The sequence below is a fragment of the Rhamphochromis longiceps genome, linkage group LG14, assembly GCF_057381845.1.
Source record: "Rhamphochromis longiceps isolate RC_006_pf linkage group LG14, R_longiceps_female_GT1.1, whole genome shotgun sequence".
Taxonomy (NCBI): Eukaryota; Metazoa; Chordata; class Actinopteri; order Cichliformes; family Cichlidae; genus Rhamphochromis; species Rhamphochromis longiceps.
In genome coordinates this window covers 42,891,149-42,963,237 of record NC_140570.1, presented here as the reverse complement: position 1 = coordinate 42,963,237, position 72,089 = coordinate 42,891,149, and the positions used below count along the sequence as shown (strand labels likewise).

Sequence of the window (72,089 nt, the reverse complement as noted above, 5' to 3'; positions counted from 1 at the left end):
TCAAACGTTCGACCAGAGCTATATTTGAAAGTATTTGTAAACCTCTTCAGAGTCACTGTGCACAGGATTAAAAATGTATCCACGAAAATGCCAACAAAGAATAAACAATCTTGCTGCCTCTCCTTCGAGGTCTGGCCGGCCACTCACTTCAAGAGGGAAGCCTGATATGACACGATCCATTGGTGCCTCATCAGTCCAAAGGACATTACAGGAAAACTCCGACCTACATGCAAAAATTAAACAAATTGAAGAAGAGAAGCTTCAACTGGAGGAGAAGTGCAGACAATTGGAAGCACGAAATCAAGAGCTGGAAAAACAACAGCAACGCCAGCCTTACACAAAAATTATTAGTGAGGCCTGGGAAGGAAAGTTTGGTGAAGCACGACAGAAGATTTTGTTCCTGATGAAGGAAAACAAGACAAAGAGTGCTGAATTAAAAGAAACGTCTGCCCAGCTTCAACGCGCGAATGCTACTATTGGGGAGATGCAAAGGGATCTCCAAAACATGGAGCAAAAGAATCAGGCGCTCCAAGGAACGCTTGATGAAGCTATGGAACAAACTGCACAAATCCTCGGACAGAAAAAGGAAGGGGTCACACAAATGCAGGACCAACTCAAAGGCATAAAGAAAAAATACGAAGTGCTGAAAGTCAGGCTGGATGAAACAGAGTGCAAAAAAAAAGAGCTTCTTCAAGAGAAAGAGCAACAGGAAGAAGAAAAAAAACGTATTCTCCAGGACTCAGACAACTTGAAGTGTGAAAACGCTGAAATGCTTGCACAAAAGCAGCAACAAGAGAAAATAAATGAAGACCTGCAGCGTAAGCTTCAAGAAATCACAAGAAGAAATGAGCAGTTAGAAAAGATGCACAAGGAAAAACAACAGCAAAATACAGACAAGTGCAATCTATTAAAAGAAATGGAGCAAAGATGCCAGAAACTTGAGAAGGAAGTTGAAGAAACAACCGATCAGTTGAGAACCCTCATCCTAGAGAAAAAAGTGGTCGTGGAAAAGCTCATGGAAAAGAAGAAAAAACGTTTCCGCTTCTTCTGGAGGAGGGACACTCCTGCTTTTTCTACTTTTTCTATTTTTTCTACTGCTGACGTCACCTCGTCTCCCTCCACCTCTGTTCCATCTTAATTTTCACCTCTCCTCTCCCCTTCTCTCCTAACACTTCTTCCCTCTCTCCTTCATCTTTTTTCACCCCAACCAGTCCCGGCAGTTGACTGCCCCTCGTGAGCCTGGTTCTGCCGGAAGTTTCTGCCCGTTTAAAGGCAGTTTTTCTTCCCCACTGTCGCCTAGTGCTTGCTCAGAGGGGATTGTTGGGGTTTTCTCTTTTCTTTTTTTTTCCCTTCTTATTACCATTTTCCTTTATTTACCGATTTGTTTTGTTTACTTTTCTTTTATGTTGTTTCTTTATTTACTTGTTTAACTTTTTTTCAACTTATGTAATAAACTAATAAACCAATTGAATTTATCCTCTGCGTATTTTACATCTAATCTTTAAAGAATATTTCCAAAACATTTTCAAACATCACGATCTGTCTTTTGTTTGCTTGTTAAAACCCCGTAAATGGTGGAGTAAAAACCCTGTGATATGGTTTAAAACATCAAAATAGACTAAACAACTAGTCTAAAACTAAGAGACACAGGATAAAGTTGGTGTGAAGGTTTCAGTCTGTGAATGAATCTAAGCACCATCACCTTAACTTTAAATTCATCTCTGTTACCCTCTTTGTGACTGAACTCTGACCGTGAGCACCACAGCCACTGCGCACCAGTCACACACACTTTAAATCCATCACAGTAAACCAGTTAGTTTACCTCAGTTTGTTTTGCAGCACATTTCACAACATGCAAAAGCATAATGTGCCATGTACAGACTCAAAATCTAATTTAAAAACATGAGGACTGACCTGTAAGCTTTACATTTACAGTTTATCACATACCACTGAGGTTCTTACCTGTAATTCTAAGCCCTCTTCTTCCTTTTCTGGTTTAAAACATCAAATTAGACTAAACAACTAGTCTAAAACCAAGAGACACTTAAATATTAAGTTAAACCTCTGGGGTTGCCGGACGCGCCGGCGCGTCAAAATCACATGACCAATTTAAGACGACACAGCTACAAGATGCAGCGATTCAGAGGCTGTATCCCAATTCAGGGTCTGCAGCCTTAAAGGCCGCATTTTAAGGCCGATTACGTCACCATGCCAGTCTCCTATTGCCAGAGGCTGAAGTGTGTGTGCAGTCACCAGGTGATAATCTGATATCGTCTACTTCCCCACTGATGTTAAGTAATATGAAAAAAATAATGAATCCCACCTTAGGCCGAATGTGTGACTCTCTTCGTAGTGGAAGAGAGAATGAATCTTCCCATCCGAATTCACGGCAATCAGTCTGTCAATCAAATCCTGTGGAGTAAAATGAGAGGCTTTGAACAAGAATGCACCGGATAGGGTGCAAAACGAAAACTGTGTGGAAATTTACAATGGGTAAGGTGGAGAACGTATATCAGTCTCAGTGTGAGAGGGTTTATTTGAATGCGTTTGAAGTAAAACAAATGGGTGGGTGGTGTTTGGAGGCCAAATAAAAAGTGCAAACATGCCCTCAGATGGATGACAAAAAAAAACTGCAGTGTGTGGAAAAGAAGAAGAAGAAAAACACTTACAGGTATGGAGGTTGGCATCTCCCTCAGGGTGTATTCGCTTTTGTTGGCCAAAGACTGTCGGCCCAGCAGTTGCCACACCGACTGGGAAGAGGAGAGGAGGTTGACCAAGTACAGGAAGGACTGAAGAGGAAAGTAAATACAGCAGCTGTTAGAGAGAAAAAATGTATTTGCTTTTAAAGACCATTGTGAATGCATTTGTGCACGTCATGGATTGATCAAATCCTAACACATAATAATAATATAACACTATTCAACTACAAACACTACCGATAATATGACAAATAATATCTGTAGTATTCAAAGCAAAACAAAATGTAAAAAGAATTTATGATTGCAAAGATAAAACATGGTTTACCACACTCTCAAAACTGAATAAGACATATATTCTGAGCAGAGTGGTTGAGCAGAAACCTATTGCAGCCTGAAGAATATTAAACTACAGGAAAGCTCCCTGCATTTTTCACTGGGTCTGGTAGAACAGGGAAAACATATCATCAAAAGCATCAAAGGAAAAAAAGAGAGACACTTGCACAAACGAGCTACAACTTAGATTATATTAAACAGCTTCAAAGAAACGTAAAGAAAAAAACAAGATACGATGGATTTTTTTTTCTAAAATAGAAATATCTATACTTTCATGTGTCTTCTGATGTTTCTGTGCATGTTTGAACTTATCTTCATATGTACTACCAAACCTCCTACTGTACTTAGCACAGATTAAAGCAAAGACTCGAGTTAATTCACCAAAGTGCTGGTGTGTGTATATTTAGTTTTCCTTTGACCTCAGCATATATGTATAACCCACTGATAAGGCAGACTTTAAAGTCGCCTGTGGCAGGACACAGTTTACACATCACTGGCTGTCCGTATTCACTTGGCTAGTCTCTCTGAGAGAGATGACTTGGCTGCTGTCAGAGGCCAAGCATCAGACACACACAGACAGGCTCACGCTGGAGCTTGTTGAAGCTTTCCTGAGAGAAATTCTGCCAAAAACATAACTAAAAATGCAGTCTTATGAAAGTAAGGCTTATTTGCCCAGACACCCATAAACCAATCAGCAAAAAGCCTTTCTTGTTAACAAAATCACTATTGCCAGTTTCTTAAATATGAATATTCACAAGTGAATTTTCTACATGGCTGCTGGTATCACAGCAACACATGGACCACTATTCTGAGTCCTGGGTTAATAATAATTGGAATCAATTTAATTTTAATCAATTTAAACACCTTTGTAACCAGTGAGCTAAAAACATGATGGAAAAGCAAAACTTCTAAGAGATCTGTGTCTGTACTATTATGTAGATATCTAAAAATTGGGGCATTGTGGGCTCCAGGAAGTTTCTCCTTCTCCCTCTCTCTCTCACACACACACGCACGCACATACATACAATACCTTAATGCAACTCCTATCTGTGGGGTCAATGGGAGTTGGTTTGGGACGGACCACTCTGATGTCGTCACTGCTGCACTCAAGAACAGACCATAGCTCTAGTACCAGGGCCCGAATAAAGCCTGAGACAGAACACGGAGAAATTTGTTGTACCAAACATTTATTTGAAATAGCAGCAACTAAAATTATTAACAGTGCTTTAATAAATAAACGACTGACTTTGTTATTGTGTGCAATCCTTTAAAGAAATCTGTCTTTGCATTGCTGGCACCGTTTTGATTGGAGGATTTGAATCTCAGGAAGGAAGGAATTTATAATGCCACTCCCTTTGATCCCATTTAATCTCTTCCCTGTTGCACTTTGGCCTGTCAGTAACTACATTTGAATTTTGCAGCTCAAGCTTGCACATAAAGGCTGGATAAAAACGTTAATGCAATCAAAATGTACGCAGCCCTCGCTGGAAAACTGGGGATACAGTACAGTACATAAATGATGAAGCAAAGACAAAACATTAGTGTCATGGAAGAAGAAATAGTCAGTGCATCACGGGAAGCTCCCAGCAATAAAACCTGCATTTGTATTGACACATAAACCTTAATTTGTGAGCAATTTTCAGTGTATTTCAGTTAAATTAACGAGACAAATATAACAAAAGGGATTTTATACTTAGAAGAAGAATATGAAATTGAAATATTAAACTAAGAAAACTATAAATACTGCAGTTCTAGAGTTACAGATATACAATTAAGCTTTGCATATCAGTGCTGTATAACCCAGGGAATGTACTTTTTTTTTTATAATTGAATAGTAATGGAAATCATGAACTGTTTTTCAGAGGTCATAGATCAAATGAGCAGTAGAGTTTTTCTCACAGAATGGTTCTTTCACATAGAAAGCAGTGTGTGCTGCAGGTTTAGCAAATGGCCCATCATTTGTAAGCTCTGTCTGGACTATATCACTTTTTGAGGTCATCCTTCTTTCTGTCAGTCTGCCTTTTTATCGATGGCACAAACATATGTCACATCATGGAACACATGAGTGCTCCACAGCCAGCGCTGCTCAACACAGCAGGGAACTGTTCTTGCGTGGGTAAAGTCATAGGAGAGAATAGGTTTCAGAACGCAGCGGTGCTGTTATAAGCGAAGGGCTGATAAGTAATCAGACTTCTTTTCCCATAACCAGTTGAGTCGCCCCTTCTAGCCAATAGAAAGAATGCAGGATTAAAATATTTGTTCACTAGCTTCATTTTTTGACCTCTTTTGACAAGAGTACGGTATTTCCTGGAGCCTTTTGCATATGGATAAACCTAGTATCAGTATACAACTGATATGTGAATCCATTTATCAAAAAAGAACGCCTCTTCTTACTCTTTCTTACCCAAACAAAAACGGTTTGACAAATACATTTCTCCCTAAGCTGCCTTAAGTCTCCTTTATACCGACAACACAAAAACAACAACAACAACTTATAATATAAGCCTTAAGCATCACAGCTGACAAGTGTTTGTTGTGTCCAAATAACTGCAATAGTACCTGAACTGTGCAGAGCCACAACTCCCGGAGCAGTTGCTGCCACCTGTGTCACCATCACCCCGTAGCCAAACTTCTCGCAGCTGCTCACCTACAGAAAACACACAGAAATCTCATACCCCTAGAAATATTTCAGCCTTTCACTATCACAGTTTTTGGTTATCAGGTAAAAAATGAATGAGAGTTTGGAAAAAGGATGGAAAAGGTTTAGGTCAAATGTAGTACTAATGTATCATAAAGGGAGATGTGTAAGTAAATCTGGGATTCTGGAAAGGCACAACATAATGTAGTTAAACATGCTGTGGAGAATTTAAATTGTAAATTGATATTGGAGTGTGCAGGCCCTTCATTAATTACAACACAATGCCACAACTAAAAATAGACAAAATATAATTACATTCCATAATTAAAGTGTAATGCCAAACTAGAGAAGCAATTACAATGGTGCGTAAACAATGGCAGTAAATTAAGCCCACGGGGGATCAGCTAAGGTTTGCAGCAAGCCTGAGTGTTTGTGTGTTTACAATTTGAATCTTAGACTCAGACCCTGTGACAAGGTCTGTGAAAACCACGTTTTTATGCCTGAAATACTACAGTACTACACTCCCACCAGATGAGCTCATGCAGCCTGTCACGAACCGGGACATACAACCATGACAAAACAGGAGATGCACACACAATTTATTGTGTTATTAATTTAGATCAACTGTGCTAATATAGTATACCAAAATGAAAACAATAACTCAAATTTCAGATATTTGAGGTTGTGCTGAAAATAATGGTGCCAAATAAGGCAAGAAAAACATATTTTAAAGGTGAAATATAGAGGTAAAATCAAAAATAGTCAAGAACGGCCAATTATACCCTGGACCACAGAGGGTTAAATTTGAAAACGGTTTAAAAAAAAACATCCCCATTCTAAAATGTCATGTGACAATCTGATTCATGAAGAGTGATGATGTCACAAGGACATGTGATGATGTCACAAGGACATGTGATGATGTCACAAGCACATGCCTTTGAGCCTTTGAAGTTTTTCTATAAATAGGGGTCAGGAGCAGCAAGTTTTAGTCAGTTTGTTCGCAGCCTTCAAACGTTCGACCAGAGCTATATTTGAAAGTATTTGTAAACCTCTGTAACATCACGCTCCAAAGCCCTGTGACGTTTCTGTGTTCTGTGACGTTGTCCCAAAGAAAGACCTTTAAATGCGATAAATAGCCTAAACGTTTTCGTTTATGACTAGTTTACCGTGTTATGACTGTGAACAGGGGGGAAGTCGCGCAAGAGAAATGTCGACCAAAACAATTGCAAGTAAGCCAAAGTCAGTTCCTAAAAGTCAACCCGCAGGTGTTTCCACCACCATCAGACCCTCCACTTCTGTAAGACCTCCATTAAGAATAACTGATGCAAAGAAAACCGCTCGGGTGGGAAAAACTCAGAATGGAAGACCGGCAGCTGTGAAACAGCCCCCGAAGAGGGATATGAAAAAGAATGTGGACAGTAAACTGGTCAGCTTAATTACAAATGAAATTGTATACAGTGGAGCGACTGTGTCATTTGATGACATCGCAGGGCAGGATCTGGCAAAGCAAGCACTTCAAGAAATTGTCATCCTTCCTGCCTTAAGACCTGATCTCTTTACTGGTCTGAGAGCTCCTGCACGTGGCTTGCTTTTATTTGGCCCACCAGGAAATGGGAAGACCATGCTCGCCAAAGCAGTTGCTGCAGAGTCTAATGCAACATTCTTCAACATCAGTGCTGCTAGTTTGACCTCCAAATATGTGGGAGAAGGCGAGAAGCTCGTACGAGCACTCTTTGCAGTTGCAAGAGAGAGACAGCCCTCAGTAATCTTCATCGATGAAGTGGACGGCTTGCTCTGTCAAAGGAGGGAGGGGGAGCACGACGCCTCTCGCCGTTTAAAAACTGAGTTCCTCATTGAGTTTGACGGGTTGCAGTCAGGAAAGGATGACAGAGTACTTGTAATGGGAGCAACGAACAGGCCCCAGGAGCTCGATGAAGCAATATTAAGGCGCTTTGCAAAAAGAGTATATGTGACCTTACCCGATGAGAAGACAAGATTTACGCTGCTGAAAAATCTTTTGGGAACGCACGGGAGTCCACTGAGCCAAGACGAACTGTCCTGTCTTGCAAAAGTGACTGAAGGATATTCAGGGAGCGATTTGACAGCATTAGCCAAAGATGCTGCACTTGGCCCAATAAGAGAGTTGGCACCAGAACAAGTCCGTGTTATAGCTGCTGCTGAGGTGCGCAACATTAAGATAAAAGACTTTGAGGATTCTCTGAAGCAAATCAAACCAACTGTTAGTCCAGCAACTCTTAACATGTACACCAAATAGAACAAAGATTTTGGTGGTCCTTCTTCAATAAATCCAAATCCAGTCAGGCTGGATGAAACAGAGTGCAAAAATAAAGAGCTTCTTCAAGAGAAAGAGCAACAGGAAAAAGAAAAAAAACGTATTCTCCAGGACTTGGAGAGAAGAAATCTACAACTGAACAAATTAATACAATGAAGGACAGAACACCTGAACTGGAAGGAGAAGTATTGGAAAAACGATGTTCAAAGATGCAGCGTAGGATCAATGAAATGGCGAAAAAACACTCAGAGGTCATTAATGAGATGTTGTTGAACTCAGACAACTTGAAGTGTGAAAACGCTGAAATGCTTGCACAAAAGCAGCAACAAGAGAAAATAAATGAAGACCTGCAGCGTAAGCTTCAAGAAATCACAAGAAGAAATGAGCAGTTAGAAAAGATGCACAAGGAAAAACAACAGCAAAATACAGACAAGTGCAATCTATTAAAAGAAATGGAGCAAAGATGCCAGAAACTTGAGAAGGAAGTTGAAGAAACAACCGATCAGTTGAGAACCCTCATCCTAGAGAAAAAAGTGGTCGTGGAAAAGCTCATGGAAAAGAAGAAAAAACGTTTCCGCTTCTTCTGGAGGAGGGACACTCCTGCTCTTTCTACTTTTTCTATTTTTTCTACTGCTGACGTCACCTCGTCTCCCTCCACCTCTGTTCCATCTTAATTTTCACCTCTCCTCTCCCCTTCTCTCCTAACACTTCTTCCCTCTCTCCTTCATCTTTTTTCACCCCAACCAGTCCCGGCAGTTGACTGCCCCTCGTGAGCCTGGTTCTGCCGGAAGTTTCTGCCCGTTTAAAGGCAGTTTTTCTTCCCCACTGTCGCCTAGTGCTTGCTCAGAGGGGATTGTTGGGGTTTTCTCTTTTCTTTTTTTTTCCCTTCTTATTACCATTTTCCTTTATTTACCGATTTGTTTTGTTTACTTTTCTTTTACGTTGTTTCTTTATTTACTTGTTTAACTTTTTTTCAACTTATGTAATAAACTAATAAACCAATTGAATTTGTCCTCTGCGTATTTTACATCTAATCTTTAAAGAATATTTCCAAAACATTTTCAAACATCACGATCTGTCTTTTGTTTGCTTGTTAAAACCCCGTAAATGGTGAAGTAAAAACCCTGTGATATGGTTTAAAACATCAAAATAGACTAAACAACTAGTCTAAAACTAAGAGACACAGGATAAAGTTGGTGTGAAGGTTTCAGTCTGTGAATGAATCTAAGCACCATCACCTTAACTTTAAATTCATCTCTGTTACCCTCTTTGTGACTGAACTCTGACCGTGAGCACCACAGCCACTGCGCACCAGTCACACGCACTTTAAATCCATCACAGTAAACCAGTTAGTTTACCTCAGTTTGTTTTGCAGCACATTTCACAACATGCAAAAGCATAATGTGCCATGTATAGACTCAAAATCTGATTTAAAAACATGAGGACTGACCTGTAAGCTTTACATTTACAGTTTATCACATACCACTGAGCAGTTCTTACCTGTAATTCTAAGCCCTCTTCTTCCTTTTCTGGTTTAAAACATCAAATTAGACTAAACAACTAGTCTAAAACCAAGAGACACTTAAATATTAAGTTAAACCTCTGGGGTTGCCGGACGCGCCGGCGCGTCAAAATCACATGACCAATTTAAGACGACACAGCTACAAGATGCAGCGATTCAGAGGCTGTATCCCAATTCAGGGTCTGCAGCCTTAAAGGCCGCATTTTAAGGCCGATTACGTCACCATGCCAGTCTCCTATTGCCAGAGGCTGAAGTGTGTGTGCAGTCACCAGGTGATAATCTGATATCGTCTACTTCCCCACTGATGTTAAGTAATATGAAAAAAATAATGAATCCCACCTTAGGCCGAATGTGTGACTCTCTTCGTAGTGGAAGAGAGAATGAATCTTCCCATCCGAATTCACGGCAATCAGTCTGTCAATCAAATCCTGTGGAGTAAAATGAGAGGCTTTGAACAAGAATGCACCGGATAGGGTGCAAAACGAAAACTGTGTGGAAATTTACAATGGGTAAGGTGGAGAACGTATATCAGTCTCAGTGTGAGAGGGTTTATTTGAATGCGTTTGAAGTAAAACAAATGGGTGGGTGGTGTTTGGAGGCCAAATAAAAAGTGCAAACATGCCCTCAGATGGATGACAAAAAAAAACTGCAGTGTGTGGAAAAGAAGAAGAAGAAAAACACTTACAGGTATGGAGGTTGGCATCTCCCTCAGGGTGTATTCGCTTTTGTTGGCCAAAGACTGTCGGCCCAGCAGTTGCCACACCGACTGGGAAGAGGAGAGGAGGTTGACCAAGTACAGGAAGGACTGAAGAGGAAAGTAAATACAGCAGCTGTTAGAGAGAAAAAATGTATTTGCTTTTAAAGACCATTGTGAATGCATTTGTGCACGTCATGGATTGATCAAATCCTAACACATAATAATAATATAACACTATTCAACTACAAACACTACCGATAATATGACAAATAATATCTGTAGTATTCAAAGCAAAACAAAATGTAAAAAGAATTTATGATTGCAAAGATAAAACATGGTTTACCACACTCTCAAAACTGAATAAGACATATATTCTGAGCAGAGTGGTTGAGCAGAAACCTATTGCAGCCTGAAGAATATTAAACTACAGGAAAGCTCCCTGCATTTTTCACTGGGTCTGGTAGAACAGGGAAAATATATCATCAAAAGCATCAAAGGAAAAAAAGAGAGACACTTGCACAAACGAGCTACAACTTAGATTATATTAAACAGCTTCAAAGAAACGTAAAGAAAAAAACAAGATACGATGGATTTTTTTTTCTAAAATAGAAATATCTATACTTTCATGTGTCTTCTGATGTTTCTGTGCATGTGTGAACTTATCTTCATATGTACTACCAAACCTCCTACTGTACTTAGCACAGATTAAAGCAAAGACTCGAGTTAATTCACCAAAGTGCTGGTGTGTGTATATTTAGTTTTCCTTTGACCTCAGCATATATGTATAACCCACTGATAAGGCAGACTTTAAAGTCGCCTGTGGCAGGACACAGTTTACACATCACTGGCTGTCCGTATTCACTTGGCTAGTCTCTCTGAGAGAGATGACTTGGCTGCTGTCAGAGGCCAAGCATCAGACACACACAGACAGGCTCACGCTGGAGCTTGTTGAAGCTTTCCTGAGAGAAATTCTGCCAAAAACATAACTAAAAATGCAGTCTTATGAAAGTAAGGCTTATTTGCCCAGACACCCATAAACCAATCAGCAAAAAGCCTTTCTTGTTAACAAAATCACTATTGCCAGTTTCTTAAATATGAATATTCACAAGTGAATTTTCTACATGGCTGCTGGTATCACAGCAACACATGGACCACTATTCTGAGTCCTGGGTTAATAATAATTGGAATCAATTTAATTTTAATCAATTTAAACACCTTTGTAACCAGTGAGCTAAAAACATGATGGAAAAGCAAAACTTCTAAGAGATCTGTGTCTGTACTATTATGTAGATATCTAAAAATTGGGGCACTGTGGGCTCCAGGAAGTTTCTCCTTCTCCCTCTCTCTCTCACACACACACGCACGCACATACATACAATACCTTAATGCAACTCCTATCTGTGGGGTCAATGGGAGTTGGTTTGGGACGGACCACTCTGATGTCGTCACTGCTGCACTCAAGAACAGACCATAGCTCTAGTACCAGGGCCCGAATAAAGCCTGAGACAGAACACGGAGAAATTTGTTGTACCAAACATTTATTTGAAATAGCAGCAACTAAAATTATTAACAGTGCTTTAATAAATAAACGACTGACTTTGTTATTGTGTGCAATCCTTTAAAGAAATCTGTCTTTGCATTGCTGGCACCGTTTTGATTGGAGGATTTGAATCTCAGGAAGGAAGGAATTTATAATGCCACTCCCTTTGATCCCATTTAATCTCTTCCCTGTTGCACTTTGGCCTGTCAGTAACTACATTTGAATTTTGCAGCTCAAGCTTGCACATAAAGGCTGGATAAAAACGTTAATGCAATCAAAATGTACGCAGCCCTCGCTGGAAAACTGGGGATACAGTACAGTACATAAATGATGAAGCAAAGACAAAACATTAGTGTCATGGAAGAAGAAATAGTCAGTGCATCACGGGAAGCTCCCAGCAATAAAACCTGCATTTGTATTGACACATAAACCTTAATTTGTGAGCAATTTTCAGTGTATTTCAGTTAAATTAACGAGACAAATATAACAAAAGGGATTTTATACTTAGAAGAAGAATATGAAATTGAAATATTAAACTAAGAAAACTATAAATACTGCAGTTCTAGAGTTACAGATATACAATTAAGCTTTGCATATCAGTGCTGTATAACCCAGGGAATGTACTTTTTTTTTTTTTTATAATTGAATAGTAATGGAAATCATGAACTGTTTTTCAGAGGTCATAGATCAAATGAGCAGTAGAGTTTTTCTCACAGAATGGTTCTTTCACATAGAAAGCAGTGTGTGCTGCAGGTTTAGCAAATGGCCCATCATTTGTATCTCCAGTGTCTGTTGAAGTGTACAGTATCTGTGTGTGTGCATGACCGTCGGTGCTCTCTGCTCACTCGGGTTCAGAGGTACAGGGAGGAGGCTCAGCAGGAGTAGAGGCAGCTGCTTCATCACAAACATGCCAGGTGCAGGCGGTAAAGGCCCTTTCTGTTTCCTCTCAACCCTCCTGCCAAAGCCATAGAACTCTGCCGAGGTGAACCAGACAACACAATATAGACATTTTTCCCTGTTCCTACATGGAAACACAAGATCAAACGGGCATTTTTTTTTGGCATAAATATGTATATCATATCGGACTCAGTTTGTTCCTGTTATTGTTTTTGCACTGTACTTGTCATCCATTCCAGTGAAACGATGCAGAAGGTTGTAGGTTGTGCAATAGTGCCATCTAGAGGTGAAGTAACATCACACTGCCTGTGCTCTTGTCTCGTCACGGTGTTTGCGTGTTTCTCCCTCTCTGCACACTCAGCGTTATATTCACAATATGTGGAAAATATATTGATATTGAATGTTCAAATATGAGGATATGTATAATGTATAGGTTGACTTTGCTCTACCTACACTTCTGGCAGAGCAGCAGTTGCAATGCGAACACATAATTAAACGGTGTATTTATAGGAACAGATTTCTTGCCTATGGCAGACAAAGTGATTTTAAACGTGTAAAAGGTTTCATTCACAGATGATTTATTACTATCACACCCTGGAGACTTTATAAAGAGCACTGCTGCAAAAGCAGCCTAAACAAACTTGTACAGTAGGTCACGCTGGTTTAGTTTTTCATCAAAATGCTTTTTTTCTTTTACTATTATTTTTGAAAACGTTACAGCACTGGTGGACATTTCCTACCAAATAAGAACTAGACACTACTGTTATGTAGTGGTTAATTGGAAAACTGTTTTATCACGAATTTCTTATTTAGAAATAATTAAAATTTTATTTGATGTTTTTTTTTTTTTTGGATGGATACTGTTATTGCAGTGATGCTGTAATTAAACTGTCTTCACCCCAGTAGAATAATTGCATGACTCCATCACTGAAGTGGAGGGTTTGTTTTGGAGGGGAAACGCACAGTGTCTCTTTAGTAGCATGGTGGTTGGATCCCACATTTGTTTCTTATGTAACATTGTAAATAGCTGCTAAGACAGCATATCTATTGGACAAGCACATATTATACATACTTTGCACGTGCAATATTTAAACATGTAGGCTAGAGAATGACTTTCAGTTGTATTATTTATTAGACGAATACTAATTATCACTGTAAATATGAAAATCTGTACAAAACATCAAAGCATTAAGAATACTTGCAATAAAAAGAAATTTTCTAAATGGTGCTGTTTGTCTTATTATGCAGTAGACTTGAGATCTCAGTAGTTATTAGTTCAAGATCAGGACACAGTGTTTAAGGGATTGTACATTTCAAAATATAATTTACTTTGAAGCGATCTGATCCTATGCCATGACATTTAAAACATTAACATAATGCTCACTTAAATTGAAAAAAAATCTCTCACTTTGTGATTTTTAAAAAAGCAAATAGAATGCATTTATCAAACACTTTTAGTTGATGTTTGTTATGGAGTAGTGGCAGAAATCTTTAGCCATTCCTCGTTGCCTCAGGAGCAATGATTTTATTGAACATGTGCAAACATAAATGGAAATATACGTAAAATAGAGTTTATAACAATATAACAAGCTTGAAAGTCAATATTTGGCATTGTAACTGTTATTCTTCAGTTCTAGTTTTCTTGTCATTTCCACAGGAACAGTTTTCCAGGCTTCTTGAAGGATATTCAGAGCACGTCTTTGGGTGTTGTCCGCCTTTTGTTCCGTTCTCGTGTCACAATGATCCCACACTGCTTCAGTAATATTGAGGTCTGGGCTCTGGGGAGGCCAAGCCATGACTGATGCTGTTCTATTGTATGTTTTTCTATCCAGGTATGCTTTTACTGTACTGACAGTATTTTGGGGATCATTGCTATCCTGAAAAATGATGCATTTGCCAATCACATGCTTTCCCAATGGCATTACATTGTGGATTAAAATCCATTGTTACTTTTCTATATTCAAGATTCCATCAATCAAGAGTTTCCCATCCTTAAGAATAGCTTCTTCTTCTTCTAACAATTTCTGACAAGGGTTCAGCAAACGGTAGATGAATCAGCTGAAGGGCTAGATGCACCTTTCAGGTCCTGTGTTGGGTCTTAACTCGATTTTCCCCTCTTATTTCTTAAGGACATGACTTTCAGATATTGTTAATTTGCTGTAGAGGGTGTGTGTGGTTGAAAGGCAAGGCCTGAAGAGGAAATGAGGGTTAGGTGAGAGGAATGGTGGAAACATTGGGGTAAAACTTGGATTCACTTATTATTAATTATTAAACACTTATTATTAATGGAGCAGTAACACTGAGAAAAAAATCATCAAACTTTTACTCCTACTGACAAAATTAATCAAAAGCATTTTTAATTATGAACATTAAAAGTACTATTGAATGGGAAAAATCACATCTATCTGGATTTCTTTGCTTGTTGATTTCCAAACTAATATAAGTATTTTTCTGTACCTTTGCACTGATTTTCCCCTTTAACTGAATTTATCCTGCCAATGCTTTTTTGCATGTGCCCTTTGCTGCTAGAAATCAGATCATCTTTTTCATATAAATCTATGTACAAAAAAATACATAGATAGCTTTTAAAGCTGGAATCGGTCTTTGACTTTGCCTTTATTCTTCATTGCTGTATTACCTTTCCTCCTTCTGACCTTACTCTTTATGGCCACTTTTAGCATAAATATAGCATCTGGTTTAGCAAACCTTATAAAGGGAAAATCGATCTGAGGAATGGGAACAAAGCAAAAGTCATCATGAACGTGTCAGTTGAGGCTGTTAATCAGTGGGATACTGCAGGTCACCCTGCTTAAAAGCTGTCCCAATCCCTCTTTACGTGAAGCCTTTGCTTTTATTATATACTTCATATAACATATCATATTTATTTCTAACCACCATGACACCACAAGAGGGAAGCATTAGGCACTGAGATGGTGAAACTGCAACTGATAAAAATGCAGTTCATACATATAATGCAGCAAGCTAATCGATCTGTTGAAATTCACAAACACTTCTGCAGAGTAGATACATTCATTTCATTTTGTAGAATAAAAATATAATTTCCTGCCTTGTTTAGTATCACTATAATAGAAGGACACCGGCGCTAACAGTAAAAGTAAAAGTAAAAGCTATTGATACCAATTATTTTTATACTATATCCTCACTTCACAGTGAGAACCAAAATCTGTTTCTTCTTTCTTTTGTACTAAACATGTTCTCACACTCTGGAGCCATTTTGGTGCAAAGTCAGCAAATTTTATAATTTATAAATTTTTCAATTTTATATTTTATATTCCCCTTGCCATAAGAGCTGGGTAACACCCAAATTTCTCATCTGTGCAGTATTAAAGGTTTATCCTATTCTATTCTAAAACTTTAAAACTGTTTTTATTCTAGTATATAACTTTTATGATCACTGAAATTAAAGTTAATATAGATATAGCTTAAAAATAATTGGACAAATAAGTGCCTGGAGATGTTACCAAAATGGCTCCAGAGTGTGAGAACATGTTTAGTACAAAAGAAAGAAGAAACAGATTTTGATTCTCACTGTGAAGTGAGGATATAGTATAAAAATAATTGGTATCAATAGCTTTTACTCAACAATGAACACATAAGGTGAAGTAAACGTAAATCACAGTCTGATAAAAACCCTTTAATAAAGCACATTCAGTACATGTTCTGAAGCTATTACTCTGGCTCTGTTTGGGGTCATTGTCACGCTACAGAATGAACTTAAGCGATCTGATTATTTTGCATGATAAAAGATCTAATTGTAGTTCTAGTCTCTAGTTTTGACATGCTCTCTGCAAAAAAACCCCCAAAACAACAAAAACTAAAACAGCGGGATGCTTCACCATGCTTCGCTGCCAACATCTGTGCCTAAAGAGTTGTGCACAGTATTGTGTGTTGTATCATCTGTTACCCTTGCTGCAGTGGGTTTTATGAAATTGTCACATTTTCATACAGTGTTGCTGTTCTGTCAAGTAATTACATCTGTATCTCTGCTGCTTTTTTCCCGAGGCAGAGCAGAGAGCAGGCTGGGGTGACAGCTGCAGTGACACTACCCTCCAATCACAGAAAACATACAGCGCCACATGGTGCATATTAGAGCAAAATCATATTTGACAACTGTGAGTTCTCTGCTCTGACATTAAACCATAACCTCTTTCATTAAGTGCTCACAGGGAGCTGCAGGACACTGCTGGTCAGAACAATGCAAACTATGATACAATAATGTCAATGAATTACATTCATTTTCTAGATTTTTTGTCATCCTTTAAAAATAGCTCCATTTTTTTACATGCTAAAATCTACAAATTATACAAATTTCCATCCCCATAAATACAACCTTATCTAAGTAACGCAGTGAGTTTATTTGATCAGTTTGTCCTTGTTAGCATTTACTGCTGGCTTACATTTAGCAGGACTTTAACCAACATATGGTAATCCTATTTCACGCCAGAGAACGATGAGCAGTCTCTTCGTTAAGAGTCTGATCAGCATTCAGTGTTATGTTAGCATGCAGGCTCTGTCCCTCAGAGCCGCCTCACTCCTCTCTCCCCCTCTCTGCTAGAAACAGGCCCTTGTGCTCCCAGCAGTCTCCTCCTGTTTTATTTACATCTTAAGCATTTAAGCTGATGCTTCATCCAGAGCAGTTTAGCGAGAGTAAGCAGTAGGAGGTCAGTGTCTGATTCAAGGACACTATTTACAGGACATATGGTTGCTTCAGGATTGAACCCATAACTTGTCATTTATAGAACAGTCCCTTTAATGTTCGGCCACCTGGCTGCTTTATTTGTGGCTGGGTAATATTGTGTAGAAGCGCTTTTATAAAAAATGTGATGAAAGTACTCTTAAGTCGAGTTGGTGTAAGTTACAGCAGATGCCATGCAGCTGGAAGCTGAGGGTGAAATCTCTTTTGAAGTAGTCTATTTTGGGGGATGATTTTGAGGACTAATCTCACAGCATGCCGAAAATATTTTGACCACAACCATGAAAATGGATGGAGCAGTTAAAAGGAGAGCAGGCCAGCATGGTAGCTCATCTTTGCTGTCTCTACCTTATTTATAGTCCAGAAAAGCAAAATAAAGCATGAGTTTAGCAGCAAAAAATTACAAACAAGCTTGAAAATAAAATTAAACTGAAAAAAATAAGCATACTAATTAAAGTATGACAAATTTAAAGACTGCAGATGTATCCTAAAACACAGTAACAAAGCACAACCCAGGAAACCAGTTGTTTATTGGAAGACAATCTTGGGAGCAAAAATCCAGCTGATCACACTTATGCAATTTAATATATGACATCATATACATCTCAGTACGTTAATAATTTCAGCCTTTAAGGCCTCCTGCATTTCCACTATTGGTACTTTTGTGCATTCCTGATTCAATCCTCCTCTCTCGTTCATGTTCCAACCCTTTGTCCAAAAAAGTGCTTCCTATGTTTGACTAGGTTTTCAGTAGTTATGGCACACAGCAGTTAACCAAATAAATTAACTTAGCGCAAAGAAACTTTGTACCCAACTGCTTACAGTACTTCATGCTACGAGATATATTGCATCTGATGCTACAGAATGCTTGGTGGAAAAATAGCAATAAAAGTCAGAATCCATAAAACATAGAAGTGAGATTTAGCCCAGAGTCCTTGTTGGGGTGATTTGAAAAAAAAAGTACACCAAGTAATATTTTTAGCATATTTTTCTTCAAATTATAAATATTTACAAGGATTTGAATTTTCTGAAAAACATAAGAATCACTTTTCAGGCATTTTTGCTAAACTGTGTAAAATTTTCTCCTGTCACGAGTAGCCATTCCTTAATTTCTAAGTACCATAGACCAGCGGTCCCCAACCCCCGAGCCATGCACTGGTACCGGTCCGTGAGTCGTTTGGTACCGGGCCGCGAGTGTTGAGGTTCAGGTGTGCAATTTATGGTTTACCGGGGGTTTTTTTCTTCGTTTTATCGTTCATATTTATTGTTTTTATCGTTACCTCAGTTCCCCTGTGTCTTTTCCCGTGTGTTATGAACACATTTTAGTTATTTAGGGCCGGTCCGTGGCACAAAATGAATGAAATATTGCAGAAAGACTGATGGAAGATGGAAACTTTTTTTCCCCTTCACATAAGAAAGAACACGCTTTTGGTCGATTAAATGTCTACTAAAACTTAAACACTGTAAAGAAGTGGCACACAGGAATTATGGCAACATCACATTGAAAGTTTGTAAAATTCATATAGAGAAATGGTCCTCATGCTAAACTTTCACCACGTTGAATGTCCATGTTTTTAAAAAAAAACTAACAAAAACAAAAAAACATCAATTGTTTCCAAACCACCTCATCACTCGTCTCCTTAAAGCCATCTATTTTTGAGTCTTATTTCAAAAGCTAAGGAGCCCCCGCATCATTGATTGTCCACTGGCCAAGGTAACGTCAGGTGACAGCTCTTGGAAATAGCCTTTGTAATTGGTCCCAATGAAACTGGCCAGGCGATCACTGCTTCATAGTGTTCTTGATGGTCCACCTCTGCCCCGAGCAGGGCTGCAGGACCAGCAGGTGGCCGGAGTAAACATTAGCCGGCACCACCTCCAGACAGCGTCCAGTAGCCCGATTTATGATCGATTCGTTCTGCAAGGCAGAAGGAGATACAATACTTTGGTTTTAACAGATTTCACAGATGGTCTGTGAACAATGCGTGATGGTGACAGAACAGTATGTAACCAGACCGGGCCTTATGTGAACTGTTGCAACCTCTTTCTTAAACAAATGGCACTAACTTTTTACCTTACATCTATATAAAATAAGTAAGGTCTCCCTATTTCCCTAAGACTTCTACGTCTGCAGGACTCTTCACTGCTTGTCCTGCTGTGTGACAAAGAATCGATGTGGCAGAAGGTCTGCAGCATCACTGTTCAAGCTCTCCTCTTCCCGTGCTACAGGCTGTAACTCTTTAGTTTTTAAAGGTTACCCAAACAGAACTAAAAGACCAACAGAAAATTGACTTACAAAAGGTTTTTCACATTAAAAGAAAAAGAGAATCAATGCCAAAGTAAAAGGTATATTGAGTCGCTTGTTACCCTTTAAGCAGTCTGGGTTTAGTTGTCTTAAGAGGACCCCTTATTTTCTAGCATAAATATAATTTTACAACAGTTATTGTTCATATTAATCATAGCCAAAGTCTCAATTTATGTGCAAATAATCCCCGTTAACCAGACTGCTTTGATTTCAGTAATAGCAGAGATGATATCCTAATATAGTCATCACAAACAGACAGATCTATCTGTGAAGTCCTACTGGCCCCGGTGTTAAAACCTTCTGTTTGTGAGGGTTTTAACACAAAGAAAGGTGGCTTCAACGGAGGTATTCGGAATATAAAGGCGGTTCTGTCAGATAAAGCATGAACTACGGGGCTGCAGCAATGCTGAGTATGAGAGAAATGAAGATTCATGCAAAGCTACTCTCATATTAGAGTCCAAGAGAAAAAAGAATGGACCCAGACATGAGCTCAATAGGTCCCTTTTAAAATCTGACATATAGATACTTTTCCTCTCAACTCTATGCCAGTAAATTTTAGTTTCTCTTATAAACACTCAGTTATATCATTGAAAAAGAGATTTCTTTACACTTCTGACCTGAGAGAAATGCCATGTCTTCTGTTTCACGTTGGTCACCTTTTCACAATTGAGGAGCTGAGGAAAGTTGCTCATCTGATCGTACACCACACAACGAGTGTCCTCACCAGTGCTGCCTAGGGGTCCCAGAAACAGCTGACCTTCTTTAGTGTAGCGTCCTAACTAAGAGGAAAACAGATACGTCACACATACAGTAAACGGAAAGTTACTGAACTGGCTGAGTGAATACTCTTCTCTTTATTAGCTAACGATGAAATAAGTATGTGATGATGTACAAGTTGAAGGTAACCTGGCAGGAATTTTCCTTGATTATGCAAGCTGTTGGGTTTTTTTTTTGCTGCTTTGAACAAGAGGATGGTGTTGTTCCCAATACTGCTGAGAGGCAAAACATGTCTTTGTTCTTCACTGAGTGCTAAACACAAAGATTTTCCTGTACATCACTGCTAATCACAGTGTTGTTTCAGCAGAGTTCTAACCCACATATAGCCCTAACATTTTATATACACCAAATTCTGCAGTTTTCTCAACTTGACAGAAAGAAAAAGCAGAAGTGAGTCAGATTCTTCCCGCTCTGTTTTCTAACCTTTGTGTCTTTCACTTCAGCTTTTTCGTTCAGATTAATAGTAATTTCCACTTTAGCAGTGCAGATAAAACAGTTCCTTTGGTTGCATCTAGCTCTGAGGCTTTGAGTGTGCTGACGATAAAGACTGATTGGGAAATTGTTTATATCGCATTCTGTTCCTAACAAAGCATGAATAGTGGTTGCAATGCCTTGCAAAAGATATAAAGATAAAGCTTTCCATCAACCACCCAGTCAGCCCAGTTTGGGTCTTTTTGCAGAGTAACTGCATCCTGTTTGCAGTACATCATACAAAAGTTAGGTGATTTAACAGCGTTTGGACTCAAAATCTTAAAAAATCCCACTTGTGGTCCCTAGATGTCACTGCTTCTTCTTAAGAACAGAGTATTTATTAAAATGTTTTTCTAGTATCTTTGACCACTACAAGTTACATTCATCTTTTCACAGATATTCATATCGCACTTTATTTTATGCACTTATGTGCTTTATCTGTTTTGCATACACACCTACAGCCAGTCACCATTTAACCTAACGTGCATGTCATCGGACTGTGGGAGGAAGCCGGACTACCTGGAGAGAACCCACGCTAAGACACCATGGGGTCGCTTTTATCTCCGTGGAAGTGCAAGTGTGAAAAACTGGTGGTCTAATAAAAACTGAAGACTTTTTGTTCCATCAAAAGGATAACTTTAAAAAATGCAACTGAAGCATGTCTTGTGAAGAAAGTGTGATGCGGCTGTTCGATTTGTATTGTTGATTGTCATTTATGCTTAGAAATATTTACTTATATATGCTTAGAGTTTTGTAATTAATTGTAGATTGGTAGAGGTTTTGATCCTTGATAGTCTGCAAACTGTGTGTGTATTAGACAGCACTTTGGGAGCATGAGAGGTCATACCGTGTTTTATTGTTTTATGGTAGGATTAACGTAGTTGCGTCTGTTCTAGTCTAGTCTTTGTTTAGATGAACTGCAGGACTTCCTCACCGTGTTATCTAGGATGAACCATCTAGGGTGAGGGGGAGGCTACCCTCTTCCTGACCAAGGATGTTTGACCCTTTGATCAGCAGTCCACACACACACACACACACACACAGACACACACACACACACACACACACACACACACACACACACACACACACACGCACGCAGTAAGGATGGGCGGACATGTCTCAGCCTCCACCACTCTCAGCACTGGAGCCCCCCAGGGGTGTGTTCTGAGCCCCCTGCTGTACTCTTTGTACACATATGACTGTGTGGCCACTACCAGCTCCACCACCATCATCAAGTTTGCTGACGACACCGTCGTGGTGGGCCTGATCTCTGATAACAACGAGACGGCCTACCTGAAGGAGATTAGGAATCTGGAGAACTGGTGCCAGAGGAACAACCTCCTTCTAAACGTCAGTAAGACAAAGGAGCTGATAGTGGACTTCAGCACTAAGCAGGAGAGGAACTACCAGACCCCCGTCATCAACGAGTGCCCAGTGGAGAGAGTGGACAGCTTCAAATACCTCGGAGTTCACATCACGCAGGACCTGTCATGGTCCTGTCACATCAACACCGTGGTGAAAAAGGCCCGTCAGCGTCTCTACCACCTCAGACGCTTGAGAGACTTCCAACTGCCCTCCAAAGTGCTCAGGAACTTTTACTCGTGCACCATAGAGAGCATCCTGGCGGGAAACATCTTAACCTGGTTCGGGAACAGCACCATGCAGGACAGACGAGCTCTACAGAGGGTTGTGCGGTCAGCTGAGCGCACCATCCGCTCCGAGCTCCCTGACCTGCACTCAATCTACAGCAGGCGGTGCTGGACCAAGGCCAGGAAGATCGTGAAGGACCTCAGCCATCCCAACAACAGACTGTTCTCTCTGTTGAGGTCAGGAAAGCGATTCCGCTCCCTGAAGACCAACACAGAGAGACTGAGGAGGAGCTTCTTCCCGCAGGCGATACGGTCTCTCAATCACACCACCACACAGTACTGACCCACACATACAGTTCTTACACACACACTGGACTTTCTGGACTTTGTTTTTGCACAACACTGGTCACTATATTCTTCATTTCCGGTTAATACTTGTACAGCTGCTGTTATTGTGTATATATTTATTTATATTTAGATTTCTTCATACATTCTTATATAGTTCTATACTGTGTATTGGTGTATTTTGTTGTACAGTTATTTTATTTTCAACTTTAATTTATATATTTTATCTTATTCTTCCCAGTTAAATTTACCCTTCATTCTAATTTGTGTTGTACAGTTATTTCATTTTTAACCTTAATTTATATTTTATTCCTTCCTAGTTAAATTTACCCCTTTTTAATTTTTCATATTTATTTCCTACCTTATTCATAGCCTTTCCTTTTTTGTTTTCTTTAGGTCACGAGCAGTTGTCCAAGCATTTCACTACATATCGTACTGTGTATGACTGTGTATGTGACAAATAAAATTTGAATTTGAATTTATTACTCTTTGTGTGTATGTAGACGTCATATGTTAACGAACTTATGCATATTCATGTAACCTCAATAAAAGGACAGTGGTACGGGAGGACGGACGAGAGCAACTGGGGCCAAGCGAAGGAACGGCGATTGTCCGGTTCTCTCCCGTGCACGAGTAACATGAAGCTTGCCTACTTCGTGTCTTGCTTTGCAGTGTAATTATATTGCCTTTAACGTTCCAGCGGATGGGTTCAAGCTACAAACCTATCAGCGGCACTCATTTTTCCAGAATTGAATTGAAATTTTAGCTCCTTTAGCATTTTACCACTGAAGCCTTGACTTTCTGCCTAAAGCACCTGTTTACCACTGTGAGCTAAAAAGAGAGGCCCTTAGGGCTGAAGGGATGAAGAGCTGACACTGGCTGACTCAGGGCTTCAACACAAAAAGTGCAAGACACAATTTTATTCTGACAGCAGAACTCGCTCCTTGGAGGATTTCAGCTGAGCCTGTGATTGAGACACAGCTGCAAATCACATCACCGGAGAAGCTCACTGTATGTTTTCATGAGAAAGCAAAGCAACTGGAAAAAGATGGAGTATACTCTTTAGTATGGTGGTGAGGAAGAGTGTTGTACCTGAGGACCCCACCCATGGCATGGGTGCAGGGTGGCTGTGTGGTTCTCCTTCACACCCTGATCCATACACAGGTGGCTTGCTTTAGAATTGCGGACCTTAAATACACAAAAAAAAAGAGTCAGACTTAATTCATAAAATATGAATATTCCCCAAAATAATTACCGATTAAAAATGTATAAAGGCTAAAAACAAGGATGTGTCAGTGTGGATCAGACAAAGTTCTAAATCTCATTTATTTTCTATTAACAGCTGAGAAGATGTGGATGTACATGCTGTCTGAGTCCCTGCTTTCTTGTTATATTTTGGTCTGTGGAGGAGATACAAGTTTCTTAGGACTTTGTGTAAGTATCATTTATTTAATTTCAGTGGTTTAATTTGTACATCAGATCTTACATCTACAAACTTACTTTTTCCTGTGTCTTTGTCCTTCATGGCTCACCTCACCGTAGAACAGCGTATCGTTGTACCTCCTCATCTCTGGGTAAACGTTGTCTAGGTACCAGTGAAAGCTCTTACATTGCAGACTCTTCCTCAGTGCAACCCTCTGTGATATGTCTCCGTAATCAATACCGTGGTTCTGCAAGAGCAAAGGAAGTTATTATGCCTAAAGTCTCTACATAAATTGTGGAACCAAAAGAAAAACTGTTTGGCTCTGAACATGGACATCTGATAGTCACAAACAGACAAGCATGACTGACAGCATCCTCTCTAAGAGAGGTCTTGGTGCAGAAAAATGCCGTTCTCACCTCCATGGGGATGTTCCAGGCCAGGTAGACATTGGACTTGTACTCATCCATCCAGACCTCTGCCACACGCAGGGCATTAAGGCGTGTGTGGAAAGCTATGTTACTGTGGTAAGGTTTCTTCATTCGTGCAATATGAGCCACTCTGGAGCAAGGCAGCACCTCCATACTGCCTCCACACAGCCACACCTGTGGGTAGTAGGAGTATGAATTAAAGCTCACAATAATATACTGCTGGCTGCTGGGCAGCAGGAAATATAAATAGGCAGATGCACAGTCGCCGCGATGTCCTGATTTATAAAGTCAATTACAGCTAACAGCTGGAGCATAGAGCACCTGGAAGGACGTGTTTTCTTTGTGCTGGAACTAATGAAAGCTAAATCTGTACATTTAGAAGTCCTTCTCGGTTTTTCTTCTTGTTTTCTGTTATATAAAAAATATCTAATTGTTGCTTTTATTCATTTTTTTCTAGCCAACCTTAAGGGGCATCAAGAGGAGCTGAGGTTTTCGGCACTTCAGCACTGGGTTAACTTTTAAGCTCCAACTGTGAGTATACATACATAAATGCATGTTTTTTTACTTATATTGTTTGCTGTGACAACGTATCATCCAGAGCACTCTCCCAGTCAGCGAATACACCATGATGATTCCAGGCATGTCATTAAAGATCAACAAGAAGAGACGGTCAGAAGCACAAGTCATGCTTGAAGATGTGGCCAAAACATCTTCTACAGTTCACCATGCTATTTCCCAGCTTTGATGTAGGACAGCGGGCCAGAACAATAAGACATGAATGCTAGCATAGCCCCAAGAGCTACACAACAACAGAATAAAAAAAGAAGCATAAAAGCAAGCAGTTTACACAATCATAAAAGCATAAGACAACAAGTGAGTTTTGAGTTGGGACTTAAAGAGAGAGATGGAAGAGATATTTCTTAAATCAGGAGGTAGGGAATTCCAGAGTCGTGGAGCAGAGCAGCTGAAAGCCCTGCTCCCCATGGTGGCAAGACGGGGGGAAGGGACGGAGAGAGAAAGGGAAGAAGAAGATCTAAGACATCGAGATGGGGCAGTGATCTGAACCAGATCAGAGAGATATGGAGGAGAGAGATGATGAATAGCCTTAAATGTGTACAAGAGTATTTCTTCTTCCTGACCAAGATTCGTTCCTTTTGTTGCTTCTCATTAACAGAGGTCAAAGAAAGTATAATGATAAAGTGGAGAACTACTGGACATCATTCATTTTTGGTGCTAAAGGTTTAAGAATTAACTGCAGCAGAAGAGCTTCACCTGCTTGTGAAGTGGTTTAGAAAAGAAACCTCAGAGCATGAAGGTTGAATCAATTATCTCCTCATACAAACCACCCAGCAGCTGAGCTGAAAATGATATCAGAATGGCTAGAACAATGTTATGGTGCATCTAGAGCTACTGAAACAGCTCTTAATGCAAAACTTTAAAAAAGAGCTTTTTGACCTAGCAGACTTGCTATTGAAGAAATAGGAAGCTGAACAAGATAACTTCCTCCCAGGATCCTCTCTGGAAACAGCCAGTGGTACTCATCCCTTTTTCCAAAAGCTTCTACACAACCTCAGGAAAAATGGACATGCCCAAATAAGGGCATCATGTAGCTACAATCTCTAAGTTGATCAGTGGTGGAATCCAATGACCTAGCTGTAATCCTTACTTCATTCACAATGATAGCCATCAAAATCAGCAGGTCAAGACTGAGGTATCCTCTGCAGGTTTGGAGAACAAATGTGCAAAGCCAGCAACTGACCAATTAGGAACTATCCCAGCCACAGAAAAACACAGCCCTTAAACAAACACAGAGGCTTCAGAGGAAAACCCCTTGAAGAACAGATGAGAACAGGACATGGTGCTGTGAATTCATTCATGCAGGACTGTGAGTGAGATCAAACCACTGGACCCTGAATTGACCTCTCACTGTTAGGTAGAATTGTTGTGCACATCCACAAGCTTCAAAAGGAGATTAACTGCTCTCATAATGAATAATTTACCCAGAAAGTGGATCTCGGCAGGGTACTCACAGAAGAACTGAGCATCAAAATGGAAAAGAAAGAAGATTTAAGACACGTTAGGCATGGTTGTTGTTGACAGAAGGACTGGTCTGAGTATTTTGGAAACTCCTGATCTACTAGGATATTTCTGTATTACCATCTCTAGGGTTATCCCAAGGGATGGTCCAAAAAAGAGGAAATATCCAATGAGAGACAGTTCTCTGGGTGAAAATATCTTGTTGATACCAGACCCGACCAGAGACTGCTTTGAGCTGACAAGAAGGCAACAGTAAAACAGATAACTTCTTCTTAAAAACCACTTTTGCATTACTTTGAACCGTGAACCTTGAAGAATTTGGGCTAGAGCAGCAGAGGACCATATCAGGTGCTACTCTTGTGAGCTAACAGGAAAGTCTCCACAGTCAGGGGATCTCAATCAGATAGATCACCTTTGGTATATGACGCAATGGGAGATTCCCATCGTGAATGCACAGCTGACAAATCTGCATCAACTGCATGAGGCCATCATGCCACGATCAATCTTTGAGGAATGTTTCCAGTACTTTGTTGAATCTATGCCATGAAGAATTAAAACAGCTCTGAAGGCAAAAGAGTGTCCAACCTAATACTGACAAGGTGTATCTAATAAAGTATCTGCTGAGTGTGTCCAACCCACGAGCCTTCTGCTGTGAACATAATGAAGACATGGATATCCAAGCTATCTGAACCCACGTCAAAGTGATGTGAGCGTAACAGAAACTTCAAACTGACAGGTCGCCAAACAATTGCACAGATGCAACCTATTTCACTCCTGACAAACATTCCTACTGGATAAAAAGTAGGTCCGTCAGTCTTTCTTCACACTGGGAACAATATGAAACATGTTCCATCCACAGATAAGGAGCACTACAAACAGAAAATGGGCACATAGGTTTTAAAGATAACCTATGTGTTTCTGTTACCCAAGGACACGGGTGCTAACCAACAGAGGGTATGCCAAAAAAAAACATTTTACTGCTCTCTGCCACACTCTAAGATAAATAAGCAGTACTATGATTTCATGTAAAAGATGTTGGACAACAACCATGCAAAATTGCCCCATAGAGGTGCTGATATCTACCGCTTAACATTCATTATCCCAAGAATCCTGTTAAAACCCAAACAGTCATTGATTCAAGTGCTTGTTATGAAAGAGTTTCTCTGAATGAGGGCCTTCTCCCTGGACACATCCAAACAATCCTCTTGTAAGGGTTGTAGTGAAATGTAGAAATGTTGTTGTCGCAGGGCAACTCTGGATATGTGTCCCACTGCTTTGTAGTAAAAGAGGAACAGAAAGAAATGTGGTTCTTGAGATGTGACATTGTGGGCTAGATTCATGTCTTTGCTAATACTTCATCTCCAGCAGTTGTAATATATTTATAGGTGCGTTGAAGCTGAATTTTAGCTGTTTTATTGCATCTGTACACGTTTACTTATCTAGACTTAATTTTGGGGGGAATCTTGATATTTTTGATGACAAGATATAAGAACTTTCCATTTCAGATTCAAGTTATGACCAAGTCAACTCAAAGACAAGGCAACCGTTTTTGTCTTTCTAAAAATATTTGATTGTTTAGCTTGCTGGATAAAAGCCAACACACTCGGGTTGTGAAAATGTTTGACGTTATTTTTTCAGGAAAAATCTAATAACCTTGCAGAAAAACAAAAGACTCTCCAATCTCTCAAAATGTACAGAAACAAACTCCAACCTTCCTGCTCTGCTCTACGTGACCTATTTATCTCCATTGCCCTGCTGTGAGCTGCTCACACAGGACTGGTCCTCCAGGACTCTTAATGGGGCCTCATCAGTGGTGCCACGCTACGGTGGCCACTGCTCCACTTAAAACCTACAGGGGTAAAGAGGGAGCAGGAACAAGAGGAAACTGGGTGACACACAAACCCTGATGCCTAGTTCGATGTTCTCCCCTCCGTAGACGTCCATGCCTGAGTCGAGTAGACCGAGTTCTCCAAAGTAGTCCCGATTGGCCACAAAGGAGCATCCAATCATGGCAGGCGTCCTGCAGCCAGGAAAACACACTATCATGTGACACTGAGCGTTTGCAAACACCAGAATGTGTTTTTTTGTGGCTTTATCTGATGTTTATTTTGGAGTACTTTTCTACAACCCAAATCTCCACTATGCAAAGTTTCACACTTTATATTTCAGCCTATTATGTGGAGGGTAAATCTAAACATTTTTGTGCATACTCATGCAATTTATTCTTATTTTTAATTAAAGAATGGAAGGAAATCCAATTTAACACAAATATATGGGTGATAATCAGATAATTAAAATCCTATTTTCACCACTCTCTAATTTAGGCTGTAATTTTTTTATTGCTTTAATGAAGTCTGGTTTCCCATCAGGAGCTTTTTTTCTTGTTTTCCCCTAATCTTCCCCAAAACTAAAAAAAGAACTTGGTGGCAGTTTTATTGAAAATCTTAAAGAAGTGGAAAAAAATACATCTCAGAAGTGTGAGATCTGTGTTCACGTTTAAATGGGAGAAGCTGGCATACCTTATTGGTGCAGACATGTCTCCCTCCTCCCACCACTCTTTGGGTGGATTAATGTACATGCACCACAGTTCCCAGTTGTAGCCATGGCCAGAGTTCTCATAGCGCTCCACCTCAAAGGTATCGTGCTTGATGTTGTCGATTGACGGCAAGATAATCCTCTTGTGGTTTTCTTTTATTCTAGCTAGAACTGGTTCTGACCTGAAAAAAGTGCAAACACACACACACTCACACATTTAGTTGACTTTACTTTGTGCAGAAACAAAGTTTATAACATCTTTTAAGAGCACCACTTTTTTCATCCACTTCAGTCAAATAGAAAGTTCCTTGTGTCGTCCCAGTTTTATCACTAATTCTGTTTGATTCAGCCGAGTTGAGCTCTGCAGGGGGCAGTGAGAGAACTGCACGGTATACCTTAAGTTATGCACTGAGCTCGAAAATGAGATCCACAAAAAGACATCAACAGGATGTGGCAGTTGTCTTAGCGGGGTTAATAAGGTCCCTCATTGCATGCTAATTTCTTGACAGTATTTAGCCTTTGATTCAGTTCACCACCAAGCGCTCAGCTTTTTTGAATTAGTACAAAACCTTCATTTTTTATGGTTACTAAAAATTTACTTTTACGACAAGTTCTCCAAGAGGGGTCCTGTTTTGGTGTGTGTTTTATGTGTGCTTGTGATGTTTTTTTTTAAATAAAATCCGTTCAACCTGATCCCACAGCCTCAAGTGTCTCATTTTAAAACTTCTCAGGCGTGAAATAGCTTGGCTCTTCCTTTTATGCAGCTTCAGCTATCCTTTGTCTTCTCTTTCCATGGTTTCTTTGCACTTTGTAGCACTCTTTTAACACTGATACCCAAAGCTCTATTATTGTCATTGTTGTTATCATGAATAAGTAGAGAGATACTCCCATACGGTTTATGACAAAATTTAATCCGAAGTGATTGATGGCCCTAATCATGACCTTTTGACCTCGCCCCTCCCCCCCGGAAGCGAGTAATGACCGTGACGAATTGCATCCGGAGAAGGGGGGGGCGGGAACCCCCCGACATCCGGAGAAGGGGGGGCGAACCCCGGAAGCGCGCCATCTGTCGCTAAGCGTGTCGAATTGCATCCTGAGAAGGGAGGGGGGGTAAACCTCCGGAAGCGCGCCATCTGTTGTTGGGAAAAAAAAAGAAAAAAGTTTTTAGAGGGAGGAGAATAAAAGCAGAGAGGAGGAGTTCACAATTTCTAAGCCTCAGACACACAAGATGGATTTCATTCTGCAGCCCAGCAGCTCTCCTGTGTCCGATGAGATCTGCTCTCCCAAAGAAGAAGGCTTTGAATATGCCATATTCAAATACAGCATATTTACTAAGGAAGGCCTCGATCCGGACCTTATGACACTTCCGGAAATACTCCGGAATTGTCTAGTCATTTTCAGACCTGATGCGTCATGTTCCATAAACATGAGGGGAGGGGTTTGGTTCCTGAAGCACAGCGGTGATGCAGCAGCTGATTTTGTGCTGTATAGAGAGACAGAGCGGCAGCTAGTTTTCCGCAAACTCATAGTCTGAATTCTGTTTCAATATTATGACGATTTTCTCTGTATTTCTTAATGGGAATAAAGAGTGACTTCCTGTAGAGATTTCAATAGTATTTTATTTTCCTATAATACAGACGCAGTAAAAAAAACCTTTAAGATGATCTGCCTAGCAACAAATTGCATTTTTAGGCTACACCATAGCTTGTGATGAAAAGAAGAACTTTCTATCCGCTTGTAACCTACAGGCTGCCTACCCCGTATGTGTAAAAATGAATAAATATCCCTTAGTGAATACTTTTCTTTGAATACTACTTTTCCTTTTGAGAATCCCTTTTACAAGGGACTGAAAAAACAAACCATAATTGCCGTGACAGGCGATCTTGTTTCACACACACACACACACACACACACACACACACACACACACACACACACACACACACACACACACACACACACACCGCGGGTCAAGGAGGAGTGAGATATCAGATATCAGTTTTTTCTCAATGCTTATAACCTATAACGCGCCCCCCAAAACAATATTATTATTATTAAAACATCTATAAGGTAGGTTTTGCGCAGCCTGCTCCTTGTCAGACCAAAGTTTTTTTCTTCATTACTTTTAGCTACTTTTACACTGGGTTTTCTCAATAGACAGAAAATGAAAATGAGGAGTCAACAGCCGATATTATCATTGCTTGTAACCCGGTAAATAATTTCGTACATCTCCCCATAAAATAAGCCTTAGTGGAAAAAAGCTCATATTCGAATACGTTTATTCCCCTCTGTGGGAAAGAGTTTTTTTCTCAGAGTCAACCATGAGGCGAGTTTTGTCAACAGCAATTGTCCATTTGGTAAAACAAATATCCGCCTCTAAGTCGTATTTTACCGTTGCAGAATGTGGAAAACAGACAGCCCTCACAGGAGGCACCCAGGGGCCCACCTCACACACCATAGTTAAAATATTTAAATTTCAACTAAATTTGTAGTAATGATCGGATTTCCTCACTTATCTACACCACACTCCTTGATTTCTTATCGTTTCTTATCGTTCCTCTGTCCCTTAATAGAAACTATCCTCCCTTTCAGTTGTCTTTTGCACTTCCATATCGCAAAGCAGTTACTGTAGGTTATTTTCTGCTTATGCATTAATGTAATTAATTAACTTATTTATCCTTAAGTACGGTAATGACTTGAGTTCTAATGCTTTTTGTCTCTTGAGTTAGCCGTCAATGTGGGATTTTTTTACCCTTTTGTTCAGTTAAAGCTGCCTTTCATTCTTCAACGCAGCTTAAACTCTAATAGGTAAGCTTTCTTGTAATTTCTTAGTTCTGCAGGCTTCTTGAAAGACATCCGAGACTCTTCTTTGGATGCTGGATGCCTTTTGTTTTGTTTTCTGTCAAGATGATCCCACACTGCTTCGATTATCTTGAGGTTCGAACCCTGGAGAGATCAATCCATGACTGATGCGTTGTTTCATCCAGGCATACTTTGACTACAATGGCAGTATGTTTGCGATCATTGTCGTACTGAAAGTTGCTGCCAATCAGACATTACTTGGTATTACATGGTCGATCAAAATCTGGTGGAACTTTTCTACATTCATAATTTGATTAATTTGGATAAGAGCTCCAACAACACTGGCTGAAATCCAGCCTCAAAGCACGGTAGAGTATCCACGCTGTGTTAAAGACGGCTATAGACATTCACTGTTGTATCTCTCTTCGGACCTCTTCCATGCATATTTCAAATTTGGATTCATTACTCCATAAGACATATTACAGCTGATTTCTTTTTCCAGTCAATTTCTTGTGTAATTTGGCACACCTCAGCCTTATTTTTCTCTGTTCTCCTTCCTTAAGAATGGCTTATTAACAGCCACCCTTCCAACTCAGATAACTTTTGATGAAATGTTTACAGCACTTGAGTTACTCGCCACGGCCATCCTAAATGCTAAGAACACTAAACTTTAATTCTAAATTACGTTAACCAGAAAAAACAAGCCAAAGTCGAGATGTTGCTGAGCTGACCTGTGCTATGCTATGCCTTCTAAAGCACGTATAATGTAAACAGAACTGGTCTTTGCACAGAAGCCTGTGGAGCTTCATAATTAACCTCAGTGTGTGAAGAGCACTCTCCATTTAATAATAGCTGTAATAAAATGTTATGGCCGACGGTGTTAAACGCTGCACTTGGGTCTAGCAGGGAAGATTTCAACTTTTCAATACGAATGAAGGCTGAAAACTGATTAGATTAATGTCTGATGATCTTTTCTGTGCTTCTTCAAGTTTGTAACACCAAACATATTAAAGGATGATGTAAGGCTCACAGGAAGAGTTTAATTAGACACACATTTACTATTTTCTTTATACTCTTTCTTTCTTGACATGTTTAATATGATTACTATCAGAGGAGAAAATGACCCTTGTGTAGTTTAAAAAAGTTTTATTTAATCAAACTGTAATGTTGTTGAACTCTGACGGACGTGTCTTTTAATCTTGTCAACAAATCCTTAATCATCTAAATCTGCCATTTATCATCTAGTAAAATGTTCCCTCTGCTTCTGCTGCACATCTCCCCGGACACTCTCCGCTTCACCTGTCCTGTGCAGGTGGTCCAACCCCTGCCTGCCTCCTTAAACTGGGGTGTTTAAATCTCTTTACCTCTGTTGTGAACTTCACACAAAGTTTGTGGTAACAAAATCAAACTGACGAGGATCTCGTTTGAAAAACACACACTCACGAGACAAAATAAAAACAGACTGCTCAAAGCAAAAGCAGAGCCCTCACAGCTGGTAGTACAAAACACAGCGACAACATGCGTATTAGATACCCTCAGTGCCAGAAGCATAAATATGAAAAAATGTGATCACCAAGAGTATCCTAACAACGGCGTTGAGGTGGGTGTTACAGTAAAAAAAAAAAGTAGCCAAATTTTCATCTGAAAATGTTGAATTTTAGTAAAAACAATGCTCTGTAGTTTGATACTGTCGTTACAGACTAAGCAGATGTTTAAAGCCTTCGGACGCTCATTTGAAACGCACTCATTCTCCTTATCAGCTGGAAACATTAAAGCCGTAAAATGACTTTTTCAAACGGATAAAAACTATTGAACAACAGCAATGTTGAGCCTGTTCCAAAATTTGGATGTACATGTGTTGAAGGTGTGGGTCTTGTTGAATTATTAAACATACATTCTTTAATTTTTCGAGCCACAAAAACAACAACTTTTAATTTTCTTCTGCTTGAGTATCGGCCTCGGGTAGCTCTACTTATCATTGCTCAGTCAGTTGTCTGTTTGTGCTACTTTTTTAAGGAGCAGCGTATTATTGGTAAGGGTGACTTTATGTGTTTAGCTACTTAAGTGGAAGTACTGTGGATAGTTTTACCTTACATACATAGATCTACCAATACAGCTTCTGAGGTAACTGTTTACAAAATGTTATAATCTATTCAAAGGTTCTTTGCAATTTTACATTGATAAACATTATCCTTAACACATTTGGCCCACATAAAGTACTATGGCCATCACACTGTCATTTAGAATTGTTTAAATAACTCCTGTCTTAAGTCCTTCCATCAAAAAAAAAAAAAAAAAAAAAAAAAAACATGGTTCACTTTTACATCACAAAATGTTAGAAATATAAGTCGTTCATAACAAACTGAAAGGTTGGGAGTTTAAAAATCCAAACCGATGGAAGAATCAGAATCAGAATACTTTATTGATCCCTGGGGGAAATTATTTTTTGTTACAGTGCTCCATTATAAACCAACATTAAGACAAGACAGACAATACACTAACTAAGAATAGTACAATATATACATATATATACATACATACATACATACATACATAAGTCACTCATAAATAAATAGCTGGAAAAGAAACATGTGTAGCTGTAGCAGCAAACAGTGTGTTAAGTGGATGCGTTGTACAGGGAGATGGCCACAGGCAGGAAAGATTTCCTGTGTCGTTCAGTGGTGCTTTTCGGTAATCTCAGTCTCTCACTGAACGTGCTCCTGTGACTGACCAGCATGTCATGGAGTGGGTGGGAGGTGTTATCCAACATTGTCTTTATCTTGGACAGCATCCGCCTCTCCGACACCACCTTGAGGGTGTCCAGCTCCATCCCCACAACATTGCTGGCCTTACGGATCAGTTTATCGAGTCTGTTGGCATCTGCGACCCTCAGCCTGCTCCCCCAGCATGCAACAGCATAGAGGATCGCACTGGCCACAACAGACTCATAGAAAACTCATAGAAAATAGGAAGCAGAAGTAGAAGACTATAACGTCTCAGAGCACACGGTGTCTATTATTGTGTAGACATGTATAAATAAGAGCTTAATAAAGATGCTTAATTTCTTAAGAAATAAACAGGTGGAGTGATCTTTATCAAAAGTGGATGTTGCATCTCTGGCTAAACCACTGTACCCAAAAAAACTTTAAAAATCTACTGTGTGTGAGGCTGTGTAAGTAAAGCTTGCCCTTCACACCCGCGTGTAATAAACCATTTGTTGAGGGGTTGTGGATTTGGCACCTCAGCATTGTGAAAGTGGGGAAACATGTTTCTGGCTGTGCATAAGATTTCTGCTTACAACTTAGAATCTCAGTTCTAAATGAAATTCAGATGTTTTTTTTAAGTATGGCTAATGTATTATTTGACTTCTAAGACACACACACACACACACACACACACACACACACACACACACACACACACACACACACACACAAGAACAACACAGAGAAGAAGAAGAGGGGGTCGTTTTACTACGCATCATAAAAACGCAATCATTCATAACATGGACAGTGAGAAGTAAAACTCGTCGTCTTACCACATGTTATATTCTGTAAACTTAAAATAATCCGCAGAAATTAGAGTTTAGTGTTTTAATTCATCTATTAAAAAACACGAGTCAACATTACTGAAGTGACGCTTTAACGATGCGTCTTATCATCGTGTTTATGATGATAAAACATGTTCTCTCGTTAGTAGATGTCTGCGCTGTCACTTGTCACGAAAATGTTCAGAGCCAGGGTTCCTCTTTAATTACCATTGATCGTTAATAGGGTCACAAAAGATTTGTCGCATTATCCCCATAAACAAAATGCTTTTATAGAAATCATTGTGATACAAATATTTAGATTCTTGATTCACAATGTGCACGAACTCAAAATCTTTAGAGGTTCATATTTATAAAGTATCGCAAATAATACATTTATACCATTGTATGAGCTACACTTCTTGTAAAAACTGATTGAAAAAAGCTCCTGTCGTGACCTTCCTTCTGTGAGGACACACACACACACACACACACACACACACACACACACACACACACACACACACACACACACAGAGAGAGAGGGAGAGGGGGGGGGGGGGGGAGATCATTAGGATTGGAGGCGTTTTTTGGATTTTCACTTATTGTCGGCTTTACAGTCACATAAAATTCATTCCAATTTTTTGCCTTTGCTTCAATTAAGGTGTTTCTTTAAATCTACAGCAGCTCCCTTTTCAAAAGGTTTACTGACAACTGACAACGATCAATAGCAGCATACGTGGGGGGAAGAGTATGAGTCTTACGGTGACAGCGGGGCCGTGGGAGCCGGAGGGAGGGGTGAGGGTCCGCGCTAAATTTGCAAAGTTACTGATTTAAAAATTATATTTTTGAATTTTTAATTGCATGACAAACATACGATAGACTCTTGAGCATATTTATATAGCTAAATACACAACGGTATAACCGTGCTAAATAAAAGAGGTCCAAGTACCAAAGCACTCTAATGCAAGCCTCTAAACTGCATGTTGATAAGTACGTGAAGCGTACCTCTACAGCTGAAAACAGATTGTATCCATACTTTGAGGATCTGCTGAATTGTTTTTTTTTTTTGATGAACTGCAGATGATGATGAATTCCTCTTTATTGTAGAAACAGTCCCTAAGCTGTTGTTGCTCATACTTACCGAGTTCCCTAGCTACTTCCTTACTATGTCAGTAAACCTTTTGAAAAGGGAGCTGCTGTAGATTTAAAGAAACACCTTAATTGAAGCAAAGGCAAAAAATTGGAATGAATTTTATGTGACTGTAAAGCCGACAATAAGTGAAAATCCAATCACAGAAGGAAGGTCACGACAGTATCAGTAAATATGAACCTCTAAAGATTTTGAGTTCGTGCACATTGTGAATCAAGAATCTAAATATTTGTATCACAATGATTTCTATAAAAGCATTTTGTTTATGGGGATAATGCGACAAATCTTTTGTGACCCTATTAACGATCAATGGTAATTAAAGAGGAACCCTGGCTCTGAACATTTTCGTGACAAGTGACAGCGCAGACATCTACTAACGAGAGAACATGTTTTATCATCATAAACACGATGATAAGACGCATCGTTAAAGCGTCACTTCAGTAATGTTGACTCGTGTTTTTTAATAGATGAATTAAAACACTAAACTCTAATTTCTGCGGATTATTTTAAGTTTACAGAATATAACATGTGGTAAGACGACGAGTTTTACTTCTCACTGTCCATGTTATGAATGATTGCGTTTTTATGATGCGTAGTAAAACGACCCCCTCTTCTTCTTCTCTGTGTTGTTCTTGTGTGTGTGTGTGTGTGTGTGTGTGTGTGTGTGTGTGTGTGTGTGTGTCTTAGAAGTCAAATAATACATTAGCCATACTTAAAAAAACATCTGAATTTCATTTAGAACTGAGATTCTAATTTGTAAGCAGAAATCTTATGCACAGCCAGAAACATGTTTCCCCACTTTCACAATGCTGAGGTGCCAAATCCACAACCCCCCAACAAATGGTTTATTACACGCGGGTGTGAAGGGCAAGCTTTACTTACACAGCCTCACACACAGTAGATTTTTAAAGTTTTTTTGGGTACAGTGGTTTAGCCACAGATGCAACATCCACTTTTGATAAAGATCACTCCACCTGTTTATTTCTTAAGAAATTAAGCATCTTTATTAAGCTCTTATTTATACATGTCTACACAATAATAGACACCGTGTGCTCTGAGACGTTATAGTCTTCTACTTCTGCTTCCTATTTTCTATGAGTTTTCTATGAGTCTGTTGTGGCCAGTGCGATCCTCTATGCTGTTGCATGCTGGGGGAGCAGGCTGAGGGTCGCAGATGCCAACAGACTCGATAAACTAATCCGTAAGGCCAGCAATGTTGTGGGGATGGAGCTGGACACCCTCAAGGTGGTGTCGGAGAGGCGGATGCTGTCCAAGATAAAGACAATGTTGGATAACACCTCCCACCCACTCCATGACATGCTGGTCAGTCACAGGAGCACGTTCAGTGAGAGACTGAGATTACCGAAAAGCACCACTGAACGACACAGGAAATCTTTCCTGCCTGTGGCCATCTCCCTGTACAACGCATCCACTTAACACACTGTTTGCTGCTACAGCTACACATGTTTCTTTTCCAGCTATTTATTTATGAGTGACTTATGTATGTATGTATGTATGTATGTATATATATGTATATATTGTACTATTCTTAGTTAGTGTATTGTCTGTCTTGTCTTAATGTTGGTTTATAATGGAGCACTGTAACAAAAAATAATTTCCCCCAGGGATCAATAAAGTATTCTGATTCTGATTCTTCCATCGGTTTGGATTTTTAAACTCCCAACCTTTCAGTTTGTTATGAACGACTTATATTTCTAACATTTTGTGATGTAAAAGTGAACCATGTTTTTTTTTTTTTTTTTTTTTTTTTTTGATGGAAGGACTTAAGACAGGAGTTATTTAAACAATTCTAAATGACAGTGTGATGGCCATAGTACTTTATGTGGGCCAAATGTGTTAAGGATAATGTTTATCAATGTAAAATTGCAAAGAACCTTTGAATAGATTATAACATTTTGTAAACAGTTACCTCAGAAGCTGTATTGGTAGATCTATGTATGTAAGGTAAAACTATCCACAGTACTTCCACTTAAGTAGCTAAACACATAAAGTCACCCTTACCAATAATACGCTGCTCCTTAAAAAAGTAGCACAAACAGACAACTGACTGAGCAATGATAAGTAGAGCTACCCGAGGCCGATACTCAAGCAGAAGAAAATTAAAAGTTGTTGTTTTTGTGGCTCGAAAAATTAAAGAATGTATGTTTAATAATTCAACAAGACCCACACCTTCAACACATGTACATCCAAATTTTGGAACAGGCTCAACATTGCTGTTGTTCAATAGTTTTTATCCGTTTGAAAAAGTCATTTTACGGCTTTAATGTTTCCAGCTGATAAGGAGAATGAGTGCGTTTCAAATGAGCGTCCGAAGGCTTTAAACATCTGCTTAGTCTGTAACGACAGTATCAAACTACAGAGCATTGTTTTTACTAAAATTCAACATTTTCAGATGAAAATTTGGCTACTTTTTTTTTTTACTGTAACACCCACCTCAACGCCGTTGTTAGGATACTCTTGGTGATCACATTTTTTCATATTTATGCTTCTGGCACTGAGGGTATCTAATACGCATGTTGTCGCTGTGTTTTGTACTACCAGCTGTGAGGGCTCTGCTTTTGCTTTGAGCAGTCTGTTTTTATTTTGTCTCGTGAGTGTGTGTTTTTCAAACGAGATCCTCGTCAGTTTGATTTTGTTACCACAAACTTTGTGTGAAGTTCACAACAGAGGTAAAGAGATTTAAACACCCCAGTTTAAGGAGGCAGGCAGGGGTTGGACCACCTGCACAGGACAGGTGAAGCGGAGAGTGTCCGGGGAGATGTGCAGCAGAAGCAGAGGGAACATTTTACTAGATGATAAATGGCAGATTTAGATGATTAAGGATTTGTTGACAAGATTAAAAGACACGTCCGTCAGAGTTCAACAACATTACAGTTTGATTAAATAAAACTTTTTTAAACTACACAAGGGTCATTTTCTCCTCTGATAGTAATCATATTAAACATGTCAAGAAAGAAAGAGTATAAAGAAAATAGTAAATGTGTGTCTAATTAAACTCTTCCTGTGAGCCTTACATCATCCTTTAATATGTTTGGTGTTACAAACTTGAAGAAGCACAGAAAAGATCATCAGACATTAATCTAATCAGTTTTCAGCCTTCATTCGTATTGAAAAGTTGAAATCTTCCCTGCTAGACCCAAGTGCAGCGTTTAACACCGTCGGCCATAACATTTTATTACAGCTATTATTAAATGGAGAGTGCTCTTCACACACTGAGGTTAATTATGAAGCTCCACAGGCTTCTGTGCAAAGACCAGTTCTGTTTACATTATACGTGCTTTAGAAGGCATAGCATAGCACAGGTCAGCTCAGCAACATCTCGACTTTGGCTTGTTTTTTCTGGTTAACGTAATTTAGAATTAAAGTTTAGTGTTCTTAGCATTTAGGATGGCCGTGGCGAGTAACTCAAGTGCTGTAAACATTTCATCAAAAGTTATCTGAGTTGGAAGGGTGGCTGTTAATAAGCCATTCTTAAGGAAGGAGAACAGAGAAAAATAAGGCTGAGGTGTGCCAAATTACACAAGAAATTGACTGGAAAAAGAAATCAGCTGTAATATGTCTTATGGAGTAATGAATCCAAATTTGAAATATGCATGGAAGAGGTCCGAAGAGAGATACAACAGTGAATGTCTATAGCCGTCTTTAACACAGCGTGGATACTCTACCGTGCTTTGAGGCTGGATTTCAGCCAGTGTTGTTGGAGCTCTTATCCAAATTAATCAAATTATGAATGTAGAAAAGTTCCACCAGATTTTGATCGACCATGTAATACCAAGTAATGTCTGATTGGCAGCAACTTTCAGTACGACAATGATCGCAAACATACTGCCATTGTAGTCAAAGTATGCCTGGATGAAACAACGCATCAGTCATGGATTGATCTCTCCAGGGTTCGAACCTCAAGATAATCGAAGCAGTGTGGGATCATCTTGACAGAAAACAAAACAAAAGGCATCCAGCATCCAAAGAAGAGTCTCGGATGTCTTTCAAGAAGCCTGCAGAACTAAGAAATTACAAGAAAGCTTACCTATTAGAGTTTAAGCTGCGTTGAAGAATGAAAGGCAGCTTTAACTGAACAAAAGGGTAAAAAAATCCCACATTGACGGCTAACTCAAGAGACAAAAAGCATTAGAACTCAAGTCATTACCGTACTTAAGGATAAATAAGTTAATTAATTACATTAATGCATAAGCAGAAAATAACCTACAGTAACTGCTTTGCGATATGGAAGTGCAAAAGACAACTGAAAGGGAGGATAGTTTCTATTAAGGGACAGAGGAACGATAAGAAACGATAAGAAATCAAGGAGTGTGGTGTAGATAAGTGAGGAAATCCGATCATTACTACAAATTTAGTTGAAATTTAAATATTTTAACTATGGTGTGTGAGGTGGGCCCCTGGGTGCCTCCTGTGAGGGCTGTCTGTTTTCCACATTCTGCAACGGTAAAATACGACTTAGAGGCGGATATTTGTTTTACCAAATGGACAATTGCTGTTGACAAAACTCGCCTCATGGTTGACTCTGAGAAAAAAACTCTTTCCCACAGAGGGGAATAAACTTATTCGAATATGAGCTTTTTTCCACTAAGGCTTATTTTATGGGGAGATGTACGAAATTATTTACCGGGTTACAAGCAATGATAATATCGGCTGTTGACTCCTCATTTTCATTTTCTGTCTATTGAGAAAACCCAGTGTAAAAGTAGCTAAAAGTAATGAAGAAAAAAACTTTGGTCTGACAAGGAGCAGGCTGCGCAAAACCTACCTTATAGATGTTTTAATAATAATAATATTGTTTTGGGGGGCGCGTTATAGGTTATAAGCATTGAGAAAAAACTGATATCTGATATCTCACTCCTCCTTGACCCGCGGTGTGTGTGTGTGTGTGTGTGTGTGTGTGTGTGTGTGTGTGTGTGTGTGTGTGTGTGAAACAAGATCGCCTGTCACGGCAATTATGGTTTGTTTTTTCAGTCCCTTGTAAAAGGGATTCTCAAAAGGAAAAGTAGTATTCAAAGAAAAGTATTCACTAAGGGATATTTATTCATTTTTACACATACGGGGTAGGCAGCCTGTAGGTTACAAGCGGATAGAAAGTTCTTCTTTTCATCACAAGCTATGGTGTAGCCTAAAAATGCAATTTGTTGCTAGGCAGATCATCTTAAAGGTTTTTTTTACTGCGTCTGTATTATAGGAAAATAAAATACTATTGAAATCTCTACAGGAAGTCACTCTTTATTCCCATTAAGAAATACAGAGAAAATCGTCATAATATTGAAACAGAATTCAGACTATGAGTTTGCGGAAAACTAGCTGCCGCTCTGTCTCTCTATACAGCACAAAATCAGCTGCTGCATCACCGCTGTGCTTCAGGAACCAAACCCCTCCCCTCATGTTTATGGAACATGACGCATCAGGTCTGAAAATGACTAGACAATTCCGGAGTATTTCCGGAAGTGTCATAAGGTCCGGATCGAGGCCTTCCTTAGTAAATATGCTGTAATTGAATATGGCATATTCAAAGCCTTCTTCTTTGGGAGAGCAGATCTCATCGGACACAGGAGAGCTGCTGGGCTGCAGAATGAAATCCATCTTGTGTGTCTGAGGCTTAGAAATTGTGAACTCCTCCTCTCTGCTTTTATTCTCCTCCCTCTAAAAACTTTTTTCTTTTTTTTTCCCAACAACAGATGGCGCGCTTCCGGAGGTTTACCCCCCCTCCCTTCTCAGGATGCAATTCGACACGCTTAGCGACAGATGGCGCGCTTCCGGGGTTCGCCCCCCCTTCTCCGGATGTCGGGGGGTTCCCGCCCCCCCCCCTTCTCCGGATGCAATTCGTCACGGTCATTACTCGCTTCCGGGGGGGAGGGGGGAGGTCAAAAGGTCATGATTAGGGCCATCAATCACTTTGGATTAAATTTTGTCATAAACCGTATGGGAGTATCTCTCTATAAGTTATTCCAATGTTCATACATTTGGCAAAGATATGTTTTTTTCCAGATTTAATTTTGAGTACATGTCATTTTTGTTTTTGAATGCTGTGTTTCACTTTAATTTACACTAAAATAAGCCTTTTTCCAAATACCAAAAATTCACTCCTGACTGTTAATAACACCGTGCTTCCCGCTAGATGATAGGACCCACTCACCATGATGGGGTGAACTCCACATGGGCATCAAAAAATCCTGTCACCTCAGCAGTGGCTACCTTCCAACCCTCGATCCTGGCCCTGATCAATCCCTCTCTCTTTTGGTTCCTTACAATCTTCACCAGGCCGGGATAGCGTTTGTTCACATACTCCTCCAGTGGACCTTTCAGTTGCTCTACAGTTCAGAAAATGAAGATAACACATCAAACAAAACAAGTCAGAAATGCTTATAAAGACTGATCTTTAGTTGATCTTTGAATCTGCAGTTTAGCTTATAATCTGCACATCTATCCTTGAACAGTCTGCCAGCTGGAGTTTTCCAGTATTTGATCTGATGTCAGGACTAATAAAGCCTGAAAAGAATATATCACCATTGCAGCTAAGTTGGCGAGTTTAAGAAGAATCCCTACATGCTAAAGAAAGTGCTTGTATTTTTTTCTTAGCTTCTCTAACATCAGATCCATTGCAGCCCTCTTTACTGAAGAAAGGAGGAAAAAAAGAAAAATGCTGTTCCAGAGTCCCCTCTGGCAGCAACAATCAAAGCCTGACACATTATGCCTAGCTTGCATAATTATTTTCATGCAATCACAATAATTGGAATTCATGTCGATAAATATGAAAGGACAGCAGAGTGAGCTTAAGCAACCATTCCCAGTATGACAACTCTTTTGTCTCACTTCTCTCACTGGCAGCCTGCACTCCTTTATAAACCTCACATCAAGCCTTAGTATTGGTTGTGTGAAACAACATGATAAGAACACAAAGGGCAACCCACTAAGCACTAAATGGTAAATGGCCTGCATTTGTATAGCGCTTTTCTAGTCCCTAAGGACCCCAAAGCGCTTCACACTACATAATAAGTATTTGGTCAATAACAAAAATACAACTCAATACTTTGTAACATAACCTTTGTTGGCAATAACAGAGGTCAAACGTTTACTATAGGTCTTTACCAGGTTTGCACACACAGTAGCTGGTATTTTGGCCCATTCCTCCATGCAGATCTTCTCGAGAGCAGTGATGTTTTGGGGCTGTCGCCGAGCAACACGGACTTTCAACTCCCGCCACAGATTTTCTATGGGGTTGAGGTCTGGAGACTGGCTAGGCCACTCCAGGACTTTCAAATGCTTCTTACGGAGCCACTCCTTTGTTGCCCGGGTGGTGTGTTTTGGATCATTGTCATGTTGGAAGACCCAGCCTCGTTTCATCTTCAAAGTTCTCACTGATGGAAGGAGGTTTTGGCTCAAAATCTCACGATACATGGCCCCATTCATTCTGTCCTTAACACGGATCAGTCGTCCTGTCCCCTTGGCAGAAAAACAGCCCCATAGCATGATGTTTCCACCCCCATGCTTCACAGTAGGTATGGTGTTCTTGGGATGCAACTCAGTATTCTTCTTCCTCCAAACACAACGAGTTGAGTTTATACCAAAAAGTTCTACTTTGGTTTCATCTGACCACATGACATTCTCCCAATCCTCTGCTGTATCATCCATGTGCTCTCTGGCAAACTTCAGACGGGCCTGGACATGCACTGGCTTCAGCAGCGGAACACGTCTGGCACTGCGGGATTTGATTCCCTGCCGTTGTAGTGTGTTACTGATGGTGACCTTTGTTACTTTGGTCCCAGCTCTCTGCAGGTCATTCACCAGGTCCCCCCGTGTGGTTCTGGGATCTTTGCTCACCGTTCTCATGATCATTTTGACCCCACGGGATGAGATCTTGCGTGGAGCCCCAGATCGAGGGAGATTATCAGTGGTCTTGTATGTCTTCCATTTTCTGATGATTGCTCCCACAGTTGATTTTTGCACACCAAGCAAATACTTATTTTCCACCCTGATTTACGAATAAATTCTTTACAAATCCAACCATGTGAATTCATGGATTTTTTTTTCACATTCTGTCTCTCACAGTTGAAGTGTACCTCTGGTGCAAATTACTGACCTCTGTCATCATTTTAGGTGGAGGAACTTGCACAATCGGTGGTTGACTAAATACTTTTTTGCCCCACTGTACCTATGAAAATATACTCACTGTATATATATATATAATCAAAGCATTTCTTTAGCAAAGTGCACATACTAGCCCTTTTTAAGTTCATTGACATATGTGCACTCAAACAGGCCCAATGAGATTGAGGGTTATACCCCAATTATTTGTGTTAGGTTTGTAAGCTTTTCCAAATGAATACAGAAAATCAGCAAAACCACCATAAAGAAAGCTTATTTAAATAAAGCTGATATTGGGAGAACAAAGCCCAAGGGGTGGAAAATGAGTAAAAAACCTGTGAAGCAGAGAATAACATGAGGGACTGTTGCAGAGCGCATGAGTGAAACAAGCTCACAGATGAGCTGACAAAGATTGGCAGAAATCACTTTAGAGCAGCCGGGTAATAAGGAACAGGTGAACATAGAGTGGAGCAGATAATTACGAGCAAAAACCCAAACAAATACTTTCAGACAATCCTAAAGCTCTTATTTAGTTGCATAGAGCCATGTGTGAACATTTTGTCTTTACATTTTGCTTCCAAGGAACCGAACTGTCTTTTAATTCTGTAATTTATTTCACGTTCTTCAGGCTTTCTGAAGCTCCTTCAAATTTTTCTTTGGACATCATTTTATTATAATTTTCAGTGCAGTCCTTTATTTGTTTGTTCCTATGAATCATTCACACATAATAAAGGCACCTAACTCAAGGGACAAATTCGTTACTGGCACATTACCAGCAGCTTGTCACAAATACACAATTTGTTTCCTGCACAAAAAATGACAACGATAACACACCAGCAAGGTGATTACCAAAGAGCTATTAGCCAAAAACTTGACATATGTCAAGAAACTAAACAAGTAGAGGACAAAAGAACTGGCAGCTTAAATAAAAACATCTACAGCAGACGAACAGAATTTGAAAGTTGTGTCCTTAAGAAATAACACAAAACTGACACACAACCTGAGAGATGCATCTGGCATCTTATGTTTGCAAGTTTCAGTAAACTGCTGCATCTATTTCCCATTTTCCTAGCAAAATACAAAGACATGATGGCTTATTAGCTCATCCTATCCTAAATAACCACTAATGTATGCCAACTATTGTCACTGCTACACTATCAAAAGCTGAAAACAAACATAAAAAACATACAAATTCATCACCACAACAACACAGTTGATAAATAAAGAAATACAGAAGCACACATGCAAATAGAGAGATGACATAAAAGTTCTCACTCAGCTCCCTGCGGTGCTGTTTTAAGCTCCAACTCACTCTAAACAACACCAACGGGGGTCTACTGCTTCCTGAGCATCAACGACCGCGCCACCTTTTTAAGATAAGATAAGATAAGATAAGATAAGATAAGATAACCTTTATTAGTCCCACACGTGGGAAATTTGTTTTGTCACAGCAGGAAGAGGACAGTGCAAAGGTTATTCACTAGTTTCAGTTTTATAATGACACTTATTGTATAAGATAATTATTTCTGGGATGCTGAATGACAATTTGATGTGTATTTTGTTGCTTTCAGTAGAAATCCTGCTGATGACTCAGTGGATTTTAGATGGAAATTCTGTGTTTCACTCACTATAAACCATCTTCTAATCAGAGGGCGAAAAAGCCACTCTTCTTATTTGGTATTAGCTGAAGAAAATATTTAATCTATACTGACCGTCATCGCTGTTGTCGTCCACCAGGATGACCTCCTTGAGCAAGTGTGTGATTGACAGCTGAGTGGACTGAGCGCAGGATCACCGACAGAGCCTCGTTGACGAAGATGAAGATGAGGGAGATTTGGGGAAGGTCTCTTGAGTAGCTGACCTTTCTACATCTGTAGAAAGACACGACACAACACCTGTAAACTACTTGCATTAAGTAATACGAGGTGCCAGTGGAGCACTAGAGTGATGGTTTGGGAAAAGTAGTCTACAAAGTTATACAATTAAAAAGACAATCATGATTTTGTATTGATGAGCCCATTTACCATGATTTCTAACATTTCTGATCAATTGAATGTTGTATTAAATAACAAGGAATATGCCTTTCTTTTTAAAAAATGAGGACATTTCTCAGTGAACCTTAATTTTTGAGTGCTCGCATATTTAATTTTGAATTTGTAAAAAAGACTAAACTACCTCCATAGAGCTGCTGACGTCTTGTTCAATGGGGCTGAAAGGCAGAGCAAGTGCTGCTTCCTGTTCAACTATAATCACAAGGATTTATTTTCCACATTGGCCTTTTAACTGCATGTGCTGTTTCAGATAGAAACCCTATTTTAAACTTGTTTTGTTTAAACAGCTCTAATGAAGCGGAAAGCGGCAGGGTGAGGCTTTGGCTCTAAGTTTAGCACATGTGGGAAAGGAAGGGGCTTCTTTTATTGTCTCCTTTTCACGTCTTTTTTTCTTTTATCGATTATCTTATTTCCTCTGTGAAATAATAGCTAATTAGAAGTTATTCTATAACAAATCCAGTGTTTTCAATTCACGAGGTTGGAGAACACTTTTTTAGGGTTTTTGGCAGGAAACCATTAGAAAACAGAAGGCAACATTAACAAGATTAACCACGAAGAACTGGGACATTTGTCACCTTTTTTCTCCTTCTGATACAATATTGCAAAAGTCTTGAGGCATCCTCATTTCGTTATATTCTGCTGGGAAAATGGGAAATAGGCAGAGCAATTCACTGAAACGTGCAAACATAAATGGAAATACAGTACATAAGGCAAAAATGTACTTGAAAGTCAATATTTGGTATGGCCACCTTTACTATCGAACATAGCCTGGACTCTCTCTTTCCGGAACACACTGCTTTAATAAATGTTGAGGTCTGGGCTCTGGGGAGGCCAATCCATGACTGATCTAGGTATACGTTTACTGCATTCACCGTGTGTTTGGGATCATTGTCGTAATGAATAAAAATATGCCTTTTCCAACTAGATGCTTTTCAGCTGGGACTGCATGATTAATGAAAATCTTAATATCTGGTTCATATTTCCATCAGCTTTCTCAAGATTCCCAACACCACTGGCAGAGCCTTCATCGTGTTTTACAGATGGATGTAAACACCCTCTGTTGGAGTCATATCAACAATTATTTGAACCAAAAATGTCAAATATGAATTCATAATGCTGTAAGACCTGTTGCCACTGATATAGTCCAGTTCTCGTGTAATTTACCATACCTCAGCCTTTTCTCCCTGTTTCTCTTCACTAAAAATGGCTTCCTGACAGCCTTCCACTGAGACCGTTTCTGATGAGGCTTCAGCAAACAGCAGATGGATCCATTAAAGGGCCAGTGCATCTCTCAGGTACTTCAAGTCTTTGCTTTTCTTTATATTTTTCTACATCTTAAGGACATGATTTCCAGATACAGTTCATCTGCTGTACAGAGTTATTTAGTCCTGCTACTTTTCCGGTTTCCTCAATTTTTTTAAGGACTCACAGCACGCCAGATTTTTGGGAACCACCTAGTTGGTTCAAAATGTTATTTTTACCTATCAGATTTTGTTATCTTTTAGATTCTTAAAGTGCTATGCTGTGGTGTGCTGGGGGAGCAGCACAGCAAAGAAGGACTCATCCAGGCTGGAAAAACTGATCAGGAAGGCTAGCTCTGTGGTCGGCATGAAGCTGGACACCCTGGTGACAGTGGCAGAGAAAAGGACACTAAAGAAACTGATGGACATTATGGACAATGCCAGGCATCCTCTGCACACGGCCATTAACAACCAGAAGAGTCTGTTCAGTGACAGGTTGCTTCTCCCCAAGACAAGAACTAACAGACTTAAAAACTCCTTTGTCCCACACGCCATCAGACTGTTTAACTCCTCTCTGGAGGGGAGAGGGAGGGGAAACAGGAGGACAAAGGAGGGGGGAACAACTAAGCTGTAGTGCCTCTTCACCTCACTGTGCAATACCTTTTGTGCAATACTTTTGTAAATAGTCAACAGTGCAATAGACCTCAATACTCGATACTTTGGGAGCCATAAACATCATTAGACCAGTGCACATATTGGTAAATGGACTGGTTCTTATATAGCGCTTTTCTACTCTTCTGAGCACTCAAAGCGCTTTACACAACTTGTGCATTCACCCATTCACACCCATTCGCACAAGCACATTGTTCTAGGTGCTTTCTAAGTAACATTCACACACATTCATACTCCGATGGATGCATCGGAGAGCAATTTGGGGTTAATATCTTGCCCAAGGATATTTGGCATGCAGACTGGGGGAAGCCAGGAATCGAACCACCAATCTTCCGATCAGCAGATGACCTGCTCTACCGCCTGAGCTACAGCCACCCCCTTATTGTCTCTATTGTGCTCTGTCTTGGTTGTTGAGTTGACTAATGTGGAAATAAAATTTATCCAGCAGTAAACCTGAGTTTGCGGTGAGGGAAGCATCTTGTACAGTACAGCACTTTCCAGCAGGAACTTCGATAGAATGTAAAATAAAACATTTTGTGTATTTTAAAATGACATTCAGTGTGTTTTTGTTGTTGCTGCACTAATCAACCACTTACTACTAACTGCAATGGTAGTTTATTGGATTGGAAAGTGTGGCGATGCTCGCCACCTGGTCTCCCTTCTTGCTTGTTGGTGTGGGCAGGTCTCATTTGTAGGTGCTGAAGAGCTGCTGTGGCTCATTTCCATCAGTGGCACTGGCAATACCTGGGCTCATTCTGTCAGTGAGGTAGTTGAAAAACCCCAGTTGGGTAAAGCGTTTGGGGGTTTTTGTTAACAGACATGCTTATCTATTTAGTTGGTGTTATTTTTTTCAGCTAAATTTTTTAGTGCAATTAGCACTTTCAGCATCAATCCATAGCAATGTGTTGTATTTTTCACATTGTCTGTGTGTAAAATACATATGTAAGCATAGATTACACAAAGGATCCTGCACGCCAAGCTGGATACAAATAGAAATCCCTGGAAACAATTCTTTCTGCGCTTAAGAGCAGCTTCCTATTGCAACGCTGGAGGATTTGTCACCATTACTGGATACGCTGCAGAAGCACAGCAAAGCAGTGACTGTGTGGAGTCGAAAACTATTACACCAACTACACTACACAGTCACCCACATTACCCCAATCACTGGCGTGTTTACACAACAGAGACGCTGAGTCTTTGTTACGGGCGCCAGCCACTGTGGCCTCGTTGTGTGGACACAGAGAGACCTTGCTGTGACTCGCGTCTTCCCTGCTGTGGATTTCTGGAAACCGCGCTTAAAGAAAGCACAAGACTTCTTTCGTAAAATGTGCCTTCCTGAACTTGTTGGGAAATACTTCTCGAAACAACGTGCTGCTCTAAATAGCCTGTAATGTTTCATGTTGTGGTTAAAGATTGATGACAGCTGTGTGGTGCGATGTAAATAGTTTGCATTTCATTTTTATGTGATTGCTGTGTACATGTGAATAGATCTATAATAAAGAAAAACAAACAAATATACTATTCTTTTTTGTTTTATTAAAACAACTTCACACAAAGTACAACTATTTACAATGTACAGTACATCCAAAAGAACAGCTTTAAGAATACTCAACAGGAGCAAGTGTCATTTGGCCCTGGTTTGACAACAACACTGGGGCACATATTAACAAAAACACAGCAAACCTTAACGATCTTATCAAGAAGTGTTGTGTCTTCAGCCTCACATGATAAGAGTAATCAGACTGTGTGTAACATTTTGAACTTGTTGCGCAAACTACCTATTACTCGCTCAACATGAATTCTCAGGTGGGCAATTGCTCTCGTTTGTTCAACGTCCCTTGCATCAAGTTGACAGTAGCCTTTTGTGAAAGCTGGAATCTTGACCTCCGCACACATCATTCCTACAGCATCTCTGATGTCAAAGCCTCTGTCAGCCAATACTACGTCCCCTGGTAACAGCTTTTGAAGAATGCCACATCTCTCTATGATGTGTTTATCTGATGCACGACTAGGGCTGGGCCATATTATACCATTCACGGTAATACCGGTATAATGTTAGGCAACGATAGGAAAATGAAATATCGCGATAGAATGGGAGTAAAACGCGCATGCGCAGTGCCTTTGTTTTCATACGCACATGGCCGATTGTTGAGTGAAACAGATGAACCAGAATTGGTTTGTAAAAATGGTGCAACTTCCGTGATGTGGAACTGGTTTGGTGTTTGTCTGTCAGATACACGACAAAGCACATTTTTTTGCAGAACATGCAAGCGGTCGTCGTTATTGTCGTATTTGTCGGACTAAGATGCTCTTAAATCTGGGAGTAATCTGGGTCCTAAACTCCGTATGCTTCAGGTCAAACAACACTGCAGCATCACTGAGAGTTAAAAACTGTCTAAATTCTTTCATCTTTAGTAAAACGATCAGCATTGCTGCTTTACCAGGTGTAACTATAAAGTTTAACTTCCATGAAAACAAAAAGTTATTACATTTAATGGAGTTAGAAGTTAGCAGGAAGCTAGCGGAAGTTAGCTCGCTAGTTTCGCTAGTTACCTAAGCATGATTTAGCATGTTCTGACTGAGAGATTTCTGAAAAAAATCAAACGTACAGCTCTGCTATCACTTCCAACATAAATGAAGACAGGAAACTAAACAGCAGTGACGTTTGTAGGGTTACTGAAGTTGGGCTAGCTGGTATATAATGATGTGCTACGTGATCGCTAGCGACACAGCTATGTTAGCATAACATAAACAGTGAAGCTGGAGGACGAACACTAACACTTTTCCACTTATAAAAGTTAACGTGAAGGTTCTTCATGGTTAGAGACAAATGCAATCGCATGGCAGGATGCTGTAAACGGACCAAACTTCAGTCAGGAGAACAACTGAGATAATCTATCCACAATACCAGGTTAGTCATTAATATACTGCAACAACATGGGAATAGAGCAGCTGCCAGAGAATTCAACATTAATGAATCAATGGTACAGAAGTGGAGGAAGCAAGAAGAATGAGTTTAATAAAGTTTGATTTATCTGACTGCTTTGTTTCGCTTAATGTGCCTTATAATCCCGTGCACCTTATGGTCCGAAAAATGCGTACTGCACACTGCAGTTTAATGTTGCAAAGCACCTCTTTTTAACTTCAGTGGATATTATACATGGTTATGCTCAGGATATGTCAGCCCATTTCTACTGGAAATGCCTTTTGGTTAAACTTTCAGCAAGGAATTTGCATTTGCACTGTTACATTTTTATAAAGCTTTAATGTACATAAAAACCAGCTTCTTGTTTAGGTGAAAATAAATGGAAGGTTGTCTTTTTGCGCTAGTAATGTTGTGGAGTTGTATTTTGTCTCGCATCAATTATATCGTCGGTTATATCGTTATCGCAAATTTTCAAATATATATCGTGATAAATATTTTTGGCCATATCGCCCTGCTCTATGCACGACCCCCCATCCCCTGGAAATGAAAGAAATAGCTCCATGGGGTGTAATCCCGATGAGGTATTTTATGGTCTGTGTACCCTTGTAATGAGAGTATGTTTGTGCGCGTGCCTTTAAATTAGATGGTCTTTCTGTTCGAATCTCAAAACAGTCAACAATGATTGCTACTCGTTTTCCAAAAGTTTCAGTAAACTGTGGAGGCATTGTCGCCTGCAGACAGTGCCTCTCAGGCCAGTGCACCAGTGCTCCTAAGTGGGCATACAAAACATCAATGGTATCGGTGAAGACAGAAGACAGTGTTTTGTGCGACACATGGAATAGATGACAAAGATGCTGGAATGGAAGATCAAGTCTCAGACGCATTAGTGTGAGTAAGAGCATTTGGAAACCTGTCAGTTTCTTCGGTATTGGCAGGAAATCTTTGACAGTGTTGAAGAGGGACATTAAGACTGCATAACAATATAGTCCAGTGTAATATCTTACTTTTTCGGTATCGTCCTTTAAGAAAGTTTCATTCAGCTCTGTCTTTTGCAACTGTGCTCGAAGCAGTCTGTTCTCCTCCAACAGCCGGTTTATTTCTGCTCTGCCCTGTTGACTGCACACACAGTCCTTCGTCTGCCCTTCAGCTTCCGTGACGCTGTCACTCCCATCACCACTGTCCACATTTGCAGCTGGTACGTCAACCTCCACTTGTCCAACACAACTGCTGTCCACTGCCTCCATGACATGGTTGTTGTTCTTCTGTCAGACCTTCATCGATCATCAAGCCTGTAAGATAAAAAATAGTGCATAGACTTAAGGTTAATGTACACCAATATTCCAATGACAGGTGTGTGATTCATCTTTAAGTTATGTGCGGATTAGTGTACCATAAGAGCAATTTAGTATGTTTTCAGAGGGGGGTGTTTACCTGCAATGGGTGCTCTTTTTCGCTTCCGTTGCATACGCCTTGCGTGCCGGTCCGAGTCTGACACAGGTTTGTCGTCGTGCCCCATGTGCAGTGTTGGTGCCCAGTCTGGATTTGTTACATCCATTTCATATGCTGGTTTGCCTGCAATAATGCCAAATCAAAAGCTACTCAGTCGACATGACGTGGTTCTGCAGCATCACACATTAGCATGTTTTATCTCATTATCTATGACCGCAGCGCATTGAAAAAAACCCCACTAAAAGCCTTTTGGTTTGGTCCTTTTACAGCATCCTGCCATGCGATTACATTTGTTCCTGACCACCGAGAACACTCACGTTAACTTTTATCGAGTGGAAAAAAAGTTAGCGTGTTTATATTGTGCTAACATAGCTGTGTTACTAGCGGTCACGTAGCACATCATTATATACCAGCTAGCCCAACTTCAGTAACCCTACAAATCAATCAATCAAGCTTTATTTATAAAGCACTTTTCATACAGAAAAAATGTAGCACAAAGTGCTTTACATAGTTAAAAGCAGCCCACCCCACCCTCCAACTCACTCCCCACACTCTCAATACACATATATCCCCCCACCCCCACCCACACACACACATACACACACGCGCACACTTAAAGAGTAAAAATTGGGCTGGGCTCGCATGAGCCAAGTGAGGAAACATTATAACAGAGAGCCGTCTGCACCGGGAGCCGGTCACAGACCGCAGCCTCCGGGCTGGGCACACAGCCGGAGGGAGGCCAAGGAGCCCCCCAACCAGGCTGAGAGGACCCCAGAGACCAGCAGCCACGGTCAATAACAGCCCCGGTGCAGAGAGCGCCCTCCGAGGAAACACTGGAGATATGACGCAATACGATATATACAGGGTAAAATGATAAAATAAATAAGAACAGGATACAATATAAATATAAATATAAATAGAGTAAGAAGATTAAAAAATGAATAAGAATAAAATCAAAAAATATTAGGTAAATCCTAAATTAATAATAGAATAACAGGATAGAATAAATAAGCATAAAAAATAAATAAACGCTAAGTAAAAGCTAAATTAAAAAGGTGGGTCTTGAGCCTGTTCTTAAAAACATGTACGTTCTCTGCGGCCCTGAGCTCCTCCGGCAGGCTGTTCCACAGACGAGGACCATACCACTGAAAAGCTGCCTCTCCGTGAGTATGTGTCCTGACTTTAGGGACAATCAAAAGGCCAGTACCAGAGGACCTCAGGGTCCGCGAGGGTTCGTATGGTAAAAGCAGATCTGAGAGATAAGAAGGCCCAAGACCATTAAGACATTTAAAAACCAATAAAAGAACTTTAAAATCGATCCTGAAACACACGGGGAGCCAATGCAGCGATTCTAAAACCGGTGTAATGTGGGCCCGCCCTCTGGTCTTCGTCAGCACACGAGCTGCCGAGTTTTGCAAGAGTTGTAAAGTTGAAATATTCTTCTTAGGAAGACCAGAGAGCAGGGCATTACAGTAATCAATGCGACTGGCAATAAAAGCATGCATCAGCATCTCCGTGTTGGCCCGAGAGAGAATAGGGCGGACTCTGGCTATATTTTTTAGATGATAAAATCCAATTTTGGTTACATGTTTAACATGTGGGATAAAACCAAGCTCAGAGTCAAAAATAACACCCAGGTTTTTCACTTGTAGCGAAGGACATAGTGAAAATGCCTCTAATTTAGACAAGAGTTTCTCTCTCTGAGCTTCAGGACCGACAATTAAAACTTCAGTTTTGTCCTGGTTAAGCTGTAAAAAGTTTTCTGCCATCCAAGATCTTATATCCAAGATACAGTTAAAAAGGGCATCCATTGGTCTGGTGTCATCAGGAGACACGGAGATGTACAGCTGCGTGTCATCAGCGTAACTGTGGAAGTTCACTCCATGCCTCCTGATGACACTGCCGAGAGGCAACATATACAAATTAAAAAGTACAGGGCCTAGAACCGACCCTTGAGGCACACCACATGTCATTTTATGGATCTTAGAGGAGCATGTATCCATACTCACCATAAAAGATCTGTCAGAGAGATAGGAAGTGAACCAGTTGTGTACAGCACCAGAGAGGCCCACCATGTGTTTTAGTCTGTTTAAAAGAATAGCGTGGTCTACTGTATCAAAGGCTGCGCTTAGATCCAGCAGCACCAGGACTGAGAGCTTTTGGGCGTCCCAGTTACATCTAAGATCATTTAAAACCTTTAGGAGAGCCGTCTCTGTGCTGTGGTTCACCCTAAATCCAGACTGGAATATCTCCAGGATCTGTCTATCATTGAGAAAATCAGTAATCTGAGTAAAAACAAGTTTTTCTAAGACTTTACTTAAAAATGGTAAGTTGGATACAGGTCTGTAGTTATTAAAATCATTACAATCCAAATTGCTCTTCTTCAGAAGGGGCCTCACCACCGCCGTTTTAAAGGCAGCAGGGAAGACACCCAACTGAAGAGAGCAATTCATCATGTATAAAAGCTCAGCCTCAAAAAATCCATAAAGTGTTTTAAAGAGTGAAGAGGGGATTGGATCTAAAAGACATGTGGTGGGTCTCACTGTGGAGAAAACCTTCTGAAAGTTCTCAGCATTAACCAGGACAAAGCTGTCCAGTGTCTCCTCAGGTACAATCGAGCCCTCAGATGTGTTTACAATCATATCGCGATTAGATAAAATATCAGATCTGATGGCGCTGATCTTTCCCCTGAAGTGGTCTGCAAACTGCTCACAGAGCGAGTCTGTGGGGGTTCTTTGGGAGCTGTTAAAATCAGGGTTAAATAAATGATCTATGGTGGAAAAGAGGACCTTGGGATTATTTTTGTTAATACTGATTATTTTGGCGAAGTATGAATTTCTTGACTTCCTTAATGTATTATTGTACATTTTAAATTGCTCGGAAAATATTTGATGGTTGATATTATTTTTATTTTTCCTCCATCTCCTTTCTGCTGCCCTGCAATTTCTTTTGAGTTTTTTGACTTCTTCGTTTCTCCAGGGTGATGCATGTTTTACGTTAATCTTTTTGGTGGTGAGTGGAGCAACGGAGTCAAGGCTTTTCTTCAGTTTGCTGTTAAAATAACTAAAAATCAAATCGCAGGGTGCAGGTAAAATCACAGGGGGGCATTTGACTAAAACCCTGGTAAAATTTGCAGCCACTGTCACTGCTGTTTAGTTTTCTGTCTTCATTTATGTTGGAAGTGATAAGAAAGCTGTACGTTTTAATTTGTTTCCAAAACCCCGCAGTCAGGACATGCTATATTGTATTTAGATAGAAGCTAGCGAGCTAACTTGCTGCTAACTTCTAACTCATATGTCATAAATTCCATTGTCATGGATGCCTGGATGTTTAACTCAGTTGTTACACCTGGTAGAGCAGAACGCTGATAATTTTATTAAAGATGAAAGACTTAAGACAGTGTTTTAACTCTCAGTAATGCCACAGTGATCATTTGATATATGGACCTGCAGCAGAGTTTAGGCCCAGACACGGCTAGTGACGTCAGACTCAACAATCGGATAGTGATATGAATTACTTTAGAACTCACCGGAGAGAAAATGCCGCGAGCAAACCAACAAAAAGCTGGGGATTGCACGGAACTCGATATCCGCTCGTCTCACCGCTGCAATCCATGCCTGGCGTCTTTGTTTGGTGATATCGGATACATGGGATCCCTCACGTTGCCGCCAGGATGGAAAACGATTAAAAGATTAATCCAGTTTCTTGCCTTCACGATCGTGAGATCTAACATTGCAACCGACTACACACGTACCACCATAGCTGAAGCTGTATCCTTTGTCTGGCCTACTGTGATGGCGGCAGGGGGCGCATTCTAAAATGTCATGTGACAATCTGATTCATGAAGAGTGATGATGTCACAAGGACATGTGATGATGTCACAAGGACATGTGATGATGTCACAAGCACATGCCTTTGAGCCTTTTCTATAAATAGGGGTCAGGAGCAGCAAGTTTTAGTCAGTTTGTTCGCAGCCTTCAAACGTTCGACCAGAGCTATATTTGAAAGTATTTGTAAACCTCTTCAGAGTCACTGTGCACAGGATTAAAAATGTATCCACGAAAATGCCAACAAAGAATAAACAATCTTGCTGCCTCTCCTTCGAGGTCTGGCCGGCCACTCACTTCAAGAGGGAAGCCTGATATGACACGATCCATTGGTGCCTCATCAGTCCAAAGGACATTACAGGAAAACTCCGACCTACATGCAAAAATTAAACAAATTGAAGAAGAGAAGCTTCAACTGGAGGAGAAGTGCAGACAATTGGAAGCACGAAATCAAGAGCTGGAAAAACAACAGCAACGCCAGCCTTACACAAAAATTATTAGTGAGGCCTGGGAAGGAAAGTTTGGTGAAGCACGACAGAAGATTTTGTTCCTGATGAAGGAAAACAAGACAAAGAGTGCTGAATTAAAAGAAACGTCTGCCCAGCTTCAACGCGCGAATGCTACTATTGGGGAGATGCAAAGGGATCTCCAAAACATGGAGCAAAAGAATCAGGCGCTCCAAGGAACGCTTGATGAAGCTATGGAACAAACTGCACAAATCCTCGGACAGAAAAAGGAAGGGGTCACACAAATGCAGGACCAACTCAAAGGCATAAAGAAAAAATACGAAGTGCTGAAAGTCAGGCTGGATGAAACAGAGTGCAAAAAAAAAGAGCTTCTTCAAGAGAAAGAGCAACAGGAAGAAGAAAAAAAACGTATTCTCCAGGACTCAGACAACTTGAAGTGTGAAAACGCTGAAATGCTTGCACAAAAGCAGCAACAAGAGAAAATAAATGAAGACCTGCAGCGTAAGCTTCAAGAAATCACAAGAAGAAATGAGCAGTTAGAAAAGATGCACAAGGAAAAACAACAGCAAAATACAGACAAGTGCAATCTATTAAAAGAAATGGAGCAAAGATGCCAGAAACTTGAGAAGGAAGTTGAAGAAACAACCGATCAGTTGAGAACCCTCATCCTAGAGAAAAAAGTGGTCGTGGAAAAGCTCATGGAAAAGAAGAAAAAACGTTTCCGCTTCTTCTGGAGGAGGGACACTCCTGCTTTTTCTACTTTTTCTATTTTTTCTACTGCTGACGTCACCTCGTCTCCCTCCACCTCTGTTCCATCTTAATTTTCACCTCTCCTCTCCCCTTCTCTCCTAACACTTCTTCCCTCTCTCCTTCATCTTTTTTCACCCCAACCAGTCCCGGCAGTTGACTGCCCCTCGTGAGCCTGGTTCTGCCGGAAGTTTCTGCCCGTTTAAAGGCAGTTTTTCTTCCCCACTGTCGCCTAGTGCTTGCTCAGAGGGGATTGTTGGGGTTTTCTCTTTTCTTTTTTTTTCCCTTCTTATTACCATTTTCCTTTATTTACCGATTTGTTTTGTTTACTTTTCTTTTATGTTGTTTCTTTATTTACTTGTTTAACTTTTTTTCAACTTATGTAATAAACTAATAAACCAATTGAATTTATCCTCTGCGTATTTTACATCTAATCTTTAAAGAATATTTCCAAAACATTTTCAAACATCACGATCTGTCTTTTGTTTGCTTGTTAAAACCCCGTAAATGGTGAAGTAAAAACCCTGTGATATGGTTTAAAACATCAAAATAGACTAAACAACTAGTCTAAAACTAAGAGACACAGGATAAAGTTGGTGTGAAGGTTTCAGTCTGTGAATGAATCTAAGCACCATCACCTTAACTTTAAATTCATCTCTGTTACCCTCTTTGTGACTGAACTCTGACCGTGAGCACCACAGCCACTGCGCACCAGTCACACACACTTTAAATCCATCACAGTAAACCAGTTAGTTTACCTCAGTTTGTTTTGCAGCACATTTCACAACATGCAAAAGCATAATGTGCCATGTATAGACTCAAAATCTAATTTAAAAACATGAGGACTGACCTGTAAGCTTTACATTTACAGTTTATCACATACCACTGAGCAGTTCTTACCTGTAATTCTAAGCCCTCTTCTTCCTTTTCTGGTTTAAAACATCAAATTAGACTAAACAACTAGTCTAAAACCAAGAGACACTTAAATATTAAGTTAAACCTCTGGGGTTGCCGGACGCGCCGGCGCGTCAAAATCACATGACCAATTTAAGACGACACAGCTACAAGATGCAGCGATTCAGAGGCTGTATCCCAATTCAGGGTCTGCAGCCTTAAAGGCCGCATTTTAAGGCCGATTACGTCACCATGCCAGTCTCCTATTGCCAGAGGCTGAAGTGTGTGTGCAGTCACCAGGTGATAATCTGATATCGTCTACTTCCCCACTGATGTTAAGTAATATGAAAAAAAAAATGAATCCCACCTTAGGCCGAATGTGTGACTCTCTTCGTAGTGGAAGAGAGAATGAATCTTCCCATCCGAATTCACGGCAATCAGTCTGTCAATCAAATCCTGTGGAGTAAAATGAGAGGCTTTGAACAAGAATGCACCGGATAGGGTGCAAAACGAAAACTGTGTGGAAATTTACAATGGGTAAGGTGGAGAACGTATATCAGTCTCAGTGTGAGAGGGTTTATTTGAATGCGTTTGAAGTAAAACAAATGGGTGGGTGGTGTTTGGAGGCCAAATAAAAAGTGCAAACATGCCCTCAGATGGATGACAAAAAAAAACTGCAGTGTGTGGAAAAGAAGAAGAAGAAAAACACTTACAGGTATGGAGGTTGGCATCTCCCTCAGGGTGTATTCGCTTTTGTTGGCCAAAGACTGTCGGCCCAGCAGTTGCCACACCGACTGGGAAGAGGAGAGGAGGTTGACCAAGTACAGGAAGGACTGAAGAGGAAAGTAAATACAGCAGCTGTTAGAGAGAAAAAATGTATTTGCTTTTAAAGACCATTGTGAATGCATTTGTGCACGTCATGGATTGATCAAATCCTAACACATAATAATAATATAACACTATTCAACTACAAACACTACCGATAATATGACAAATAATATCTGTAGTATTCAAAGCAAAACAAAATGTAAAAAGAATTTATGATTGCAAAGGTAAAACATGGTTTACCACACTCTCAAAACTGAATAAGACATATATTCTGAGCAGAGTGGTTGAGCAGAAACCTATTGCAGCCTGAAGAATATTAAACTACAGGAAAGCTCCCTGCATTTTTCACTGGGTCTGGTAGAACAGGGAAAACATATCATCAAAAGCATCAAAGGAAAAAAAGAGAGACACTTGCACAAACGAGCTACAACTTAGATTATATTAAACAGCTTCAAAGAAACGTAAAGAAAAAAACAAGATACGATGGATTTTTTTTTCTAAAATAGAAATATCTATACTTTCATGTGTCTTCTGATGTTTCTGTGCATGTGTGAACTTATCTTCATATGTACTACCAAACCTCCTACTGTACTTAGCACAGATTAAAGCAAAGACTCGAGTTAATTCACCAAAGTGCTGGTGTGTGTATATTTAGTTTTCCTTTGACCTCAGCATATATGTATAACCCACTGATAAGGCAGACTTTAAAGTCGCCTGTGGCAGGACACAGTTTACACATCACTGGCTGTCCGTATTCACTTGGCTAGTCTCTCTGAGAGAGATGACTTGGCTGCTGTCAGAGGCCAAGCATCAGACACACACAGACAGGCTCACGCTGGAGCTTGTTGAAGCTTTCCTGAGAGAAATTCTGCCAAAAACATAACTAAAAATGCAGTCTTATGAAAGTAAGGCTTATTTGCCCAGACACCCATAAACCAATCAGCAAAAAGCCTTTCTTGTTAACAAAATCACTATTGCCAGTTTCTTAAATATGAATATTCACAAGTGAATTTTCTACATGGCTGCTGGTATCACAGCAACACATGGACCACTATTCTGAGTCCTGGGTTAATAATAATTGGAATCAATTTAATTTTAATCAATTTAAACACCTTTGTAACCAGTGAGCTAAAAACATGATGGAAAAGCAAAACTTCTAAGAGATCTGTGTCTGTACTATTATGTAGATATCTAAAAATTGGGGCATTGTGGGCTCCAGGAAGTTTCTCCTTCTCCCTCTCTCTCACACACACACGCACGCACATACATACAATACCTTAATGCAACTCCTATCTGTGGGGTCAATGGGAGTTGGTTTGGGACGGACCACTCTGATGTCGTCACTGCTGCACTCAAGAACAGACCATAGCTCTAGTACCAGGGCCCGAATAAAGCCTGAGACAGAACACGGAGAAATTTGTTGTACCAAACATTTATTTGAAATAGCAGCAACTAAAATTATTAACAGTGCTTTAATAAATAAACGACTGACTTTGTTATTGTGTCCAATCTTTTAAAGAAATCTGTCTTTGCATTGCTGGCACCGTTTTGATTGGAGGATTTGAATCTCAGGAAGGAAGGAATTTATAATGCCACTCCCTTTGATCCCATTTAATCTCTTCCCTGTTGCACTTTGGCCTGTCAGTAACTACATTTGAATTTTGCAGCTCAAGCTTGCACATAAAGGCTGGATAAAAACGTTAATGCAATCAAAATGTACGCAGCCCTCGCTGGAAAACTGGGGATACAGTACAGTACATAAATGATGAAGCAAAGACAAAACATTAGTGTCATGGAAGAAGAAATAGTCAGTGCATCACGGGAAGCTCCCAGCAATAAAACCTGCATTTGTATTGACACATAAACCTTAATTTGTGAGCAATTTTCAGTGTATTTCAGTTAAATTAATGAGACAAATATAACAAAAGGGATTTTATACTTAGAAGAAGAATATGAAATTGAAATATTAAACTAAGAAAACTATAAATACTGCAGTTCTAGAGTTACAGATATACAATTAAGCTTTGCATATCAGTGCTGTATAACCCAGGGAATGTACTTTTTTTTTTTTTATAATTGAATAGTAATGGAAATCATGAACTGTTTTTCAGAGGTCATAGATCAAATGAGCAGTAGAGTTTTTCTCACAGAATGGTTCTTTCACATAGAAAGCAGTGTGTGCTGCAGGTTTAGCAAATGGCCCATCATTTGTATCTCCAGTGTCTGTTGAAGTGTACAGTATCTGTGTGTGTGCATGACCGTCGGTGCTCTCTGCTCACTCGGGTTCAGAGGTACAGGGAGGAGGCTCAGCAGGAGTAGAGGCAGCTGCTTCATCACAAACATGCCAGGTGCAGGCGGTAAAGGCCCTTTCTGTTTCCTCTCAACCCTCCTGCCAAAGCCATAGAACTCTGCCGAGGTGAACCAGACAACACAATATAGACATTTTTCCCTGTTCCTACATGGAAACACAAGATCAAACGGGCATTTTTTTTTGGCATAAATATGTATATCATATCGGACTCAGTTTGTTCCTGTTATTGTTTTTGCACTGTACTTGTCATCCATTCCAGTGAAACGATGCAGAAGGTTGTAGGTTGTGCAATAGTGCCATCTAGAGGTGAAGTAACATCACACTGCCCGTGCTCTTGTCTCGTCACGGTGTTTGCGTGTTTCTCCCTCTCTGCACACTCATGGGAATGTGCTGTCAGGCAGGACTCAGCGTTATATTCACAATATGTGGAAAATATATTGATATTGAATGTTCAAATATGAGGATATGTATAATGTATAGGTTGACTTTGCTCTACCTACACTTCTGGCAGAGCAGCAGTTGCAATGCGAACACATAATTAAACGGTGTATTTATAGGAACAGATTTCTTGCCTATGGCAGACAAAGTGATTTTAAACGTGTAAAAGGTTTCATTCACAGATGATTTATTACTATCACACCCTGGAGACTTTATAAAGAGCACTGCTGCAAAAGCAGCCTAAACAAACTTGTACAGTAGGTCACGCTGGTTTAGTTTTTCATCAAAATGCTTTTTTTCTTTTACTATTATTTTTGAAAACGTTACAGCACTGGTGGACATTTCCTACCAAATAAGAACTAGACACTACTGTTATGTAGTGGTTAATTGGAAAACTGTTTTATCACGAATTTCTTATTTAGAAATAATTAAAATTTTATTTGATGTTTTTTTTTTTTTTGGATGGATACTGTTATTGCAGTGATGCTGTAATTAAACTGTCTTCACCCCAGTAGAATAATTGCATGACTCCATCACTGAAGTGGAGGGTTTGCTTTGGAGGGGAAACGCACAGTGTCTCTTTAGTAGCATGGTGGTTGGATCCCACATTTGTTTCTTATGTAACATTGTAAATAGCTGCTAAGACAGCATATCTATTGGACAAGCACATATTATACATACTTTGCACGTGCAGTATTTAATAGAAAGCAGTGTGTGCTGCAGGTTTAGCAAATGGCCCATCATTTGTAAGCTCTGTCTGGACTATATCACTTTTTGAGGTCATCCTTCTTTCTGTCAGTCTGCCTTTTTATCGATGGCACAAACATATGTCACATCATGGAACACATGAGTGCTCCACAGCCAGCGCTGCTCAACACAGCAGGGAACTGTTCTTGCGTGGGTAAAGTCATAGGAGAGAATAGGTTTCAGAACGCAGCGGTGCTGTTATAAGCGAAGGGCTGATAAGTAATCAGACTTCTTTTCCCATAACCAGTTGAGTCGCCCCTTCTAGCCAATAGAAAGAATGCAGGATTAAAATATTTGTTCACTAGCTTCATTTTTTGACCTCTTTTGACAAGAGTACGGTATTTCCTGGAGCCTTTTGCATATGGATAAACCTAGTATCAGTATACAACTGATATGTGAATCCATTTATCAAAAAAGAACGCCTCTTCTTACTCTTTCTTACCCAAACAAAAACGGTTTGACAAATACATTTCTCCCTAAGCTGCCTTAAGTCTCCTTTATACCGACAACACAAAAACAACAACAACAACTTATAATATAAGCCTTAAGCATCACAGCTGACAAGTGTTTGTTGTGTCCAAATAACTGCAATAGTACCTGAACTGTGCAGAGCCACAACTCCCGGAGCAGTTGCTGCCACCTGTGTCACCATCACCCCGTAGCCAAACTTCTCGCAGCTGCTCACCTACAGAAAACACACAGAAATCTCATACCCCTAGAAATATTTCAGCCTTTCACTATCACAGTTTTTGGTTATCAGGTAAAAAATGAATGAGAGTTTGGAAAAAGGATGGAAAAGGTTTAGGTCAAATGTAGTACTAATGTATCATAAAGGGAGATGTGTAAGTAAATCTGGGATTCTGGAAAGGCACAACATAATGTAGTTAAACATGCTGTGGAGAATTTAAATTGTAAATTGATATTGGAGTGTGCAGGCCCTTCATTAATTACAACACAATGCCACAACTAAAAATAGACAAAATATAATTACATTCCATAATTAAAGTGTAATGCCAAACTAGAGAAGCAATTACAATGGTGCGTAAACAATGGCAGTAAATTAAGCCCACGGGGGATCAGCTAAGGTTTGCAGCAAGCCTGAGTGTTTGTGTGTTTACAATTTGAATCTTAGACTCAGACCCTGTGACAAGGTCTGTGAAAACCACGTTTTTATGCCTGAAATACTACAGTACTACACTCCCACCAGATGAGCTCATGCAGCCTGTCACGAACCGGGACATACAACCATGACAAAACAGGAGATGCACACACAATTTATTGTGTTATTAATTTAGATCAACTGTGCTAATATAGTATACCAAAATGAAAACAATAACTCAAATTTCAGATATTTGAGGTTGTGCTGAAAATAATGGTGCCAAATAAGGCAAGAAAAACATATTTTAAAGGTGAAATATAGAGGTAAAATCAAAAATAGTCAAGAACGGCCAATTATACCCTGGACCACAGAGGGTTAAATTTGAAAACGGTTTAAAAAAAAACATCCCCATTCTAAAATGTCATGTGACAATCTGATTCATGAAGAGTGATGATGTCACAAGGACATGTGATGATGTCACAAGGACATGTGATGATGTCACAAGCACATGCCTTTGAGCCTTTGAAGTTTTTCTATAAATAGGGGTCAGGAGCAGCAAGTTTTAGTCAGTTTGTTCGCAGCCTTCAAACGTTCGACCAGAGCTATATTTGAAAGTATTTGTAAACCTCTGTAACATCACGCTCCAAAGCCCTGTGACGTTTCTGTGTTCTGTGACGTTGTCCCAAAGAAAGACCTTTAAATGCGATAAATAGCCTAAACGTTTTCGTTTATGACTAGTTTACCGTGTTATGACTGTGAACAGGGGGGAAGTCGCGCAAGAGAAATGTCGACCAAAACAATTGCAAGTAAGCCAAAGTCAGTTCCTAAAAGTCAACCCGCAGGTGTTTCCACCACCATCAGACCCTCCACTTCTGTAAGACCTCCATTAAGAATAACTGATGCAAAGAAAACCACTCGGGTGGGAAAAACTCAGAATGGAAGACCGGCAGCTGTGAAACAGCCCCCGAAGAGGGATATGAAAAAGAATGTGGACAGTAAACTGGTCAGCTTAATTACAAATGAAATTGTATACAGTGGAGCGACTGTGTCATTTGATGACATCGCAGGGCAGGATCTGGCAAAGCAAGCACTTCAAGAAATTGTCATCCTTCCTGCCTTAAGACCTGATCTCTTTACTGGTCTGAGAGCTCCTGCACGTGGCTTGCTTTTATTTGGCCCACCAGGAAATGGGAAGACCATGCTCGCCAAAGCAGTTGCTGCAGAGTCTAATGCAACATTCTTCAACATCAGTGCTGCTAGTTTGACCTCCAAATATGTGGGAGAAGGCGAGAAGCTCGTACGAGCACTCTTTGCAGTTGCAAGAGAGAGACAGCCCTCAGTAATCTTCATCGATGAAGTGGACGGCTTGCTCTGTCAAAGGAGGGAGGGGGAGCACGACGCCTCTCGCCGTTTAAAAACTGAGTTCCTCATTGAGTTTGACGGGTTGCAGTCAGGAAAGGATGACAGAGTACTTGTAATGGGAGCAACGAACAGGCCCCAGGAGCTCGATGAAGCAATATTAAGGCGCTTTGCAAAAAGAGTATATGTGACCTTACCCGATGAGAAGACAAGATTTACGCTGCTGAAAAATCTTTTGGGAACGCACGGGAGTCCACTGAGCCAAGACGAACTGTCCTGTCTTGCAAAAGTGACTGAAGGATATTCAGGGAGCGATTTGACAGCATTAGCCAAAGATGCTGCACTTGGCCCAATAAGAGAGTTGGCACCAGAACAAGTCCGTGTTATAGCTGCTGCTGAGGTGCGCAACATTAAGATGAAAGACTTTGAGGATTCTCTGAAGCAAATCAAACCAACTGTTAGTCCAGCAACTCTTAACATGTACACCAAATAGAACAAAGATTTTGGTGGTCCTTCTTCAATAAATCCAAATCCAGTCAGGCTGGATGAAACAGAGTGCAAAAATAAAGAGCTTCTTCAAGAGAAAGAGCAACAGGAAAAAGAAAAAAAACGTATTCTCCAGGACTTGGAGAGAAGAAATCTACAACTGAACAAATTAATACAATGAAGGACAGAACACCTGAACTGGAAGGAGAAGTATTGGAAAAACGACGTTCAAAGATGCAGCGTAGGATCAATGAAATGGCGAAAAAACACTCAGAGGTCATTAATGAGATGTTGTTGAACTCAGACAACTTGAAGTGTGAAAACGCTGAAATGCTTGCACAAAAGCAGCAACAAGAGAAAATAAATGAAGACCTGCAGCGTAAGCTTCAAGAAATCACAAGAAGAAATGAGCAGTTAGAAAAGATGCACAAGGAAAAACAACAGCAAAATACAGACAAGTGCAATCTATTAAAAGAAATGGAGCAAAGATGCCAGAAACTTGAGAAGGAAGTTGAAGAAACAACCGATCAGTTGAGAACCCTCATCCTAGAGAAAAAAGTGGTCGTGGAAAAGCTCATGGAAAAGAAGAAAAAACGTTTCCGCTTCTTCTGGAGGAGGGACACTCCTGCTTTTTCTACTCTTTCTATTTTTTCTACTGCTGACGTCACCTCGTCTCCCTCCACCTCTGTTCCATCTTAATTTTCACCTCTCCTCTCCCCTTCTCTCCTAACACTTCTTCCCTCTCTCCTTCATCTTTTTTCACCCCAACCAGTCCCGGCAGTTGACTGCCCCTCGTGAGCCTGGTTCTGCCGGAAGTTTCTGCCCGTTTAAAGGCAGTTTTTCTTCCCCACTGTCGCCTAGTGCTTGCTCAGAGGGGATTGTTGGGGTTTTCTCTTTTCTTTTTTTTCCCCTTCTTATTACCATTTTCCTTTATTTACCGATTTGTTTTGTTTACTTTTCTTTTACGTTGTTTCTTTATTTACTTGTTTAACTTTTTTTCAACTTATGTAATAAACTAATAAACCAATTGAATTTATCCTCTGCGTATTTTACATCTAATCTTTAAAGAATATTTCCAAAACATTTTCAAACATCATGATCTGTCTTTTGTTTGCTTGTTAAAACCCCGTAAATGGTGAAGTAAAAACCCTGTGATATGGTTTAAAACATCAAAATAGACTAAACAACTAGTCTAAAACTAAGAGACACAGGATAAAGTTGGTGTGAAGGTTTCAGTCTGTGAATGAATCTAAGCACCATCACCTTAACTTTAAATTCATCTCTGTTACCCTCTTTGTGACTGAACTCTGACCGTGAGCACCACAGCCACTGCGCACCAGTCACACGCACTTTAAATCCATCACAGTAAACCAGTTAGTTTACCTCAGTTTGTTTTGCAGCACATTTCACAACATGCAAAAGCATAATGTGCCATGTACAGACTCAAAATCTGATTTAAAAACATGAGGACTGACCTGTAAGCTTTACATTTACAGTTTATCACATACCACTGAGCAGTTCTTACCTGTAATTCTAAGCCCTCTTCTTCCTTTTCTGGTTTAAAACATCAAATTAGACTAAACAACTAGTCTAAAACCAAGAGACACTTAAATATTAAGTTAAACCTCTGGGGTTGCCGGACGCGCCGGCGCGTCAAAATCACATGACCAATTTAAGACGACACAGCTACAAGATGCAGCGATTCAGAGGCTGTATCCCAATTCAGGGTCTGCAGCCTTAAAGGCCGCATTTTAAGGCCGATTACGTCACCATGCCAGTCTCCTATTGCCAGAGGCTGAAGTGTGTGTGCAGTCACCAGGTGATAATCTGATATCGTCTACTTCCCCACTGATGTTAAGTAATATGAAAAAAATAATGAATCCCACCTTAGGCCGAATGTGTGACTCTCTTCGTAGTGGAAGAGAGAATGAATCTTCCCATCCGAATTCACGGCAATCAGTCTGTCAATCAAATCCTGTGGAGTAAAATGAGAGGCTTTGAACAAGAATGCACCGGATAGGGTGCAAAACGAAAACTGTGTGGAAATTTACAATGGGTAAGGTGGAGAACGTATATCAGTCTCAGTGTGAGAGGGTTTATTTGAATGCGTTTGAAGTAAAACAAATGGGTGGGTGGTGTTTGGAGGCCAAATAAAAAGTGCAAACATGCCCTCAGATGGATGACAAAAAAAAACTGCAGTGTGTGGAAAAGAAGAAGAAGAAAAACACTTACAGGTATGGAGGTTGGCATCTCCCTCAGGGTGTATTCGCTTTTGTTGGCCAAAGACTGTCGGCCCAGCAGTTGCCACACCGACTGGGAAGAGGAGAGGAGGTTGACCAAGTACAGGAAGGACTGAAGAGGAAAGTAAATACAGCAGCTGTTAGAGAGAAAAAATGTATTTGCTTTTAAAGACCATTGTGAATGCATTTGTGCACGTCATGGATTGATCAAATCCTAACACATAATAATAATATAACACTATTCAACTACAAACACTACCGATAATATGACAAATAATATCTGTAGTATTCAAAGCAAAACAAAATGTAAAAAGAATTTATGATTGCAAAGATAAAACATGGTTTACCACACTCTCAAAACTGAATAAGACATATATTCTGAGCAGAGTGGTTGAGCAGAAACCTATTGCAGCCTGAAGAATATTAAACTACAGGAAAGCTCCCTGCATTTTTCACTGGGTCTGGTAGAACAGGGAAAACATATCATCAAAAGCATCAAAGGAAAAAAAGAGAGACACTTGCACAAACGAGCTACAACTTAGATTATATTAAACAGCTTCAAAGAAACGTAAAGAAAAAAACAAGATACGATGGATTTTTTTTTCTAAAATAGAAATATCTATACTTTCATGTGTCTTCTGATGTTTCTGTGCATGTGTGAACTTATCTTCATATGTACTACCAAACCTCCTACTGTACTTAGCACAGATTAAAGCAAAGACTCGAGTTAATTCACCAAAGTGCTGGTGTGTGTATATTTAGTTTTCCTTTGACCTCAGCATATATGTATAACCCACTGATAAGGCAGACTTTAAAGTCGCCTGTGGCAGGACACAGTTTACACATCACTGGCTGTCCGTATTCACTTGGCTAGTCTCTCTGAGAGAGATGACTTGGCTGCTGTCAGAGGCCAAGCATCAGACACACACAGACAGGCTCACGCTGGAGCTTGTTGAAGCTTTCCTGAGAGAAATTCTGCCAAAAACATAACTAAAAATGCAGTCTTATGAAAGTAAGGCTTATTTGCCCAGACACCCATAAACCAATCAGCAAAAAGCCTTTCTTGTTAACAAAATCACTATTGCCAGTTTCTTAAATATGAATATTCACAAGTGAATTTTCTACATGGCTGCTGGTATCACAGCAACACATGGACCACTATTCTGAGTCCTGGGTTAATAATAATTGGAATCAATTTAATTTTAATCAATTTAAACACCTTTGTAACCAGTGAGCTAAAAACATGATGGAAAAGCAAAACTTCTAAGAGATCTGTGTCTGTACTATTATGTAGATATCTAAAAATTGGGGCATTGTGGGCTCCAGGAAGTTTCTCCTTCTCCCTCTCTCTCTCACACACACACGCACGCACATACATACAATACCTTAATGCAACTCCTATCTGTGGGGTCAATGGGAGTTGGTTTGGGACGGACCACTCTGATGTCGTCACTGCTGCACTCAAGAACAGACCATAGCTCTAGTACCAGGGCCCGAATAAAGCCTGAGACAGAACACGGAGAAATTTGTTGTACCAAACATTTATTTGAAATAGCAGCAACTAAAATTATTAACAGTGCTTTAATAAATAAACGACTGACTTTGTTATTGTGTCCAATCTTTTAAAGAAATCTGTCTTTGCATTGCTGGCACCGTTTTGATTGGAGGATTTGAATCTCAGGAAGGAAGGAATTTATAATGCCACTCCCTTTGATCCCATTTAATCTCTTCCCTGTTGCACTTTGGCCTGTCAGTAACTACATTTGAATTTTGCAGCTCAAGCTTGCACATAAAGGCTGGATAAAAACGTTAATGCAATCAAAATGTACGCAGCCCTCGCTGGAAAACTGGGGATACAGTACAGTACATAAATGATGAAGCAAAGACAAAACATTAGTGTCATGGAAGAAGAAATAGTCAGTGCATCACGGGAAGCTCCCAGCAATAAAACCTGCATTTGTATTGACACATAAACCTTAATTTGTGAGCAATTTTCAGTGTATTTCAGTTAAATTAATGAGACAAATATAACAAAAGGGATTTTATACTTAGAAGAAGAATATGAAATTGAAATATTAAACTAAGAAAACTATAAATACTGCAGTTCTAGAGTTACAGATATACAATTAAGCTTTGCATATCAGTGCTGTATAACCCAGGGAATGTACTTTTTTTTTTTTTATAATTGAATAGTAATGGAAATCATGAACTGTTTTTCAGAGGTCATAGATCAAATGAGCAGTAGAGTTTTTCTCACAGAATGGTTCTTTCACATAGAAAGCAGTGTGTGCTGCAGGTTTAGCAAATGGCCCATCATTTGTATCTCCAGTGTCTGTTGAAGTGTACAGTATCTGTGTGTGTGCATGACCGTCGGTGCTCTCTGCTCACTCGGGTTCAGAGGTACAGGGAGGAGGCTCAGCAGGAGTAGAGGCAGCTGCTTCATCACAAACATGCCAGGTGCAGGCGGTAAAGGCCCTTTCTGTTTCCTCTCAACCCTCCTGCCAAAGCCATAGAACTCTGCCGAGGTGAACCAGACAACACAATATAGACATTTTTCCCTGTTCCTACATGGAAACACAAGATCAAACGGGCATTTTTTTTTGGCATAAATATGTATATCATATCGGACTCAGTTTGTTCCTGTTATTGTTTTTGCACTGTACTTGTCATCCATTCCAGTGAAACGATGCAGAAGGTTGTAGGTTGTGCAATAGTGCCATCTAGAGGTGAAGTAACATCACACTGCCCGTGCTCTTGTCTCGTCACGGTGTTTGCGTGTTTCTCCCTCTCTGCACACTCAGCGTTATATTCACAATATGTGGAAAATATATTGATATTGAATGTTCAAATATGAGGATATGTATAATGTATAGGTTGACTTTGCTCTACCTACACTTCTGGCAGAGCAGCAGTTGCAATGCGAACACATAATTAAACGGTGTATTTATAGGAACAGATTTCTTGCCTATGGCAGACAAAGTGATTTTAAACGTGTAAAAGGTTTCATTCACAGATGATTTATTACTATCACACCCTGGAGACTTTATAAAGAGCACTGCTGCAAAAGCAGCCTAAACAAACTTGTACAGTAGGTCACGCTGGTTTAGTTTTTCATCAAAATGCTTTTTTTCTTTTACTATTATTTTTGAAAACGTTACAGCACTGGTGGACATTTCCTACCAAATAAGAACTAGACACTACTGTTATGTAGTGGTTAATTGGAAAACTGTTTTATCACGAATTTCTTATTTAGAAATAATTAAAATTTTATTTGATGTTTTTTTTTTTTGGATGGATACTGTTATTGCAGTGATGCTGTAATTAAACTGTCTTCACCCCAGTAGAATAATTGCATGACTCCATCACTGAAGTGGAGGGTTTGCTTTGGAGGGGAAACGCACAGTGTCTCTTTAGTAGCATGGTGGTTGGATCCCACATTTGTTTCTTATGTAACATTGTAAATAGCTGCTA

At 39.9% G+C, this 72,089-nt stretch overlaps 2 protein-coding genes, 1 long non-coding RNA gene and 1 pseudogene across 4 annotated transcripts in view; 1 reads left to right on the top strand and 3 right to left on the bottom strand.

Annotated features, from left to right (window-relative positions):
* LOC146654922 (uncharacterized) overlaps nucleotides 1-844 on the bottom strand; it is a 7,682-nt gene extending 6,838 nt beyond the window's left edge. Inside the window, exon 1 of the mRNA XM_085429442.1 lies at nucleotides 1-844. This exon is cut by the window's left edge and continues 448 nt beyond it. The gene's annotated coding sequence lies outside the window, so the exon portion shown is untranslated.
* Nucleotides 845-17,846: 17,002 nt separating this feature from the next.
* Nucleotides 17,847-47,473, bottom strand: LOC146654921 (polypeptide N-acetylgalactosaminyltransferase 17-like; annotated as a pseudogene).
* A 9-nt stretch (nucleotides 47,474-47,482) lies between these two features.
* On the top strand, nucleotides 47,483-49,349 carry LOC146654920 (uncharacterized). Its single transcript, XR_014914738.1, has 2 exons — nucleotides 47,483-48,182; nucleotides 48,393-49,349. It is a non-coding gene; the product is annotated as an uncharacterized LOC146654920 (long non-coding RNA).
* Nucleotides 49,350-50,316: 967 nt separating this feature from the next.
* On the bottom strand, nucleotides 50,317-58,008 carry LOC146654919 (uncharacterized). 2 transcript variants are annotated; one of them, XM_085429089.1, is made up of 3 exons: nucleotides 56,705-58,008; nucleotides 53,158-53,298; nucleotides 50,317-53,015 (listed from the first exon to the last, which is right to left on the bottom strand). In XM_085429089.1, exon 3 carries the CDS (start codon nucleotides 52,968-52,970, stop codon nucleotides 52,185-52,187), a length of 786 nt encoding a protein of 261 aa, XP_085285215.1. In that variant the 5' UTR covers nucleotides 52,971-53,015; nucleotides 53,158-53,298; nucleotides 56,705-58,008; the 3' UTR covers nucleotides 50,317-52,184. The 2 variants fall into 2 exon arrangements, with proteins under 2 accessions (XP_085285215.1, XP_085285214.1); XM_085429088.1 differs by lacking the exon at nucleotides 56,705-58,008 and having other exon boundaries at nucleotides 53,158-53,694.
* Nucleotides 58,009-72,089: the final 14,081 nt, after the last annotated feature.

Coding starts and splice junctions, on each gene's coding strand:
- LOC146654919 (XM_085429089.1), bottom strand. CDS start 52,970: ATGGAGGCAGTGGACAGCAGTTGTGTTGGACAAGTGGAGGTTGACGTA.